Source organism: Ixodes scapularis, unplaced genomic scaffold, assembly GCF_016920785.2.
Source record: "Ixodes scapularis isolate PalLabHiFi unplaced genomic scaffold, ASM1692078v2 PGA_scaffold8__174_contigs__length_109621045, whole genome shotgun sequence".
Lineage (NCBI taxonomy): Eukaryota > Metazoa > Arthropoda > Arachnida > Ixodida > Ixodidae > Ixodes > Ixodes scapularis.
In genome coordinates this window covers 99,698,989-99,771,077 of record NW_024609883.1, presented here as the reverse complement: position 1 = coordinate 99,771,077, position 72,089 = coordinate 99,698,989, and the positions used below count along the sequence as shown (strand labels likewise).

The following is a 72,089-nucleotide window of genomic DNA, read 5'->3' as shown; positions in this document are numbered from 1 at the left end:
TTCTACGATTTTAGGGCATAACATACAAGGGCTGCACATATTGTCTGTTCCCAAAATCTGTGACAAAAACAGCAGGCAAGAGACCTAAAAAGCACCATTATATTGGTTGCATACCAAGCACTTGTGGATCCATCTGAGATGTTGCATGCCCAGGAGGCAGAGTTGTTCGGGTCACGGGCGCAGCTGAAATAGAAAACAAGTGAAATTTTGCTAAGCTTCAAGCTGTGCGATGTAAGCCTGGAGGCACCATGGCAACATGCAGGGAAACTGCTCCAGAACATGCAAATTGGCGACGTGGAAATTGGGAAGACACCAGTAAATTTATTTTATTATTCATTTATTTATACTACCGGCCGCCCCACGGCGGCCGGTAATATAAATAAATAGAAAATTCTCTTCTTTTATAAGTGAAGAATTGCATACCACACTCTTGTGTAGGGAGCTGTACTGCAGTGTTCTCGGCTTGTTTCGATCGCCGTGGAGTACTGCCATGTGGGCCGACACACCATTTGAACGTTAAGCAGCGGTGACACTTCGGTAAGATAAAAATGGGTGCAAGCAATATTCATTAAATAGCTGAAAGGCTGAACTTACTGCTACGCTGGAGGCTCATGTGCCGGCTTCCACGATCAGTGGATGGTGCATGTACTGGGCTGATATCATCTAAAGATGATCATACATATTAGCCAAAACACTTCACTTTTTACATGGTATCTTTTTTTAAATGTGTCTAAAGTTACCTTGCTGTGGCACCCATCTCCCTGAGAAGGCTGCAGCTGTGCTTTCCAAAGAAGCTGCAAGCAATATAATAGGCTTTCATAACAGTAACAAGCACAGACCTGCCACTTGCCATGCCATTTTTTTGAAGTAATAAGCACAGAAAAAGGAGCGGGTGTCGTGATGCTGTGAAGGTGTTTGAGTGTTGGCAAAACACAGCTAGAGCATAAATAAGCAATGAAAAAGGAGAAGGGAGGAACTATGGTAAAGACTGCTTGCAGCTCCCAAAGACACACCAGCTTTCAGACTGCTACCAGGGGACCTCCAGCTTTCAAGTGCAGCTGTAGGACTGACAGATGCAGCTGGAATGGAAAAGAAAAATTGTTGTGCTGGCTTACGCCATGCCAAAAGAGAAAAATTAAAGCAATCAAAATTAAGCCTTCATTTTTACTGCTGCCGGATACTCAGTTTTGCAGGAAGAGGTATTAAAGCTGGCTCATAGTGGGGCAATAGTAAATAAATGCAAGTCACAATTTGCTGTACATTTGCAAGCCAAGTGCTAGACACTAGAATAGAAACTTGTGCACACAGTCACAAGGTCTGTATGGTTTAGTAGAGCTAGTCCCCCCCGGGTGCTGCAAATTAAGTGCTAGTGCCTTTAGACGCCATTTCACTGATGCCATTCGTAAATGGGAACCAAAAATGCCATATACCGTGGCAAACATATCTTAAACAATGCATAACGCACCTGCTGTCATCACTTCTTGTGCTCTGGTTGCCCTGGATGACAGTGCATAAACAGATGTTATGTTCGATCCATCTGAAATTCAAAGCCAGTTTAGCACAATCCGATCAGACAGCGTTCTTGCAGTCACACTTAAAGTAGCTCACCAGCATTGCAGAATATTCTTGTTTGCCAAAACAAAAAAAGTTTTCATACCAGCATGTTTCTGCATCTGTGGTGGCGTTGGTGGCCTTGGTGGCAGGTAATCGCCATCGCTGCCTGTACTGTTGGAGCTGCCGCCTTGATCACTCTCATAATCTGACGGAAGAGCACAGCGCCTTTTTCTTTTGCCTCGTCCCAGCTCCTTCTCACTGTTTAAATCTGAGCCGTATTCAAGCACCCCCATTTTCTCCTGTGCCATCTCATAGTCATCTGAAAAAAAAAATATTGCCATGACAACGGTAAAATACTTAACACGAGTATGCAGCCTTTCCAGTCCAAAACCTTACTACACATCTTGCTTGGCTCCAATCAGGTGATGGTGTGGCTCCTTCTATGACCATTCGCCGGTGCTTATTTGGGTTCTTTACTTGAGGCCAGAATGTTCTGTCATATCTGGCACTCAGCCACGACCTGTGGACAACCGCCAGGGTGTTTTTCTCGTAGGGGAATACAACTACAGCAAACTTCTCACCTAAAAAAAAAGTAAAAATGGACAGTATGTTGATAAACAGCGCATAAATAGCACTTGGGAAAAAGGCCTACACAGTGAAACTGTTTTTTTTAATTTTTTGTTTGCCATATTTTGGACAAAAAGGGCGCGATTGAGCGGAGAATGGCGACGTGGCCATTCTCCGGGAGCGGTTAAGTATGAGAGAAACCGGCCGTCCTTGCGCAGCCGAATGCCCGTCAGAAGACGGGCATCCGGCTGCGCAGGCTGGCTGACATGAAAGGCGCACACACGATTCAGGAGCCACCTCCACTGCAGAGCACAAAGTCGAACCTCCCGGTGACAGTTCGCATTCCGACATGGAAGGCGCACCGGAATTTTCGGCTAAACACGAACTTCCTTCGCCAGCTGACAGTATTACGTTCATGTCGTCTTGCACTGCGCGGCGCACCCGCCGAAAGGCCGTCATTCTTGACAGGTCGGCCATCTTCGATAGTCGGCCGATCGTGCCACTGGCGCGAACGCTCTAGCGCGACATTGAAGCGAAATGTGAAGCAGCGTGGTCAGCCAGCGTCAGTGCGCCACTTTTAAAAGAATATATTGGCCGTTGCAACACTCACTGCCACAAGCCATGCTCGCCATGAAAAGCGCGGGATCCACTTCTGGGCAGTCTTCCGGTCCCGCCGACCAGCACTAGCAGGGGAACAAAGACGACGCCAAAACAGAATGTTCATCAATGACCACGTTGGTGTCGAAGCAATAACAAATAAGGTAGAGACAAAACAAAAAACAACAATTACCTCGAAAATGCGTGCTCCAAAGCGCGAGACTTCCCGATTCCCGCTGCAAACTCACATTCAAGCCATTCTTCATGCATTCAAGCAAGCACGCCAAGCACGTCTAGCATCAGCGAAAATGGCGCCAAACCGAAGCCAAAAATTGGTGATGATAGCATCGCAGTTTTGAAATATAAGGTTAAAATGAATAAATATCACACAAAACGATTTTTACTTACATATATAATAAAAAATACTGATTTACAAGCATTTACAATATTTTATTAACATTGAAAAATGAAAACGAAACTCAATTCACTGGCGCGGGTTTTCTGGGCATCTGCTGCGGGTGTTGCGAGCAAATCATGATTCGGTGTCTCAAATCGGCCGGTGTGTTTCAGATTTTTTAAACTACAATTTTGCACCGTACGAAATTTGACATTTTGGTCTCGCGGTAACCGGCGTTCAAAAGTGTCTCCTTTCTGTTCGTGTACTTGTTTCCTTTAGGAAGATGCAGAAATGTTTACATGCAAATGTTTACGCACGTGGGCAAGTGCACGCGCACCAACACCACTGACGTCCCGATCACCCATATTCCGGGACATGTTATGGATGACCCCTTAAAGGACGTCTCTAGGACGTCCCCTGGAGCTCCCTCTTTGGATGTGGGACGTTAGGACATTTTCGGGACGTCCCTGGGATGTTTGGTGTTGTCTGGGTGCAGTGGATTCCAAATTCAGCATGCTTCACGCTCCTCGTGTGGCTAAAAAACAAATTGCCGTTTTCATACATTTTGATTGCATGATACTTTCACGATGTCCCAAGGCGGAAATCTAGGAACCACTTTTTTGGACGCGGTAAACACAAAAGTCGGAGACGCGTTCCAGGTAGTGATGGGACGAATCACCAGAGATTTGGATTCGGACAGATTCGGAAATTTCCGAACTTCCCGCGACGAATATTCGGCAGATTCGGAGATTCGTCAGGTTCGTCGCTGGTTGCAGACGGCGGCGTGGACACTTTCGTAAACCTCGCGAACGCGATCAGCTGTTTTTTTTTAGGTACTGTTACTGCATATAACAAGATTTCTCTTATTTACTTCAACGTATGGTATGTACTGCACTCTTACTCTAAACCCTGGCAGGCGTCCAGGTCCAGCTGAGCTGATCGGTGTGGTTGGCGTAGGCCTAACCAATGCAAAGTTTCCCGGTGATCGCTAAAGTAAAATGTTGCAAAATGCTGTGTGTTATACATAATGTGGCGCAACGCGCAATAAATATATTTATGCAAGGAAATGATTCGTCTCCTATAGAGCTGCGTAAGACGCGAGAGCGAAGAAAAGTGTTGCTCATCCCAACTTTCGACCGCGTACCGACACCGACGAAGAAAAACGTCGCACTGGCGTTTCTCCGTCCTCAGCAGCAAGTTTTGTATACGTTGTAGAGGGCGCAACCCTCGCGTACTTGATTGCCGCAGGCAACCCTGTGCCACCGCGAGGGCGGCTTCGTGTGTTATTTTTAACGGAATAAAAGTCACTTGTTGTTCTGGCACGAGAGAGTTCGCACGAACCTTCTTCTGGCCCGGCATGGCCTCCACATGGTGTCAGAAGTGCCAAACGTTATGCCTAACGACGTAGGCCTTGCCTCCGCATGAATCGTCTCCGCCGTAACTGCGTAGCTCGCTCGCCCGTCGCCCGGCTTTCGACCGCCGTGTTCCTGCTCGCTGCCGTCCTGCTCGCTGCCATGCCTGACGACGAAGGAAACGGCGCCAAGCCTTCATGGCAAGGTCTTTCACTGCATCAGCCCGACCGCTTCGACTTCGAGAACGCCGGTTCCTGGCCGACGTGGCTAAGCCTTTTCGAGGACTACGCCTTCGCTTCCGGTCTTCGACAGGCGTCGGGAGAAGTTCAGGTCCGCACACTTCTTTATTGCATGGGGCCGGAAGCTCGTCCTCTTCTTGCGACGTTCGGCCTCGGCGACGCTCCTACGGACTACAACGTGGTCGTAGAGAAGTTTACGGCCCATTTCGTTCACCCCCTCAACGAGGTGTACGAGTCGGCGCAGTTTCACCGGCGAGTCCAGCAGCCGGGGGAAACGGTGGACAGCTACTATGCGGAACTCTGCAAGAGATGCAAGAGATGCAACTACCCGTCACCCGAGGTCGTGGAACGCCTTGTCCGCGACCGGTTCATCGTAGGCTTACGCGACGCTCGCCTCGCCGACCAGCTCTGCCGCAACCCCAAGTTAACCCTCAAAGAAGCATGGGTGCAGGCGAGACAAGCAGAAGACGCCCAAAAGCAGAGGGACCAGCTGGCAGGCCACGACACGCAGTCTCGACCGGTGAGCCTCGACGCTGCCAAGTCTCGGCAGCCACAAGCGGGACGCGTCAAGTACAGCTCAGCACGCGACAAGCGCACCTCAAGCTCTAGCTCGTGCGGCTACTGCGGCCGTGCTTCACACGCTCGCTCGGAATGCCCCGCCCGCAACTCGTTGTGCAACCACTGCAAGAAAAAAGGCCATTTCGCGGACGTCTGCCGTTCCCGGAAGAAACGGTCGACCCAGGTGGCAGAGCTGGGTTTGTACGCCGTTCGCAACTCCGACCAAGGCAAGTTTGTGGAAGTAACTGTCAACGACTACACGGAAGTGTTCAAGGTTGACTCGGGAGCCGAAGTTTCAGCCGTCTCGAACACCTTCCCCAACCTGCCGCCGTCCCTCGACAAGGTGTACGACACTCTCTTCGGGCCAGGGCAGCAGCCACTCAACGTTCTTGGGTCCTTCATGGCCACTTTGCTGTGGAGAGGCAAGTCAACCCAGCAAAGACTATATGTGGTGAAATCCCTCTCCGTGCCTCTTTTGGGCTTTCCAGCCATTCAGGCACTTCAAGTCGTCAAATTCGTCAACGGCGTCTCATCGAAAGAAAAGAACCCTCCTACCGTCAAAGTCTCTTCTCAGACTTGTGACAAGCTGTTTAATGGCCTCGGATCTCTCTCTGAAGAATACAAGATCCGCCTCCAGCCAGACGCTGTTCCATTTTCTCTTAGCGTGGCAAGGCGCATCCCCATTCCGTTGCGAGAAGTCGTTCGCAAGGAACTGCAGAAGATGGAACAAGAAGGCGTCATTCGCCGAGTTGACACGCCAACACCATGGTGCGCCGGACTGGTGGTCGTCCCCAAAGCCACAGGCTGTGCGTGGACCTTACGAAGTTAAACCGGGTGGTCCTGCGAGAACGCCACATCCTTCCCACGGTCGACCAGGTCCTGGGCCTGCTGGGAGACGCAACGGTGTTCTCAAAGTTGGACGCTAAATCAGGCTTCTACCAGGTGAAGTTGGCGGAAGAATCTCAAGAACTCACCACATTTATCACACCTTTCGGACGCTACTGCTTCCGTCAGATGCCCTTCGGCATCACCTCTGCGCCCGAATTTTTCCAGAAGCAGATGTCCAGGATTTTGGAAGGCCTGGAAGGCACTGTGTGCATGATAGACGACATACTCGTCTTCGGACGCACTCTCGAAGAACACGACTCCCGCCTGCAGCAAGTCCTGATGCGACTATCCCGCGCAGGCATCACTTTGAACGAGAAGAAGTGCTGCTTCCGCCAGAGCGAGGTTTCCTTCCTGGGGGTGATGGTATCTGCAAGGGGCATCCGTCCTGACCCAAGCAAGCTCCAAGCGATCAAGGAGATGAGTGCGCCAACTGACATTGCAGGTGCAAGACGCCTCCTTGGCATGGTGAACCACCTCGGGCGTTTCCTTCCGCACGTTTCGGACGTTGCAGCTCCTATCCGAGCGCTCCTCAGCAAGAATGCTGCGTGGAACTGGTCCCACGAACAAGAAACAGCATTCACCAAGCTCAAGCTGATGCTCGTCTCGGACCGCTGTATGGCGAAGTATCATCCGGCGTACCCAACAGTCGTCTCAGCGGATGCCAGTTCATTTGGCTTGGGGACAGTCCTTCTACAAACTCAGCCTTCCGGCGAAAGAAGACCGGTTGCTTTTGCGTCGAGGTCCCTTACAGCGACTGAATTACGTTATAGCCAAACGGAGAAGGAAGCCCTGGCAGCTGTATGGGCTATTCAACGGTTCGACGAGTTCCTCCGTGGGTTGGTCTTCGACGTAGAGACAGATCACCTGCCTCTGGTCTCACTGTTTGGCAAGATGGACCTGGACGTGGTACCTCCACGTATCCAGCGCCTTCGACTGAAGGTGATGCGGTACCAGTTCACAATGTCATATGTCCCTGGGAAGCTTCTCGCAACAGCGGACACCCTGTCTCGTATGCCAACGGAACCTGCCGATTCGTCTCGTTCTGTAGACACAATCGAAGTGTTTGCTGCGGAAGTCCTTCAGACCTCATCAGAAGCAGCATCTCTACAGCTGGAGGACCTTCGAACTGCTCAAGCAAGCGACGGGGAGTGTCGCGCACTCGCGTCGATGTGCCATGACGGGTTCCCTCCGAAGTCAAAGTTACCGCTTCACCTGACGAAGTATGCAAGCGTGTTGGACCAACTTTCGGTTTGTGATGGTTTACTCCTGAAAGGCACTCGCATTGTGGTACCAGCAGTGCAACGTGCGACAGCGCTGACTTTGATTCACGAAGGTCACCAAGGCATTAACAAATGCAAGGCTCGGGCCCGGGAATCAGTATGGTGGCCAAGTATCAACGCTGATGTAGCAGCACTCGTGGCACAATGTGAACAGTGCACGTCGTACCGAGACAATCCAGCAGAGCCACTTCGGAGCACGCAGCTTTCAAGTCTACCGTGGGACTTTCTGGGCGCTGACTTGTTTCACCTGAACCGACAGACTTACCTCCTCGTGGTCGACTACTATTCCAGTTATCCGGAAGTGGTCTCGCTCAACTCTGCAACAGCTGGGCATGTCATCCAAGTGCTCAAGAGCATTTTCGCTCGTCACGGCATCCCCTCCACTCTGCGTTCAGACAACGGACCACCCTTCCAGTCCCACGAGTTCGCTCGGTTCATGGCATCGTACGGAATCGTACACCAGACAAGCAGCCCCAACTTCCCACAGTCCAATGGGGAGGCAGAGCGCATGGTGCGCACGGTGAAGAACCTGCTACGCAAGGCGCACGATCCGTGCCTGGCTTTGCTCAACTACCAAGATACCCCCGGACCCTCAGGTTTCAGTCCGGCACAATTGTTGATGGGGCGCCGACTCCGCACCAGACTTCCCAAGGAGGGGAGACTGTTGGTACCAAGTAGCAAGCCACAGGAGGAGGTGGCCACCAAGGCCGCGAAGCTCAAACGTCGGCAAGTCACCGACTTTGATCGCCGCCATCGGGCTAGAAGCCTCTCGCCGCTGGAAGACGGTACCCGCGTCTGGGTTCGTCCGGAACGGGTAAAGGCTACTGTCCTCAGTCCAGCGCAACGTCCCAGGTCGTACGTGGTGGAAACAGATGAGGGAGCAATCTGGCAGCGCAACCGGAGAAACTTGGTGCCTTTCAGGACAGGCAGTGAAGACCCAACTGCGAGAGAAGAGGCTCAAGGTCTGGCTCCTTCTCAAGAACCGGCGGCACCTGCAGCGCAGGCACGGGCTTCCCCTCGGCAACCACCTGCACCTGCATCTCGAGGACCGGTTCCTCCTCAAGAGTTGGTGGCACCTGCAGCTCAAGGATCGGCTCAACCTCAGCAGCCACCTTCGCCTACGAGCCACAACCTCCGGCGCAACGAACCTGACTTGGATACCTCGCCTGTACAAAGAACCAGGTGTGGCCGACGGGTGGTGCGTCCCAGGAAGTTGGACCTTTAGTATGATTCTGAGGGGGGAGATGTAGAGGGCGCAACCCTCGCGTACTTGATTGCCGCAGGCAACCCTGTGCCACCGCGAGGGCGGCTTCGTGTGTTATTTTCAACGGAATAAAAGTCACTTGTTGTTCTGGCACGAGAGAGTTCGCACGAACCATCTTCTGGCCCGGCATGGCCTCCACATACGTGAACTTTATTTGATGAAAAAGAAACAACACAGGGGTGTCCACCGCAACTTTATTGTTCAGAAACAAACACCAACTAATTCAGATACCGTATCATTAAACAGAAAGGTACAAATGCAGTACAGGAGAATAGTACAGCGCAAGGAGTTTTAGATTGTTTCCCGTGTTCCGATAACAATACCGGAGTGGACACACGTTGAAGATAATCGAATCGAACATACTTGTGTGGGGTGTGCTACTATGACCGTAATTATGGGCACGAAATGTGTTTGAATCCGGTCGTGGTTTGAACCACGCACGTACGGCATCGATCGTTTCCGGGGGGGACTGCTGCGAACCTCGGACGAGCACGGTGGACGTCTTCGGTCTCCGGGAACCCCGGAGTACGAGAACGTGATCTTCGCGTAAACATCACCTCGCGCTCTGTCGACCCGCCGCTGCACCGGCTGCACTTCCGCCGAATCCCGCCGGGCTGGGGCGACCACACCAAGCCTGACGAAATCCACGAGGAACTTATCGCGCTTGCGTTTCGCCGCAAGGGCAGCCGCGGTGGTCACTGCCATGACCCCGCAGACAACTCCGGAGGTTCCTGGTGCCCAACAAACTCTCGTCAAACCGCCTGCCCCACAACCGACTGTCACTGAAGTTCGAACTGGCCGAACCGCCGGGGCCGGGGCGATGAAAACATGCGCTTGTATTTCCACGAGCACCAAACATGCCTATTTTTGTCGTAATCCGGAACCGAAACCAATTTTCCCGCGATGTCTGGTTACCGTTCTCGACAAACATCAGAAATATTATAAACAAAGCGAAACATTTTATTTATTACTATGATATTATATTACAACAATATTTTGTGCACTTTGTAGAAGTTAGTGAATTTAATACCACGAAAAGTTGAAACACTCATCAACGTGATCTGGACACCTAGGCAACGCTCCGAATTTTTCCGAACTTTTCCGAATCTCTCGAGATTCGGCTACTTTTCCGAATCTTTCCGAATCTTCAGATTCGGCTCCGAATCTCGATTCGGATAAAGATTCGTCCCATCACTAGTTCCAGGCGTTCTAAGTTGAGCACGCCCATGCTTCGCCCCCTTGGAGGCCTCATTTATGCTAACCTTGCCCCCGATCACCAAATAGCCGAGGTGGGTCTCACGGGGGCGTTGCATGGACAGCTCAAGTCGGGCATGCCCACGCGGTGCCCCAGTGGAAACAACCTCTGTGCCCACTCTGCTCCCGTATAGCCGAGTAAAGCCCACGGTGGACGGGACTCATGGGGGAATTGCACGAGCAGCCCAAGTTGGGTATGCCCGCGTGTAGCCGAAGCAGGACCAACCGGGGTACTGCCTCGGCAGCCCAAGTCGTTTTCCCCCACAACCGTAAGCAACTTTGCCTTCGCATAACCGAGGTGGTTCCCATGGTGTCCGTATTGCATAGGAATCAGTTTCCTTGGTGCACGTATTGCATGAGCAGCCTGAGTTGGGCCTGCCCACGCCACACCGACGTGGAACCCTATGGGGAAGGGGGGGGGGGGGGGGGCTTGTCCCAGCCTGCTATACCCACATGGAAGCCACGTGGGCACACCTTCAGTTACCGGCTAGGTGTCTTCTTTTCGCGAGGTCATTATTAGTTTCACCACATTGATAACCACCAAAGTCGAGCTTTGCTGGTGAGAAAAGGCTACAAGAGGAAGATGAATGTAACTTGGTTGGTCTTGTAAACTTTCTCGTCGAGGCAATGTTGCCTCGTTCCACACTACTCACTACGCTTGCAAGCTTTTGGTCCTAAAGGTTCGTTTATACTCCGACGTTGAGCGCAGCGAACGCAGCGCAGAACAGAGCAGAACGTCCGCGTTTCATTGGTCGACGAGCAGCGACTCGATATCTGCGATTAATCAGCATCTGTGCGCGCGGGACCACGCCGCGTTTGCTACGCTCAACGTCGGAGTAGAACAGAGCCTTAAGTGATGGTAGGACTGAGGCACGATAAAAACAAACTGGGGAGAGTGTAAAACATAATAACGTTACTCGTAATTATAATACTCGTGTGATTACCATGCACTTATAGGTATTTGATTAGACGTAATTTGAATCAGTTCCGCATAATCCGAACACCGCCATGGACGCGGAACATAAAGTTATTTACGCATCACTCATTGACCTCTTCCAATCCTCCAGGGTCTAAATGTTCATCTAATCATCAACACCCATCAGCCACCCTCTTTTATCCCCCGAGTCCCCCCGCGAGAAGCAGGTGTCGGATTAACGTAATATTATGATGCATCTAGATAACACGTGGTGAGGCCGTAGTATATGACTGTAGGCTCGCGTCATGCGTACCGCAGTTGTGATTACATGACAGCACGCCGATACAATGCTTATCCAAGGGCTGTAATCTGGACACTCGTTGACAACATTGACGATGAATTTGGCGGCCTTGATTGGCCGGCGCCGCGCTTGATCCCGACGCCGATCCATTAAGGCGGTAAAATTCCTCGCCGACTTTTTCGCTAAGTGTCCAGATCAAAGCTCCTTATGAAAGACCCAAGGGAAGATGATTGGGCAGCCAAGCTGCGAAGCGAGGACTCGAGCAAGCAGAAGACGCTTGTCAAGAGAGCCATGGCAACACTCAAGGCAGCTGGAGCCTGCGACTAGAGGCACCCACTCAACTCCTCTAATTCTTTGCACCCTCATCTCTCCCCCCTCCCCCCCCCCCCCCCCCATCCTCTCCTTTTCCTCCAATAAAGATGTTTACATCAAAGACAACCCCGGATAGAACAGGCAAGTGGTGCGAATTAGAACAAGGGTCCCTGGGTTCTGCAGCACGAGCTCCCGCTCCACGTGCACCAAGCTGCAGTGCGGTAACACTTTCGGTCACTGTTCCACAGACCAAACCAAATTTGAGGTTCCTATATATACAGCGCAATGTCCATTCGCCCTCAAGATGCGGCGACACTGTTTTACGTTGTAGATGAGAAATTTAGCCAGTGCAGCACTACAGCTAGCCTGGGATCTTTAACGCGCATCACGCAGTCGTGATACTGTACACGACCTCAAGCCGCTATCATGCTCACTCAGATCGAAACAGGCAGGTGTAAGGATTGAATCCTCACAAAAATAATCAGTGAGTTTCGATTAAGTTTGTAATGTATTCCTATAGACTCAATTGAAACTCAATAAAAACTTAACGTTTAATGAATTTGAAATAAGAAGCTCAATATCGATTGTGTTGAATTTACTCATTGGAATGCAATTGAGTTTTGTCATAACAAACTTCATATCGATTTTATTGAATTTACTCATTAGGAATGCAATTGAGTATGTTCATTAAGAACTTAATATATATTCTTTTGAATTTAGTCCTTAAGAATTCAATTTAGTTCGGTCATAAGACACTAAATATCGATTTCATTGAATGTACTCATTACGAATACTCCTGGCTTTGGTCATAAAAATGCAATATATATTCTATTGAATTTACTCATCAAGAATGCTATTGATTTTGCTCATTATGAACCTAATATACATATATATATATATTCTTTAGAATTTACTCACTAAGAATGCAATTGAGTTTGCTCGTTTAGAACTAAGTATCCATTCATTTGAATTTACTCATTATTTATGCAAACGAGTGCGGATTTAGCGACTGCACCGAACGATCATTCCTTGTACCAATGTTTCTTTTTCTTTTTTTTTTACTAAGGGATAGTGACTAATGAGGTCGAAACACTGTTTATCATTTATCAGACTTCTGAGGAGGGGATAGCATACTGGAAACCTGAATAAATGCTGCTGCGATCACCGGCCAAATGAACACATTTCTTGTGCAGGGTATATAAGGCGGTGGAGTAGTCAAGGGTGTGTGGTTAGTGTGTTGTAAGTGGTTTGTGATGTTTGTTTTCGTTTCCTTAATGTGCTTTGTTTCCTCCGTGTTCTATGCTTTATTGCAGTGGTTCTCAAATGGGAGTCCGCGGACCCTTTGGAGTCCACGAAGGCATTCTAGGGTCCGCGAAGTCCAGCCTCATCCGTCAAGCCCGCAAATAAAAGTTGTCTTTTTTCAAATTGTGAACAAACGTTCCGATTTTCGGGTGAATTTTCTCGTGTATATGTCAATGAGGGAAGTTTACTTCACACTAGCCCTCAGTTATATCCATTTATTAAATCACTATCATAATTAACCTATACTTTCCCTTCCCCTCGCCACGAACGGGGCCCTCCATCATCTCTGCAGATCCACAAAGGGTCCGCGAAACATCAATGGCCGAGAACCACTGCTTTATAGAATCATAAGAAAAAATTCCCCAGGATTTTTTAAACGCAGTTGCTAAATATTCTATTGAGAGTCAGCTGCAAAAATTTCGTTGGAACAATATTGCAAAAATTCAACTGAAAAATCTATTGCCAAAAAATTAATTAAAATGTAATTGCTAAAATTTATAAAACGCAGTGGCGAATACATTGTGAAGGTTCAATAGTCCTCAAAAGAAAAACTTACTGAGTTTTATTTGAGACTCAACGCGGTGTATTGTGTGAATCCTTTACACGTTCACTTTAAACTCCTTTCATTTTTTTTTGTAAGGGCAATAGCCTTGCGAAGACATGCAACTACGCAGTTGTGCTTGAGGAAATTCTTCGAAGGTACATTGTCGCTGGGCGTTCACAGGCACCAGGGTCACTAAACTCCCTAAACACAAAGATTTTTTGTATTATAAAATAGTGGGGAGAGGAGCCGAAAGATTGCCACGAAGTTTTCTTTTCTCACAAAGCCGCAGATCCGTTTATCTTCTTGCCGTTTTTCCTCGAAGTGGCGAAATATTCCTACCACTCCCTAGACGCCGACCAAGAGCAGTACGAGGGAGCACGTGGAGACGACCGTGGTTCATAGATGTGACGTCACGAGAAAGATTATCAGCTGCGACCAACAGGTTTGATAGTCTCTAAAAAGCACTGGGGATGTTTGGGATGATTGCTCTTTAAAATTAACACCGTCGAAGTTGACTGTCTGGTATCGTTTTTATTTCCGCCGATAAAGCATAATTTTCTGAAAAACGTCCATGCCGCTGCTTTTATTTCTCTCGGCCTCTTGAATATGATAAAAGTGTAGCCGGACGCGGCAAGGTCAGAACCAGCCGAGAAGTATTGTCCGCCTTCGGGCGGATTTCGCCTCCGGGCAGTTGTCCCCCCACCTGCGGGATAAAATAATTTTACTGCTTTTCTTTCTAATTAACGACTATTGGCCCCGTAGGCTAGCAAAAGCGTCGGTGCGTTCGGCTTCCAAGGATTAGCCAGACTGGGATTAATTCTTCTTTCATCAAAGGAAATAAGAGTAATGTCAGGTTGTCAATATTGACCTTGATGTTTAAAAAACGCGATTACTCCAAGCTTCTATCGTACGCAATCAAACTCTTCACCGTCCATTCGAACACATATCATTTAATTTGTGGTACCCAACTGATAATCCTGATCCAGACATCAAGGGTATAATAACTCTAAAAGGAAGCCACCGAACGCACCTGCACACTACGAGCCCTAGCTCGAGCCTTTCTCTTGAAAATCTGTCATTGCTGCCCGTGAGTTAATGGAACGCGAACCATTTTAATGCCAGAACCTCTACAACCATTATTTCCAAAAATGGCAAACCTGTTCCTATTTGTCGCTCAGTTAGAACGCCTCTAAGCAGACGCGTCGAACTCGAAACAGGAGGACGGGGAAGGGGGGATCCTCCGCCCCCCCCCCCATCCCCCCCCCTCCCCCACAGTGGCATCGAAAGAAGGGGCAAGGGGCATAAAGGTGGAAGGAGGGCAAGTGATAACGCCAGCCCCAGACCATTCCTATTTTCTGTCCATACATTTCAGAAAGGTATACTAAAAAAATTCGGAAGAAGGGATATCCCGCTTCTTCACTACAATCCCCCATCCCCCACCCCCCTTCTCTCCCGAAAATTTTCTACGGTACTTCCTGACCCCTATGCGCTTGTTCCTGTGTGTGTGTGTGTGTGCGCGCGTAAGCGCATGCCTGTGTGTGTGAGCGCGTGCGTGCGTGCGTGCTGGTCGTACCCCTCTTTATTTCCCTTCCCTCGGTTTTTCCTCGCCATCTTCCGAAGCCTGCTCATCTCTCACACCCTACTGACGTCACTACATTAACCGCCTTTGATTGACCCCGGTAGCTTTATTGACAGTGGTAGATGAGCTCCATAGCCGCGTACACAGCGCATGGCTCCACAATATCACAAACTTCAATCTTCGCCTGGAATCCGAAGCGAAGATTTTGGCCCCAAAAAACTCCTTCCCAAAGTTGTGAAACGTCACTTTGTCGTCGCCAATGACTTCCACAAACGACGATCTCGCGACGAGAAAGTTCAAAGTATTCAAAGCCTGCCCAGGGACAATCTAGACATCATTGTCTCAAACGCAGCGTAGCCATGTAGGGACACGCGAAGGCGACGTCATCAGTGCAGCTCAACGTTACTAAAACACTCAGTTAGGAAACTCGCCGTCGAAACCTGGGCCGCTGGCTTCCACCGAGACCAAGCTAAATGCGACAACAGCGCCACTCTTTATCATTTGTCTGTACTGTGTTCACCTTGAGCTTTTTAAAGCCTGTTTTTGCGTAAAAAAAAACGAAAAAGACTTTTTTTGTATGAGATTTATTGGAGTTTAGTACCAAAAGAGGGGCGCGTTTGTTTTTAAAATCTTTAGCTTGCAGGGTTTTGCGGCACAATTAATATTGTTTTCATACAACCATGCCTCAGCGGGCCTTTCAGGTAGCACGTCCCGCCCTAGGTGCATTTTAACTTCGGTAGCTCAACGCGGCGCGTCCGCCGGGGAGACGGGTGTGGCACCCCTGTAACCTCTACCGCTGTATCTGTTCTAAAGCCAAAATAGAAGTCACGTGCAGTTCCTCGAGTGGCCGCTGCGGGAGAAATGGTGGCGTTGAGTTCGTCATTAGCTCGGTGCTCGGAGACAGTTTGGGGCCACTTTTTCAAAGCTGTCTCTATGGGAGTTTCCCAACTGAGTGTTTTAGTAACGTTGGTGCAGCTGTTCCATCGCCTAACTCCACGGTGTTGCTCGCGCGCTAAAGAGTAAATTTAAACTCAATATAAACTCAACGTTTAATGAATTTATAATAAGAAACTCAATATCGATTCTGTTGAATTTACTTATTATGAATGCAATTGAGTTCGGTCATAAGAAACTGAATATCGATTTTATTAAAAGTGCTCATTAGGAATACAATTAAGTTTGGTCATCAGAATGCAGTTTATATTATTTTGAATTTGCTCATCAAGAAAGCGATTGAGTTTGCTCATTATGAACTCAATATATAAATTCTTTTAGAATTAGTCATGAACAATGCAATTGAATTGGCTCATTTAGAACTGAGTATCCATTCATTTGCAGTTACTCATTAGATATGGAAACGAGTGTGAATTTAGCGACTGCACCGAACGTTCATTGCTTGTACCAATGTGTTTTTTCTTGTTTTTTTACTAAGTAATAGGGTCTAATGATGTCGAAACACTGTTTATCATTTATCACACTTCCGAGGAGGGGATAGCGTGCTGGAAACCTTAATTAATGTTAAGGTGGTCACCGGAAAAATCAATAGATTCATATATAGGGTATATAAGGCGGTGGAGTAGTCATCGGAGTGTGATTAGTGTGTTGTGAGTGTTTTATGTTTTTTTTTTTTGTTTCCTTAATGTGCTTTGCTTTGTTCATGTACCATGCTTTAAGGAATTATAGAAATCCCCACACGTTGCAATATTTTTTTTAAAAGCACTTGCAAAAGATTCAGCTGAACACAGTTGCGAAAATTCTTTTGAAAAGAAATTGCAAATATTAAATTGAAAAACTATTGCCAAAACAATTAAATGAAATTGCTAAACATTTTATCAAACGTAGTGGCCAATACGCGAACTCATCTCTGTTACGTCATGGCGCGGTGGTTGCGCGTCGGGCGCACTTCCGGTCTGGGGCTGTGGGCGAAAGTCCCCATGTGAGACGTGACAACAACCTGCCTTCTCGTCAAAACGCCGCGACTGGGGCTGTACCGAAAGAGTCGAGAAATGCTGGAAGGTCAGTTTTTATGTGCTCGGTTCGTCCGAGTACGTGGATATGTGCCGAGAAAAGGGAAAACCAGACGCCGTCGGACCATGATTGCTTGGGCGCGAAGCACTTTGGGTTGAATTCACGGATTCTTGTGGTCAGCACATTTATTTGTTTTGTTTCAACATGAACGTCGGAAAACCGTCAAGTTATACGGACCACTTGCGGACTACGCTCAGTGCGTCTTCAAGTTCGAACGGCCGTCTGATCGTTGGAACTGTCGTCTGCTCTTTCAAACACCTCTGCTTGTCGTCTGCTCTTTTAGGCGACACCGGCCCGTAGGCCAAATGTTGGCCCGGTACTTGCGATAAGAAGTACGTGCAGGCCTTAAAAGACATAAGTTTGATGGTTCGTAAGCAGGCTCGATGTAAACAGTAGATTCAAGGAGATGTTGATCATTGTTACCAGTGGTCATCACGGACTTGTTATGCCTGATTCACTCGGTCCGATTCTGCTTGCGATTTTCAGTATCGACGTCGACCATCTCAGCTACGGTTCACGCTTTTGCAGCCTGAGCGACGTCGCGACTGAAAATTGCGAGCAAAATCTCATCACGCGAATCAGGCTTTAATGTACATTCTGCGGCGTCCACGCGGAATGAATTGCCGCATGTCACATTATTCACGTGACGATTTGCGGTGTAACGAGCCTCGGTAATTTTGCTGAGGCCGCTCAAGTAGTCAGATATTGCCAGGACGACGTAGAGTCAACAATTCGAACGCAAAAAAGGGCAGGAGGACTCACACCGACGCCGACAACATCGCATTTGAATGGTTTGTTAATGGGCGACGGCGAGCTTCTTGCCCACACTCAATCGCGCATGCGCGGCGCCGGTGGCGTCCGCTAGGGGCGCTCCTGTTTGTTTGTAAACATGAGTTGGTGTATACCCTGCGAAGGTTCAATAGGACTAAAGAATGGCCGCTCCTTGGCGTTTCGGGGAGGAAGAGCTACGAACAAGCTTTTACACGGTCTCGTCCCCCGGCGACGTTGAGGAGCAGCGCGTCAACCGGTGTCCTGTAAGTTTCACCTCTGATGTTCAGAAGACTATGCCTGAGAGTGGCAGCCGTCTACCAAGACTGGGCCACATCCTGTAGCATGGTAACACCACCAATCTGCGGGGCTTCCCAGCCCCTACGCACGGTGAAGCCACCGAACACCACTCTGGACGGCTTGCCCGGACACTTTCCCGGGTTCAGCCATACTTGAGACCAGTTGAAAGAGAAACGTGCCAGCGAGCAACTCACTAAACAACATTGGACCCACATCACTCGTAACATCATCCCGCCACCCTCGCCGAGAAGCTCCATTTCAACATCGTCAGCACCTCTCTGTCATCTGTACACAATCTCATCCCATCGTCCTTAGATGCGGCGAAGGGATCCTTAGATGCCTTCCTGGTATGGGCTACTTGCCTTTCTGCGACAGCGCGGTTCTCCTGAACCAAAATAAATATTATTATTATTATTATTATTATTAAAAAGAAAAACCTATTGAGATTTAGTTGAGACTCAACGTGGTGTATTGTGTGAATCCTTTAAACGTTCATTGACCGTCACATCGACGTCACACCACTGTATTGTGTGAATACTTTAAACGTTCACTTCAAACTCCTTTCATTTTTTTTGTAAAGGCAATAGCCTTGCGAAGGCATGCAACTACGCAACTGTGCTTAAGGAAATTCTTTGAAGGTACATTGTCGTTGGGGTTCACAGACACCAGGGTCGCTAAACTCGTCAAACACAAAGATTATTTTGTATTATGAAACAGTAGGGGTAGGAGCCGAAAAATTGCCACGAAGTTTCTTTTCTCCCAAACCTGCAGATCCGTTTATCTTCTTGACGTCTTTCCTCGAAGTGGCGAAAAATTCCCACCACTCCTTAGACGCCGAACAAAAGTAATACGAGAGAGCGCGCGGAGACGACCGCGGTTCATAGGTGTAACGCCACGAGAGAGATTACCAGCTGCTACCCAACAGGTTTGATACTCTCTGAAAAGCACGGCGGAGGTTTGAAATAATTACATCTCAAAATCAACACCGTAGACGTTTACTGTCTGGTATCGTTTTTATTTCTGCCGATAAAGCATACTTTTCTGAAAAACGTCCATGCCGCTCCTTTTATTTCTCTCGGTGATCAAAGTGTAGCCCGACGTGGCAAGGTCAGAACCAGCCGAGATGTGTTGTCCGCCTTCGGGCGAATTTCGCCTCCGGGCAGTTGTCCCCCCACCTGCAGGATAAAATCATCTTACTGTTTTTTTTTTTTTTAACTAACGACTAATGACCACGTAGGCTAGCAAACGCGACGGTGTGTTCGGCTTCCTAAGATTAGTCAAACTGGCATTAATTCTGCTTTCATCAAAGAAAATATGAGTACTGTCAGGTTGTCAATATTGAATGTGATGTTTAAAGAACGCGATGACTCCAAGGTTCCATCGTACGCAGTCAAACTTGTCACCGTCGATTCGAACACATATCATTGAATTTGTCGTTCGCAACTGATAATCCTAATCCTGACGTCAAGGGCATAAAAACTCTAAAAGGACGCCACCGAACGCGCCTGCACAGTATGAGCCCTAGCACGAGCCCTTGCACGAACCCCTCTCCTGAAAATCTGTCATGGCTGCCCGTGAGCTCATGGAACGCAAATAATTTTAATTCCAAAACCTCTAAAACCATTATTAAAAAAAAAAAAGTGAAAGCCGTTTACCACTCCCTGTAACGCCGAATTGGAGCGCAACTCTTGAGGAGGAGGAGGGAAGTGAACTGAGGGCCACGGTTTCTCGGGGGTCACGTGACATAGGGGAAAGGGTCACACATGACCCCCCCCCCCCGAGGGCACGTGACCTTGTTGGGGTCACGTGACCTCAGGGGAGGGGGTCCACGTGGAGGGGGAGTCACGTGCCCCCCGAGGTCACGTGACCTCGGAAGGGTGTCACGTGACCTCGGGGGAGGGGTCACGTGACCCCCCAGGTCACGTGACCAATATTTCCCCGCTAGATTTAGCGGGGAAATTTTTCCACTAGATTTAGTGGGGAAATTTTTCCGCTAGATTTAGCGGGGAAATTTTTCCGTTAGATTTAGCGGGAATTTTTTCCGCTAGATTTAGTGGGGAAGTTTTTAGCTAGATATAGCGGGGAAATTTTCCCGCTAGATATAGCGGGGAAAATTTTCCGCTAGATATAGCGGGGAAATTTTTCCGCTAGATTTAGCGGGGAAATTTTTTCCGCTAGATTTAGCGGGGAAAACTTTCCGCTAGATCTAGCGGGGAAGTTTTTCCGCTAGATTTAGCGGGGAAATTTACCCATAATGCACCGCGCGGTTACGCCAACGCCGACGCCGACGGCGACGGCGACGGCGACGCCGCTCAAGCCGGGAACGGGCGCCTAAGAGCTGCGCTCTAAAAAATGTCACGCCTTGCTGTTCCTATTTGTCGTTCAGTTAGAACGCCTCTAAGCCGACGCGTCGAACTCGAAACAGGAGGACGGGGAAGGGGGCGAGTCCTCCCCCCTCTGCCCCCAGTGGCATCGAAAGAGATGGCAAGGGGCATAAAGGTGGGAGGAGGGGAGGCGATCGCGCCAGCCCCACATCATTCCTATATTCTGCCCATACATTTCAGAAAGGTATACTAAAAAATATCGGTATAAGTGATATCCCGCTTCTTCACAATCACTACCATTCCCCACCCCCTTTTCTCCCGAACATTTTATATGGTACTTCCTGAGCCCTATTTGTACGTGTGTGTTTTTATGTGTGTGTATGTGTGTGTGCGCTGGTCGTACCCCTTCTTATTTCCCTTCCCTCGGTTTTTCCTCGCCATCCCCCGAAGCCTCCTCATCTCTCACACACTACTGGAGTTACTACATAAACCGCCTCTGGGTGACCGCGGTAGCTTTGTTGATGTTGGCGATCGAGCTCTATAGCCACGTACGCCGCGCATGGCTCCACAATATCACAAAGTTCAATCTTCGCCTCGAATCCGAAGCGAAGATATTGACCACACAAAACTAAGTCCCAAAATTGTGAAACGTCACTTTGTCGACACCAGTAGCTTCCACAAACGACGATCTCGCGACGGGAAAGTTCAGATTATATAAAGCCTGCCTAGAAACAATCTAGAGAGCATCGACCCTAACGCAGCATAGCCATGTAGGGACACGTGGGCGCGACGTCATCAGTGCAGCTGTTGAGTCGCTTGACCCCACGGTGTTGCTCGCGCGCGCTTCGCTGAAGCTTGCTACGGATGAATGACATCTGAATCCGCGTGACGCCATCGTGACGAGAGTGCACTCAGCACGCTTTGCACGCTTTGCAAAGAAAGTGGTTGTCCTGTGCTTGTCCTCAGTGTTTTATTCTTTGAATTTTATGTATTCGCCCCCAACTTTGTGATTGACGAGTTTAGCGACCCGGGTATCGGAGATGACACCAGTCGCCCCAAGGAAGGCTACGAACCTGGTTCAAGAACCAGCAGCAGTCATCAAACGGTACATTGCCTTCTAAACCTGGGCAGAAGAATAGACAGACAGGGTAGCAACGCTCCGAGATTGTCGAGACCGTTAATCTGGAAACAACGTACACGGATCTCCGAGGCAAATGATCTGAACTTGGCAACTAAAAAAAAAGATTCCCCACGAGTTGATACAAATACAATTAAAAACGCAGCTGAAAGCAGCGCAGAGAGGGAGGGGAAAGAGGAATGTAAAATCTTTTACTTCTCTGTATTTCGTTTTCGAGAAAACGTGGCTCGGGCAGCCAATACCCGAGTTAAGTTGTCCATGGAAACAAAAGTTTGGCGAGATTACATTTTGGGATTGAACCCTCATAATATTCCTGCAATAATTGTGTGGTAAAATATTTTTTGAGCTTTCACTTGTAACGTCCCCCCCACCTCCCCCACGCTCCCCCCCCCCCCCCCAAAAAAAAAAAGAAAAAAAAGGAAGAAAATTACACGAGTGCATTCAAGACTGCTTACGTGTAGGAAGACGAAAGTCAGTCAAGGACGTCTAGAACGACCTCTAGGACGACTTTTAGGACGACGTTTAAGACGACCTCAAGGATGACGTGGCGAACCATTCCAAGAGGACGACGTCTAGGACGACCTCTGGGACGACGTGAAGAACGGCATATAGAACTTCTAGGACGCCCTCTAGGACAACGTCAAGAACGACGTCTAGGACGACCTTAAGGACGATGTGTGAGACGACGTCAAGAACGATGCCTAGACGGAAACGTCTAAAGCGACATAGAGAACGACGCCTTGAGGAAGACACTTAAAGGGGCCCACCAACAATATTTTGACCGGTTTGAAGTTCGCGCTGAAACGGAGCTCCATGAAAGCAGGAACACCGAGGAACAAAAATATTACAGAAATTCGCAATATTTTACGAGGTATTAGCAAATTAAATTTTGCAGAAAACAACTTTAAATAAGCAATACATTGCGCTTCATGACGTAAAATGAAACAGTTCAGCGATTGGAGCAAGGCGGTCGGCCAATTGGACGCGAGTTTGGTTGATAGCCCGTCGGCCTGTTCTGCTCGTCGGCCATTAGGCCTAGTTGCAACCATCGTAGCTTTGAGATCGGGTTGCCATCATCGATGAATTTACCGGGCTTATCGGATTTTGAGGGCGGATCTGGGCGTCGCGCCCTACGAGGACACTCCACGCAAGCGCCGCGTCTCTGCCTCGGTCCGCTTCGACAGCCGCGGAAGTCTCCTCTCCCGCAACTCCGCCACCTCGGCGAGTAGGAGGTACAAACTGGGGAGCGTTCCCGTTGGGCACGATATAAGCTGGGTCCCGTCGCCGCACTTCACTCGAACAGTGGAAAGTCTGTCACAGCACTAAAAGAAAATAAGGGTTCCCCTCGCTCCTCTTACTGCTTTTAGTTGACCGGGACCGGGGGCGCACAAGTGAAAATACGATGCGCGTTGTGTGCACGGATCACTTGTCGTCTGCTCGCGATGGTACGTCGCGGACGCCGCTGGGAGGCGCGCATGAGCGACAAGGCGTTGTTTTCGCCCTTTTTGAACTTTACTTTGCAACTTTATTAGGTCTGTAAAAATGACTTGTTTGAAAAATAATGACGGTTAACGTGTGATATACTTTATTTCGCTTCAAAATTCCTGGGACGGCTCTCGCCAATCACGAAACCCAGAGAATGTGACGTATAGTGAAAGGGAGCGCAGTTCTGAGCGCGCATTCCGCACCTCGCGGCGCCACCGTCGGAGGAGGTGTTTCCGAGTTGTCAAATTAAAATATGATGCGCGAATATTTTCAAACTCTTTCGTTGTCCACTGGGTTTCCGGTACCACTAGCGTGTAGAAACCGCAAAAAAAAAGTCGACGCTCAAATACTGTTGGAGGGCCCCTTTAAGGAGGCTGTGGCGTATTTGCAGTAAATGCAGACGCCTCACAGTCCCTCGCACGAAGCGCACAACGAGAACAGATGAAGTCCGAAGCGCATCTTTTGCACATGGCGCTCCGGCAGTGGCATCACGCTGATGACGCATGATGACGCTTGATGAGATCACGCTGATGACGCTAGATGACGCATTTTTATGGCCATCTTTCGAGAACAACGCCGACGGCGCCGACGACGCTTGTTTTTCACGTACTGCGACAAGTGAAGTTGTCCTAGAGATCTAGGACGACTTCTAGGACGACCGAAAGGACGACGCCAAGGACAACGTCGTCCTTGTGCATACGTTTGAGCGACGCGTGCTGCGCAATCACATTTTTATGGCCAAATTTACTCCAAATTTTTGCCCAATATTGTTTTAAAGCGTTCGCCCTAAAAACAATTGAGGTCATAAATAAAAACGTCCGATGCCGGGGTTTTGGAGATATATAAAAATCAATCATTTGTAATAAGTCCTTTAGTCCCCTTTTTTATATGATATAAAGTAAGAAAGCTTGCGGTTTGATGAAAAGAAACATATGCCTGGCCTGCACATTGTTTGCGCCCTATGCAAGGAGAGCCATCCAGTATACGCTCTCGCTATAGAGATAGACGCTTCAGAGCAGCTGTGCATGGGCGCCGCCATAACTAAACTTTAGTATTAAAGGCCTGTTCAAACATACAGCGGAGCGCTAAAATTAGCGCCACGTGAGCGCTCGAAGGAGCGCTCATGTTGCGCTTCCTAGCGCGTGACTTTGTTCTAATATAGCGCGTGATTAGCGCTTCAGTAGCGCTTTGTTAGCGCTCCAGTAGCGCCTTGTTAGCGCTTCAGTAGCGCCGTGTTAGCGCTCCAGTAACGCTTCTTGTACCGCGGTGCTGCGGATTAGTGCCTGCACTGCGGTTCCGGTGCCTGTGGTTGGCTGTGCATCAACAGTACCAAGGCGGACATGTGGGACGCTGAACTAGAAACGGGACAAATGCTCTTACATACCCAATTAGTGCATATGTCTGTGGACGACTTGCCGCCCAGAAGAGGCTTCTAGGTCCGCGAAATCTTTCGCCACCAAGATACCGACGGGTATCCGGCGAACCTTGTTCCCAGGCTGATAGGCAGAGACAGAGCTCTTTCGAAGGTGATGATTTAACTGCGTGTCTTTGGAACCAGGGTCACGCATATTGAATAGAAAGCGATGATGTCGTACCCAATCAATTAGTCGCTCAGAGTACATGACTCTGCTTTGCTTGGAGAGCGGCTCTTTTACTTCTTTTTCTTTCAATGCCAAAGAAAAAAAACATTAACACTCTCAAGCAAAAAGGGTGTAAAAGGGTGTATTATTACACTCTTTGTCCCATATAATACACCCCACAACTTAATTTCGAGGTACAGGGCCCTATAGTCGAACAGACGGCCCCAAATTTTACGAGGGGCTTGATAGCCGTGTGGTACAACTGATTAAACTAGCTAATGTATGTTTTAGGGACTACAAAAAAAATAATCGGGGTTTTCTTGGCCCTACTGTAGAAAACTTGGTGTTTTCTTCATGTGGTCTTCGATACGCACTCTAGCTATTGAATAATAATCATATAGGGCTCAGTACGTCGAAATGAAGTTTTGGGGTGTATTATATGGGACACAGGGTGTAACGATACACCATTTTACACCCTTTTTTCTTGAGAGTGAAAGAAATCGCCGTGCAGGCGCTAGTCTGCAACAACAAGCACTGCACAAGGAGCGTGAGAGCGCTAACAAAGCTCTTATGAAGCGCTCACAGAGCGCTAACAAAGCGCTTCGAAGCGCTAACAGAGCGCTGCTGAAGCGCTAACCGAGCGCTACACGAAGCGCCACATGAGCGATCCTCCGAGCGCTCACGTAGCGCTAGCTTAGCGCTCACGTAGCGCTGAGCGCTCACGCATCGCTGAGCGCTCCCGTGCTCACGTGTGTGAACCGGCCTTAAAGCGAAAGCAATAGGGAGTTTTAGCGAGTCGTTTTTCAAGCACACGGTTCCGAAATCACGAACGGTGCAGCTGGTCCGTTCCGTGAAACCGTACCTCAAATTTGACATACTTTAGCGAATCGTGAAAGTGACGCAACCGTGTAAACGATGATGATGATTGGGCTTAACGGTGGCGCCATCTTCTAGTAAACATGTGAAACATTCTACAACGTGTAAATCCGTGGCGGCTCGTGTTTCCGGCGTACGACTGATGTAAACAAGACGGCCGACGTAACATTTGCCGGTCGGAATTTCAAGAACTGCGAAGCTAGATAGAGTAAAAAGTGTCTGAACGACCGTAAAGGTATGTGGTGTGTCTCCATCATCTTCAACTTGAGGGATCGTTCACGTTGTGTGCCGTCGAACCAAATAATTTCGTCTGCTCGCGGTCGCCACGGCAGCTAGTCTGCCTGCAGATCGCAAAAATTTACTAGCATGCACAGTTTACAGCATTCACGATCGCTTACCATTATGAGCAGTCCTCGAAATGATTTGGTTCAACCTCTCAAATGAGGCAGACGAACAGGACGGCAAATCGCCTCCCGCTGTCCTAAGCCTAACGCTCGGCTGGGTCGGCGAAGGCGGTCGCCGAACCGACCGCCATCTTTTTTTTTACCCGAGTCGTGAACGGTGCTGGCTGCGTTGCGGTGACGACTCCAGAGGCTGGAATGGGAGAAACGAACGAGAAGAGCCTCCCGACTCCCCGAACGACTCGCGCACGCATGCGCAGTGGCGTCGCGGATACGTTCGAGGGCGAACCGTTCGTGTGGAAACGACCTGCTAAAACTCCCTAATAACAGTCCCACGGACGAACCGACGCCATCAGCTTTGAAGCCGCGCCAAACGGCACCTTCCCCTGTCCCAGTGGAGCGAAGCCTGTCGTCTGCAGCAGAAATCTGATGGACAGGCTCCGATTGGTTGGCGCGCGTCATCAAGGAACGAGGCTCCTATTGGCTCTCGTGCGGCGTGGCTCCAAGGTGACGCCACCAGAGAAGCCCTCTCCATGTCTGCGCAGCACGCGCTGTGGCCCGAAGCGGCCTGGCGAGGTGCGGCGGTGCGGGCCTGACCACCTGGAGGCAGATGGCTCCGTCATTGAACTGCCAGGCTTTGTGAATATAGAGGAGGCTATGTCAGTACACAGCTTGTTATGCGATGTTGTGGAGGCACATGTATTCTAGTTTAGAGCGAGTGTTGTTTTCTGGGTAATTGTTGTCCCTTACAGCTCCAGCAATGCAGGGCTTAGAGCCCAAATCATCTTATTCTCGTTCTGGAGCTACAGTGAAATGACGGTGTTTGTCGAAACTCGCCGGGACGAAAAAACTAATCTTAAAACGCAACAATCGCATTGCGTGAGCTTGGAAAAAAGAAATTCTAGGAAACCGCTTGAACAGAAGAACTGCTTCGCTAAGAATCGAAAACAATTGTGTGATCTCTAAACAAAGGAAGAAAAGAAGGGAACCAAAAACAAAATCACTCAGCATTTTGGCTTTTATGGTTTCATACACTGTGGGGAGAGTTACCTTACTTAAAAATAAGAAGCATTTTCGTGAAACTACATGTTAGCCTTGAAACATTAAAATAAAAAGTCGCCTCGAAAAAGAAAAAAAGTCGCAACGCCTTAATCCTTAAACGAGAGATGTCCATATAAAGAGAACCATAAACGCGTAGAGACACGAACCTGAAGCTTGCGCCGGTAAGTCGAAACTGTGAAGTTCTGGTACTTTCTCGTAATGCCGTGATTTCAGTGTCGCCTCGGTATTGAGAAACGTGTATTTGTTTTAAGAACAATATATTTTTTAATGCACGAATATATTTATGGTAGTTTATATTTTTTCTCAAATTGACACTGATTTGTGAAGTTAATTAAATTTTGAAGTGTCTGAGCAACACAACGAGTTGTACAAGATATTTTCTAAAAATGTTTCGAAAATCTACAAAAAATGCGGTTACTATACTTCGTTTCACTTTATCTGGGAGCGAAGCCAAAGCTAGAAGCGCGAGACCAACGCTTTTTGCGCTTCTCCCCAGCTCGCGCGCTCGAGCAAAGCCTGAACGCATGGAGCTTTCGTGCTCGCGCTTCCAGCTTTGGCTTCGCTCGCACATAAGGTGAAACGAAGTATAGACCAATCTCAAGTCGGGAATTCCATGACACATCTGGCCTGATCTTATTAGCGATACCGTCAGTCAGTAATGCACATATTAAAGCTATAACGACGCGTCACGATATCACATAGCTTTCAAGACTCATCCTCTGAAGTAAAAGCAACTTTGGAAGACATTAAGAAATTTCCATATATTTAGTAGAAATCACTGATTAGATAATATAAAGAGATACAAACGGCATTTTGTTAAGCATATAAAATAATCCTAATATTTGTAATATAGGAAAAAGAAAGTCGAAATATTTGAGTTTACTTTATAATCAGCGTATTTAATTTTTTTTTTTCAGGACGACGATTTCCGTGATAGCTTTTCACGTATTAACGTAAAAATGCAACTGGCCCTCTTCATTGTTATTGTGACTTTTACGCATCTGTCTTGCGGTAAGCATTTACTGTATACGAATGATTTGCTACTTAGTGATATGAGCAATGCTCTAAGAAATCTGGAGAGTCCACTTTCCCGCGCAGCACTTGAAATATCAAATCACAAACACTGAACGTGACGTTCAATCGTGATCAGTGTGACAGCGCAGACGGTATTTTAGGTCTACTTATATTTTCAGCCTTGTCATTCATCAAGCCCCCCTCCGCACATTGTGTGACGTCCAATAACAACAGGGGTGTGATTGGTTCCGTTTCGAGGAGGAGAACTCCTCTTGCATTTATTGCTTAGCTTGACGAATCTATGTAAGTGATGGTAGCTTGGAAACAAATTACTCTGCGAGGCCGTTACAGATTGCAGCGAGTGGGTCTCCCGAGTGCTTTGCAGGGAAAGTATAGTCTCCTCAAATTTCTTAGAGTGTATAAAGAAGGAAGCAGCAGTCCAGGGAAGCTCACTAATAAGATTGATTATGTGGTACACTGTCAATCAATAACCCTCGGCAAGTATGTTTACTAAATTTGTATTTTTATCCGTGTGTTTTGTGATTGCAGGTTTTAGGGAATACAAAAATTTGTTTTAATTAATTTTGTAGAAACTTCAATATATGTTGGTTTCCAGAGCAGTGAAAATTACTCTTAAAGAATGTTTGAGATGCAACTAGATTTTAGTGTAACCTAGATATAATTGAGCTTCAAACACAGCTGCAACTTTCTAGATGCATCCAGTGACACAGTTACAGTTGCGCGCGCGTAGAAATACTTCTGCTACATCATAGTTACCCGTAAAATATAGTATATATAAGTGCCGACGATATATTGGTTTTCGGATTGTAGACCTACCTCTGTTTCCAAGGAAGGATAAATAGTAGTTAACTAAGGGAAACAATAAAATGACGGTCAGCTGCTATATTTTTAAAGCAGAATAGCATTTTAACAAATTCTAACTCAGATCTTGTGAATGTGTGAGGCGTGGGGTAGCACATATTTATTTATTTATTTATTTATTCATTTAGTTATGTATTTATTAATTTATTCATTTACGTATTTATTGATTTATTCATTTACGTATTTATTTATTTATTTATTTAGTTATTTATCTATTTATTTCAAATACCCTACAGCGCCCGCAAGGGCGCTGTGGGTATCTGAAGGTTAGCAGCGTTGGGCATCTGCCAAGCACCTGCTCTGCCAACAACATGCCAAGCGCTTGCGCGTGTTGACACGTGATTAGTCACCCCACACGACGCTCCGTCGCTTCATGCTGTACATTGTCCAGCGTGTCGTCGCTAGAAAAAAGACGTAGAAGGGCCCAGAGGCGACGCTTTTTAAAGACGCGGCGGCACGCACCGGGTAGGCGGATGTTGATCGTGAGCGCCGGCTGTCTTCCTCATAAAATACAGTTTTGCGCATGGCGGTTTTATCACTATATTCAGATAAAAATTAAACATCTTTTTTTTTTTTATTAAAGAAATATCGGAATGTCTAATATGCGTTCTTTTAAGCCTTGACTCTGATTGAATGTCTCAAGGACGTGCTTCGCGATAGTTAAGTTCAGGGGGCTGCAGGTCACATCAAGGAAACCCGTCGGTGACATTAACACAGCATGTTCATCAACCAGCGGTCAGCTTGATGGTCGTTCGCTGTGTTTCCTCACAATGTTGTTATATTTTGCGAACATCAGCACAATATTGATAAGAGATACGATGATTTGTTTGAGTGACAACACAAAAAAGAGAAGCAATTTGTGCCTGACAACGCCTGTCGCCCGGATTGGTGGCTGAGCCAATTTTGGAGCGGTAACATACCGACACAGGTAACTCAAATTGAAGTGCTTCCCGACAGTAGGATTTGTTTTTGCGTAGGAATTTGCCTAAATGGAAACTTGGGGGACAATATTTAACGGTAATTAAGCTTTATGTGGAGCTGAAATAATTAGTTTTTTTTACACGCAACTTTGGAAGACAAAACCTAAACATTTCTTAGCTAAGTAATTAACTAGAAATAAAAGTAGAACTGTAGGCGGTCATCCGACGACATCATGGCTTAATGCAAAACTTAAATACCCAGTCACTGGTTAAAATACATAAAATGAAATAAAAATATTATTAAAAAGACTAGCGATGACAAATGATTTCTTATGATAGGAGCGGGATCATGTGGCCATTAGTTCCGACACCTAAAGATAATCAATTCTTAATAACAAAGCACGCAAAAAAGGCAAACACAAAAAAAATTGCAATAGTAGGCTCATTGGTAGCTTAGCCCTATATTGCCGTAAAAAATCTTAGTTAAGCATTGAATTAGAAACCTTCTTTTTGTGTGAGGCTTGTCAAAATATTGGGGGCTGGACAAACGCAAAAATCTGAGTCAAGTTATTTTTTTGAACACTTATTGTTCATGTAGCACGGCGAAATAGCCCAAGCGTGCACTTTTTGTGGAAGACTCACACTGTCATGGACGACGGTCATTCCGCAGCAATCTCTGGCGAAAGCGAAAATAGCTCGTAAAAGCACATTCCTGTGGCGAGCGCACGCTGACGAAAGTAAACAAATTAACATTTCGGTGTGTTCCCGGATTGTCTACACAGGGTGACGTCGCCTTTGTTACCCGACTGAAAACAATTTAGCGAACAGATCTGCTGCCAGGCGAACACAGCAACACGTTTCTCGCCAGTTACTCCTACCGAAATCCGAGAGGATTGGCGGAAACATATTGTGTTTGTATCGAGAAAGAAGGCTGTTCCTTTGGTTTGTTTTTAGTGTAAGGGCGCTCTAAGGAGCATGAGTAGTCACGCCCGTGCTTAAAGGAACTGGATATAGATGATGGTAGTGAACAACGAAATCAAAATATTTTGACTGCGTGCCTATTTCTCATCAAGGTGATAGCGGGTACCAACCTTGACGGATTGAATTCCGAGACTGCTACTGGCTGCAGTGTGGTTTTTGTAATCTATTTGTGACAACAAGTTTGGGTATCACCGCCTTGTGGAGTTTGTGACAACCCAGAGTTAGGACAATTCAACTTCCCCTGTTCGTGCAAGCAAGTGCAATTCCAAGTTTCTATATACTTTGAGAATTAAAGCATAACAGCGTGGGTACCATGTGCACTACCCAAATTGAGGAAAACAAAAACTCCCCTGGCGAGCGACTCACCGCGAATCGTCGCGTGCTTGGGGGATTCGGCAACGTTCGCGGCCGCCACGGGGGCGATCGGGGTTCGAACTTCAAGCCTCCCTTGGATATGTTCTTTCTTTGATCAGTCTTTCCTATACTGAAACGATCCGATCCATTCTCGGCTGCCACCATGTGTTCTGGGTTTGAGCTTACCTGAACGTACTTCGTGTATGAAAGCAGTGAACGTGCAGTGTATAAATCCAAAGGTCATTCGCAGAGTCAAGACACCCGTCTTTTTTTTGTCCGACGAATGATGCAGCGGAACATTTATTTATTTGCTTGGTAGGTAAATTTCGTCTTATTGAACAATCCTTGTCAGCTCTACATTCGCCTACTCTTTATAATCATGGCAATATTCCTCATTTTGATGTGTACAGCACATTCTTTTCAAACCTTGACAACCGCGACTGAGTGTATTATACATCCTCACAAAATAATCCCTTTCCAGTTGGTTTCGGGAATGGAAAATTGGGGCCATTCCCTCAAAGGAAATGGATTCCTTTGGACAAAACACAGGAGTTTCATAAATGCAGTTTTATTTTTACTAAGATTGGCGCATACCATTTGGCAACCCGTTCAAATTCCTAATGGATTTCATTAGTAGTGGTGAGGTGCGTTATTAAATATGTAGTGTTTTTTAAGGATTAATTATAAAACGTGACAAAATATTGTTTCATAATATCTATAATGTTATACGAAATATACGAAAAATGACCCCACCTTCAAATATTGGTCAAATAAAATATCGTTACCTAAATCTACGCACCTCCCGTTTTTTTTTAGATATAGAGGTGTATATTTAAAGTATTTAGGCATTAGTATAAATTGTTGCATCGAAAAGGCGGATTGGTGTATGGGGAACATCCTGCCTGAATGCGTTATGGTGGGAGAAAACCAACCAAATGAAATAAATTGATTGAATTTTTCCAGTTAAAATGTTGTCTCTGAATAAACCTTACAACGTATTCGTTCCAGAGCTACAATCGGAACCCAGCCTGGATATCTCCGGAGAGATGAACAAGTTGCCACAAGTTTGTCAAGAAAAACTAAGGAAACAAATGCAGGATAAATGTCATGAAAATCCATACCAGCCCCTGGTAAGCAACTCATCAGTCTGGGATATATGACTGTTACATGCAGCATTTCTAGATCGACTCATTTGGCAAGGTTTCAACGAGATATACTGTATTCTGCCTCTCCTTCAACGACATTCTTCACCAGGAAGTTCACATTAGTCACCCGTTCATTAAAACACCACTTTTTTTTTTTTTTTTTTTGCATACTGCGGCGCGTCTTTGCAACCACAGCTCCGAGTGTAACCTCAACGTGCAAAAGCGGTTGTGGTTCAATTAGCTGGCGACTAAACTTGAAAGGAGTAGGGGTTCAGCCGCTGCATGCGAGCGTCGATGCTGGTCAACTGAGCAAGATTTGTGCCCTTACCATAAAAATTAAATAATATATCTACAATGACTTGACCTGATAAGTGACGGATTATTCTTAAAAATTACTTGCCGTCATAAATCATTACCTTTTAGCTTTCTTACCTTACCAAACAATCATGCCGGGACAGGCAAGATATACGAGTTTGAAAGTGGAACTCCGCCTATGTCGTTATAATCTTTGATTTGACTGAAAACAGCCAGACCGCACCAATAAACCTCTTGCGATAAACTGTTAGCCAATAAATTTAATGGAAATAGCATTTCGTGCGCAGACATTGCATTTTAAAGTAACCATGAAATGACGTTTTTACTTTTGCCAAGTAACTTTTACATTAAACATTCAATGTTCACTGAACGCCGAGCAGGCATCCATTTTCGTTTCGGTGTATTAACTTATACATAAAAAGTTATTGAAAAATTGAGTTTTTCTTTCTCTCCAACTCAGCGAAAAATCACAGAGTTATTATATGTACGCTAGAGGTTCAAGTGGCGCTAGTGTGCTGCTGCAAATTGAAGCAGACAGCAACCAGTCGGAAATTGACTTCCGGTAATGCATTTCTATGGGAGAAAGCAAGTGCATTTTCTCGCTGCGCTCGATTATAAGAGCAAATATCACGAATATTTCGTACGTACTGGCACACTGGAACATTTCTGAGTCACGCAGACGAAATAATTGGTCGGGTACGGCGTTTTTATTTGAAATTCGTGGCATGAAAAACCGTCCTAAAACCGCTTCGTACAAGTGTTTATGTGCACTGTCGGACACTGTTAGCGCGAACACGGCATCGGCGCTTTCCACGACGGGGGATATACGTGTCAAACGAACGAAGGACATGTGGAAAACCAAGAGAGACGGCAAGAATTACGCAGTGACACTGGATAAGTAACTCCTTGTGCATGCAGGCGATCAAAATAAATTGAAAGCCGCGTAATATAGTCCGATTTGCAATACATAAGTACTGCTTTATTCTTTCTGCTCATGAATATGTGCAAAGATGCATGTTCTGGGTTCAAATCATCAACCGCACGCTCCAAATCTTTGCAAATAGGGAGAAGTCAGAGAACAGGTGCCCGATAAAAACTGCCCGACATAGGAAATAATAAAAAGGCACACCTTTCGTAGTCCACGTACTTTATTTCTTATATTCGAATGTTTTGTAACCGTCGTGAAGATGCACGACGGAGTCATTTTCATAGAGTGACAGGACGGGCATATTAGCAATATATAAGCGCCACCGCAATGCTAGCGAACCTTGAACACACTCTACATACTTTTCGATCGTTAGTTTGCTTAGGATCATATCGTTCGTTTTCAGATACATGCCATGGAACATAGGTTTGGGCCTTAAATATAGCGAAGCTTAACATCGTTCAGTGGTAAAGAAAAATGCTGTAATTAAAGCAATTACACTTTTACAAAATTAATAAATGTACATACTATCCGGTACGACCGAAATAATAAAAGTAATTCATGTTATTTTCCGGCGAAGAGACAAATTTCACGCGCGTTTTCCCATAGGAATGCACAGGAGCACCGCAAAAGTACACTCGTTGCTGTCTGCTTCAATTTGCTTCCCGGAAGTCGCACAGACACTAGTGCCAGTTGAACCTCTTGCGTGCAGTATAATAACTCTATGCGAAAAACAAGCCCCGGCGTAATTTGGACGGTCGTGACGTGCTCTGTCACCGGAACCGGAAGTTCTCTCGGCAGTGGGAGAATGGGAACGTTAGCGGTGAGCTGGTCGTGTGCCGGTAGATTTTGAACTAGGGTTTTACTGCGCTAATGGCGGAGATACCACCGAAATATTTTCTGAATCGGCGCCTCTCATCACCGCGATAGCCATGGACACATTGTAGCTGAGCGAAAGTCAATTAGATATGTTGCGCTACAGCGACAGCAAGGGACTGGTCCCATACGCCGGTTGGAAAGTGCGGCGACTCTTCCGACAAAGACTCCAGTTCTTTGTCGGAATCGGACGACAAGGAGTGGCGATTCCAATGTAGGGAATGTTCGGAGCATACACGGATGACCTTAGACTTGGGGTTCCTGAAACCGACGAGCCTGCACCAAGAGCTTCGACGTGGTTCCTCAAGTGGCAAGCGGTGAAACTGCAGCCGTTTCTTTTTAAGCTCCGGACTGCTCAAACTGCAATTCGCGCTCTTGCAACAAGCGCGTTAGCTACGACATCGTCCGTTGTGACTGGAGCGACCGGAACAATTGCTCTGCGCCGCGCGTACGCACTCCTGCAACCACTGCAACAAGCACAGCAGGTCGTCAGCACGACAGCCGCTTCTCCGTCGCCGTCAGCCGTTTCCGCGGTATCGCTAAAAAGAAGCGGACGCGCTGTCACTCACTGGCGGAGCAGAAAATGCACAAAGTTTTCTTAGGGCTTAAGCTTTATTAATTTTTATTTTGTCAGGATAGACTCGCAGGGCAGAGTGGATGAGAAAAGACAAGAAAAAGATGCGGTACGCCGCCTTGGACGATCACGACTTTAAGACACAACTTCAATGGTAGTACAAATTTCGCCACACGCCTTTTCTACGATTGCAAATGCGATGTAATCTTGGCAGACATATAGCAACGTAGAAATATAATTTCGTATTCGCATAGACGTCGCGATCGTTCAAGGAATGCTAACACTAATAATGTTTCTCGGGTAATGAAAACGCGTCAAAATTCGCATCTTTCATACACGCCATTAAACACAGTACGCGCCAGCAATACTTTGAACTTGAGCAGATGCATGGAATGCGCAAAATAAGAAATCCGGGTGATGGTCGAGGAGACAAATGCTAAGGAAGCACGACTGTAGTCGAAGTAAACAAAGACGATGGCACGAGCGTTTCTGTTGTCTTGAGGGTTCCGCCACAACATCGCCGCACGAGTATATGAATCTCCCCTTTTAGGACGTGCTGGGTTCTCATCGCGACACACGATGAAAATTCAGTCAAGCAGAGCGCTCTACGTGGAACGATGAGCTTCCACCACGATGACCACGTCAACGATCACCACCGACGCCATGTTTTTTTCTGCAGAGAGCAACGAACAGCGCAGGCGCAGTCGTATTTTCCTCTTGCTTCGTTTACCACACGATATATGATGCATGGCTCCGAACATTATTAGTGTGTCCACATGTCTGTCTGTCTCAAGATGAAAACATCCATTATCGCCCTCAATGCGCCAGCGCGTGACTCTCTCACGCACTCGGTGCGTGACTTGGGCGGTAAAGTGCATTAGCCAAAGCTACGTGCTCGAGCTGAGTGACACCGGATTGCGCGCACTTCAATGTGTATTAAAAAAAAAACGACTGGGCGGAAAAATGGCTGAGATGTCACCACTCAAGCAGAAGCGCGCGTGTCTATGAAGGCACTCTAAACATTATAAAATTGGGCGATTTCCGTCACATCACTAATTATTAAACACAATGTGCATCGGAATATTCTTTAACAAAACTTTGACGAAACATTCGCCGGCTATTTGTTGTTTATTATCGTGGTTCTGGTGAGGTAAGCTCTTATTCAATAGACGACGTGGATTTTGCTGATGTGCCGTGGCACCGCGCATGTATCGCAGTGAAAAGGCAGAGAGCTTTCGAAGGAAAGAAGGTATGAAACAGTTCCTTTTTCTTTTTAAGGTTTTATAGCATAATTTTTTATTCTTGGCTTTCTATGCGCACGAACAGTGTCAGAAAAGTGATCTTTCCACCTTAGTTTTATAAAAACGCTTAAAAAATGTCCTCCTTGGCGGTAGTTAGTGTGAGTTACGCGAAGATGCTTCCATGCGAGCTCTATGCCAAGAAGACTAGTGTCACATGAAAGTGTCCTGTGCTCGGAATAGGCGCTTTCCAGCATCGTGCTGAGAGTTCAGTACCCTTGTGCATTTGGAACAGCTTCAAGATCTTCAATCGTAGACCCAAACCGTCTCTGTACCGCAAGCTCTGCCGAAAACGGAGAGCTAATGAACTCGAGAAGGACAAAGTGCACATTCAAACACAAGTCGAAATTTTAACGCAGTCACATCTGTTGCTTGCAATGGTCTGAGTGCTTTAAAAAAATACTTTAGTAGGATGGTATGAGCGATCGGCTTTTGGCAGTAGAAGCCGTAAAAGTCAGCTCGAACTACTGTTTGCGTTCCAGCCACGCGGCCGATCTGTCGAAAGCGACAAGTGAATTGTTTGAACGAAGTTAAAGTTTGACTTCAGACTTGCCTTTCGACACACTGCCGTTCGTGTTTATTCTGAGGAAGTACGTCTCGAGCGCCAATCTTCAAGCAACTATTTTTTTTTTTTTTTTTTGGATTGAAGATGATTGCATGGTATGTTTTGTCCAATGGTTAACGTGCAATTTTCTCTCGCAAAAAAACGTAATGAAAACGTTTAGTTATATTCTATCGCTGAGAAATAGTAAATAAAACAAAAACAAAATTAAAACCATAAAAATATAGATGTTAAAGGAGGCGCGCCACTTCACCGCTAACGGACGCTGTAAAAACAAAAAGAAGAAACTAATAAAAAAATACACAATATTTCATCCTTTCCTCGTATAAGCTAGTGAACGAGTGTTAGAACGCGTCGCATTCTGCTCCTACAATAATAAAAAAAAAAAAAAGAGATATGAGCACAACTTTGTTTTGGTAATTTTATATTTTTGTGATATTTCAATTTTACAATGCAATCTTGTACATTACGCATTATTGTATTTTCAATCAACTATTCTTTGTTTCAAGATGAATACTGTATTTGTGCATTTTATACGCGTCTTTGCACCGTGATGATGTTTGGTTTGGTGGTTGCGAAGTTATTTTAATTTTGATTTTAGCTCGATCTTCATGAACACTAACTTCCCGGCACTAGGGGTACTGGAAAACGGTTAATTCATTTCATGTGCACTATATCAATGTTTACGAGATTCAAGGTCCAAATATGTCAGGTCATAGCCCAGCACGCGGGTCTTCGTTGCTTCGGAAGATGAGCAGTGTTGGCGCCAAACGCACGAACGCTGAAAATGGCAGCGACAATAAGCGTTTTTATGGAATGGTCTGTAGACGTTTTGCTTAATTACGCAAGCACCAAGGTGCATGTGCGTGTAATAAGTGTACTTGCACGTACGTATTGAAAATTTTCATTCGTATGAGAAATTTCTGTGTCCAATAAACACATATGAATAATACATTATATATAAGAACATAAAAGAACCATATTAAAAACTTGGGAGAAGTTCCTTATGAGTTCTTTATATGTTTCATATATGTTCTTATATATCTTATATAAATCTTCTATAGTTCTTATATTGTTCTTATATGCTCGTATTTATCTCGTATGGTTCACATCTGTTTATTGGACCCATGAAATTTCTCATACTAATGGCTCTTTCCCCAGGAGTGATAGCGTTTGCAACAGTAACTTTTATAAAAGACCCCCCCCCCCCCCCCCCCTCTTAAAAAAAAGGAAAAAACATAGCACGTGAATTTAGGGAAGGAAACCGTCTGCTGCACTATTATATTCATATTCCAAGCACCTCCTGTGGTGCTTGGGGAATCAGTAAAAAAAAATAATTGCGAGCCTTTTCGACTTTTTTTTTTTTTTTTTTGTACAGCGTAATTGCTTCATTGCGATAGAAGTGAACGTATGTATCCTCGCGGATAACATCAGCTGAAACACCCGATCGGGCGTTTTTTTGCGTCTGAGGTCCCCGCAAGCTTTGCTATCTCAAAGTTTGTCAAATAATTTGAAGTATGGGACCAGAACTTCGCATTGCATTTCCATATGGAACTACAAATCTCTCAAAAACTGGCCGGTACGCCAAAGAAGCACGAAGGTCTGTTTCAGCCAATATTGTACGCGACAGTACGCCAGCGATTCCAAGACACTAGCGAGCCAGAGCTTGAGCGTACCGAGTTGTAAAAAAAGTGTTCTCAAAATCACAATTGATTTTTTGGTTCATAGTTCAGCACATAGCGGAACGTTATACTTAGTGCGAATTGAGAGCATTATCAACTTCAGATAGCACGAACGCCCTGTTTGCTGTGTGCATGTGCGATCAAAAGCGTCGCTGTGGTCGGCCTTCCAGGACTGTCCGAATGCAAACTATGACGTCAGCAAAGGATTTCTCATAGACGAAATAAACAAAAATGTAAGAACTTGAATTTTGACGGTGTTGGCAGTGTCGGTTTCCGAGCGCTCTGATCTCAAGCTTCCACCATGCTCATTACAAGCGCCATCGAACTTGTTATTCGCAAGGTAATGACGTCACGAGGTGGAACGATGGGATGGCGCCACCAAAACATCTCGCCGTTAATAGCCGGGGTCACTCCGGCAGCTGTGCATTATTCGCCGTCATAACCGACCTTCAGTTTTTATTTCTGTGGAGGCTCGTCAAAGCCCGCTTCAATGGCTCGGTATCTCGAGAGGAGGTCGACAATGGCGGCTCAATCTGGCGCGTGTTTAACGCGTCTATAGACCCCTTTCATAGCAAACGCCACCAGGTGGTGCTGGAGTCTTAGACGTCCCAGAGAACTTCCGGTTTTTAAAAAGAAAGAGCAAAGCCCACCTTAATATCCATGTCAGACGGGCACGATGACATTCAACCAAAATGACATTACAGCTCGGCCAATCCGCGTGTCTAATACGACACGCTCCGCGTGCACCCGCCACGTGCAGAACCAGTATCACGAGCTGATTCGCCGAACGGCGAATGACATTCGATCAAAATGACATTTACTGGTTAGAAAATTTTATTTACTACAGTGGTGTCATGCCTAGAACAAAACTTCCCGTCTGACAAGACTATAATACCACTGTTTAAATTGTCGATGAAACCTCTAACCACCGATTCTCCAAGTGAACGCCAAAAGAACGAAGAAGCGCGAGATCTCTTAAAACTTTTCAAATATCCTTGTAAACCAACTTTTCTCCTCCAAGACGTTAAATTGCACAGCCGAAGTTCCTCGTTAAATTTCCAACTTTGTTGTTCGTGTAGCGCTTATTCTTTCTAGCACTGGTGACATATGTAAACTCGACAGGCTTGCAAAGACGTACCGACCAGAAGTCGCTGACGCAGGCGGAAACAGATTCGAATGCGAGTCACAGCGAGATCTGTGCTTCTAATGTAGCATGGCAGTGGGCGCGTTCAGTAGCACCTCCCTTGCCCCCGAACGGAGCGACTCGAGTCGGAGTCATCGAAGCGCCTTCTGAACGAAAAAAAAAAAAAAAAAAAAGAACCCGCGGCTTCAAATTTGCTTCTACGCAATTTCCGCTTCCTCCCCTGTGCCAGACGGTCTCCGAATAAACTGGAAGCAGACGATGTTGAGCACGATCGCTTTTATTTGACGCCGGTATTGAAGAAGTCTTGACAAGGTGGTTGAAGAAAAAGCGAGTGACTGTACACATCAGCGCTGCTGTTCGAAGCGATGCAACGCGATTGAGCCCTTCGCTTAGCGGTACAAAGGCAGTTACTGATATAAAAAAAAACTGACAAAAACGTCGTCAGCACACGCAAAATATAGAGCTCGGCGAATCTACGCCGCCGGTTGCGATACTTTTATACGGCCATACGTTCGTTGTATCCTTCGTTACAAACTTCCTATAAAATGTATTCGTATACACACTAAAAGTTCGGCCGTGCTCGGCGATCAAAGTTTTGTCGGCCGAAACGAGCTTCAGCCAACGTGCACCCCGATTTAGTTACGCAAACAAAACATCAATCGGGGTGATGCTCTGCGTGAGTGTCCAACCAGCTACCGAATTCGCGTTCATACTCTGCCTTGCTCTGTTCAGCGCGGACATGACTATCGTTGATATTCACCGAGTTTCCGTGCAACGGCGATCAAGACACGGCGTGAAATGAACGTTTACGTTGTTTATTAGCATATTTAAACCAAACAAAATACGGTCCCATGCATTTTCAGAAAGAGCCTTACCTGAAAAAGAAATTCGAACGCGTTATTCGTCTTACCTTGATCACTTTTCATTAACAAAAGCGAGCAAACCGCACACCCGCGACAGAGCCGACGGAACTTATCCCGCCATATTTTTTTCCTCTTTTAGCGCCGGAAATCGTCACGACTCAGGAAATGACGTCATCTTTAGCTCTTTTGACTCTACGTGCACCGTCTCCGGACTCGGTGCTTCGGAGCTTGACTCCGAAGCCCCGGAGTTACGTGCACCGGAAGTGACTTTTGTCCGTCCAGTGGAAGGAGTCAGTGACTCCTTGACTCCGGGGCCGCCACTGAACGCGCCCAGTGAGTTCACGGAGAAGCATGGGCACACGGCATTTGAACCACGGCTATTGCTTTGACTCGTGTTTGCAGAGTGTATTTTGTATGATGTATGACAAATGTGACCCCGGCATAATAGACGGGAGGAAGGTGGACGTGGTCCTACCTGTTGGCCGGCCATGCACTTTGCTTGTTGCCGGAAACGTCAAGTTTGGATAGATGGCAAAACTAAGGAAAGACTAGGAAGAACGAAGTTTCGATTTCGAAAGTGAACAGTATGTGGATACTGTAATTAACTAGAATGAACATGGGGGAACGAGTTAACATTATGCAATCAGAAAGCCACCGCACTCAGATAATGCTTTGAATTAGGTATTTCAAGAAATTGGCGGAGCTCCCCTTTAAGGGTGAAATGTATTGCCTCATCTATAAGACAACGCGAATAAATCACAGTTACTAAATTTATTGCATATACTTAGAGTAATGATTTTATAAGTACAAATTTCTAGAAATTTGAACAAAATTAATTAATTTTGTGATAAATAAATTTTCGGCTGTCAAACCGAGGCAGAATTAAATCTTATGAACATGAGACGAATACATTTTGAGATTCTATGTAACAAGTTACTGACGCTGGTAGAGGCACGCAGAACGTTAAACATAATCCTACCCTGGCATCAGCGAACTGCAAAACACGGCTTTTTTGTATGTGCTCGTACTGGTTGCTCTATATTTGGAAATATGAGGTCTCATATAAAAATGACTGGCAGTAAAAATATGTTGTACTTGCGTTTGAATACGTTTCGGAGGCTGTGGTTGATGAAGGATATTGTCCGACAGAATGACCCACTTTATTTTTCTACTTGCAATGAAACGCAGCCGGACCGCCACTTTTAACAATATATTAGTGTACGAACGTATAGCTCCATTAATTATGCCAGAAGCAAATTATAAAAAAAATATATATATTTCTTAGTAAGAAGCAGGTGTTTACGTCTCTTAAACATTTACAGCCGTTCCCCCCAATGAGAGCGTGCGAGCACCTAAAGAGCCGCTTTCCATTGGAAGGATGCTTGGAGCGCCACTCACGGCCGCCTACATGTTACATCGCATAGTGAAGTGCTGCCTGCTCCCTCCTTTTATCATGCGTACATCACGTCTTTCTGCGTTTTCACGCGGCCGTGTTTCTTGATCTGGCTTAGGAGTCAAGTACTGAAACCGGAAACCAAGGATTACCTCCCTTGGTTTCCGGCTTCGGGGGGGGGGGGGGGGGGGGGGGGGGTTGGTTGAATGGCGCCTTTCATACCAGACACATGAATAGTACCGTACCACAATCCTTACAAATTCGAGTAGAAAACAAACAAAAACGCCTCTATGACAAAAACAACCACAACAACAAAAGATGCTTTGTAAGTTTTTGAGCGAAATAAGCCATTCGCAAATTCAGCAAAGGATGTGGTGCCAGTAGCCGTGGCGTTTTTCCGACGCATCATACATTCGCACCATCAAATGTATACCTGCCATTGAGTTTAAACCCCGAAGAAATTAAATATCGGTTGAACGGTCTTTGAAGTTTTTCCACAACACCACACCACGCAAGCACATCAGAGGGATATTCATATGTCCACTAACATTCACTACAAACTCCACTGATCATTCTCTATTTCTTTCAGAGTCCGGGGAAGTGGCCGAATAATTCACTCATAAGATGAGGAATAGTTGTAAAGCAAAATTTTCCCGCTAAATTTAGAGTAAGCGTTTCCCACCACATTCAGCTTTAAAATGTTTATCGCTAAATTTAGTAGATAATTTTTTTTTTCATTACGTTTTGGTGAGAAATGAATCACACTAAGTTTAGCTGGAAAAGTTCCCCGCCAACATAATTTGAAGCTTTACCCGCTAAATTGAACTTCTGAGCCATGCATCGACTGTGTGAGACAATGGCGATCGCACATGACGACTCACTGGTATTACGTCCCTCTTGTACCGCCATACACATTCTCTAGCTCAGTTTTTTTCTCGCTATCGTCATAACATTAAAGATTGACTTTAGTGCTTTTGTGGCATAAAATCATATGAGTGTATTGTGGATGCAACTAAATTTCACAAGGACGATAGGTTTGTCTCAAAAAATTGCATCTAGCAAACTAGAGGTCGCAGGCGACATTGCTTTATTTATCCCCACGCACCTTTACGTTATCACCACGCAGTTTTGTTGACTGATGTTTCAGTAAGCGCCGTTTTTGCAGCTTGTAGAGGTAGACCTATCAAGGTGCAGATTTAAATGTGAAGAGAAGTACAACAACGGACGGACAAGAGGAACATTTGCCCGATATTTTTACCTGAGCGATGGGACCCCTTGCGGGGATAGTAAGGTGAGTATAATCAGAACTCCTGAGCGGTCACAGTGATAAAATCAACTGATTATACAAATGGGGACGAATTTAACATTGTACTTGACAAGATGACGTGGTGACGAAACAATAGATTGTACTCCCGCAAAGCTCCGAACAAAGAATTTGCCCTTCCAAACACCGGCACATATATGGACGCAACTCAATTTATCTGCATAAGTGTGCCAACCAACGTCATGCCATGACGCGCCGTCAGGTCACGTGGCTCACCGTTTTACGTAGCATATTAATGGGGAATTGTAGTAGACCGTTTCCGCAGCCCGCTAAGCACCCGGATAGCGCTCCGTAATCCGCCACAAGACCTTGAACTACGCAGAGAAGGCTGGCGGCGCGCATGCGCAGCTGCGGCGTTTTCTTCGGGGATACCGTAGCGGAGGAGAAAAACGATCTACTACAATTGCCTAATGTGACCATATATACTCCGTTAGTAACGTTACCTCTGTTATTGGTATTACATTCTTCCGTGACGTTAGATTTCGCCGCGATGTTACATCCGTCTCTGAACTGCCTGTGAATTTACATACCCCCAATGATGTTACTGTCGTTACACCTGTCTTTGACGTTATATCTGCTGATGACGTTACATCTACGCGGGACATACGCAGGCGGGCCAGGCTCAAACTGCACACGTGCGAATGTTCATACAACTTGTGACGTCACGTTAAAATGGCGGACCAGACAAGTGGCAAGTTAGTTTCGTATCGGTTTCACCGTATTTTAACGATTATAAAGATATATAAACAGATATTTAATGATTTAACCGCTGCTATAGGCTAAATTTTGGGCACCTTCTCCGAAAATATGTTTCCATAAAAACGCTCAAATTAACGGCGGAGCTGCCCTCTGAGGGTGGTCGTAGTGTAACGTTCGTAAGAGTAGGACACTAAATGACCAGCGGTTAGGGATACAAAACTTTCCGCTGGCGGAACGACGTTCCGGTTACCGGCCTGCCTCCCTCCCCAGTCCCGACTGCCTGGTCCCAGCGGCGAAACTCGCCAAACCACTTCCCTCCTCTCTCCGGCCCGGGGGACCCGGTCGCATGCACGGTGCACCTGTTCAGGAACCGGCGGGCCCCCAAAGCCGGAGCGGGTCTTCGCTGTGACGACGACCGGCTTTAGGGAAGGAGACCACACTAGCAAGTTTTAGTAGACCGTGTTTTCCCCTCCGCTAACCCTCCGCAACGAAGAAACCGCCACTGCGCCTGCGTGCCGATGTCCTTGGCTGTAGAGTTCCGGTTAGCGGAGGGGCTTAGCGGAGGGGGAAACACGGTCTACTAAAACTCGCTAAAAAGCGGCCCGCCACGTACAACCATCGGCAACTCACTTATTAGGGAGGTTTCGTAGACCGCGTTTCCCCCTCCGCTAAGCCGTCCGCAACGAAGAAGCCGCTGCTGCGCCTGCGCGCCGATGGCCTTGACTGTAGAGTTCCGGGTATCGTAGCGGGTTGCGGAGGGCGTTGCGGGACAGCGAAAACGATCTACGAAAACTCCCTCTTGAGGCGCTACCGCCGCTACTTAGGCTTTTGGTTGGCGTGTTTAGCCGTTGCTTTTATCTGTAGCCCGAGTAGCTTCGGTATAGCCTTTTGTTTATTTGTTTGTGAGGACTCCAAGGTTCGTTTTAGCGAGCAACTCGGTGCGCACTCGCGCGCATCGTGGTGTCAGATAGAAGCACTCTCCCTGCCAGGTTCGTCAGCAGGTGGCCAGCTATCGTCGTCTTCGATGTCATCACTAAACAACGGGTCTGCTGGAAAAAAAAAAAAAAAAAGAAAGAAGCCCGATCAGTTTGGAAAACGGCACACGACCTTGATGCGGGGATTCAAAATCAAATGCTTCATTTATCCCATACAAAGAAAGGAGGCAGAGATAAAAAAAAACGCACTATTTGTGGGTTGCCGATATACTTCCTGCATTAAATTATGAAAAGGATGATTACAGCCGAACCACAGTAAAGATGTAAGGTAAAACATGCAGGTCAACATAGCAATGAACTTCGCAGTTCTAAGTGCCATGTCGCACTCAAAAGGTAAACATGATAAAACTATCCAGATCAACAAAGCAGTCATTGTCAAGTGCAGTGTTGAATATGGAGCATTCACGCTCCGGTGAATGGGGAATGGTGGGCATGTAGACTACAACCACTACCTAGCTCCAATCACAAGTTTTTTTTTTTTTTTTAACTTTTGAGTGCGGCAAATTTTTTTCTTTTATATTTTCACAAACTTGATCTACCACCTAGACGAAGTTATGTGGTAAATTAGTGTCGTAACTTACAAACTCGCTTTTTACGCGCCCGAGGAAAAAATAAACAAATAAACACATATACAGCCCAGCACACGCGTGTTCGGATGGCGCGGCCCGCGCCGGAGAGCCCCAAAGCTTCGTGTTTGGGACTGATCCCCAGCGTGAAAGCGAGAAGCCTAGGTACAAGCACGGACAAGCACACGCACGGCGTGAGCCCCCCGAGTACTGTACGTCAATGGCAGCGCGGCGTATATAGCAATGCCGCTCCTATGACAATTTAGGCGTATAGAGACAAGTACGGACGGGTGCACGCACAGCGACGGCCTCCGCGGACAAAGTTAATCGACGCCTGCCGCGCACGTGTTCTACCGCTCATACAAACAACAACAAACAATCAGGGTATTTTGCCGCCGAAAGTTACTACCGCCGTTTTAGCGAACTAAACCACAACGGTATTGATTTTGGCGTACGCCATAACCACTACCGTAGTCGAAGCGGAGGGGTAGTGAGATCGGCGTCCTACACCGGCACCGAACGAGTTCACTCGCCTGCCAGTCGCTAGCTTTTGGGTATACGCATTAACTCTTGCTACATATGCTGAATATCTACCACGCCTACAGAATTAAAACGAAAGCAGCTTACCTTTTATCTTGAAACGGCTAGCGCAACAGAGGCAGGTGCCGCTTGGACGTTGGCATGGACCGCGCTGACGAGAACGACGATGACATGAAGTCCACATAGCGGCTGATTTCCAGTGTTGACGGGGCCTCGAGCGGCTATAGTTTCGGTTTTTGTCGACCGCGCCCCAAAAAATATTTGAGACGTCGATATCTTTAAAACTACGCACAATACCGAGAAAGAAATTACACCTTGTAATTGAGGGACGCTGACTGCGCTAAAAACAGTCATAATCCCAATATCGAAACTATAGGGACCGGAGTTGCCTTTTAAGGAATACTAATCTGAAGGTGTCAATGTTCACGTGTCTGACTTCTTGTCTTCTCAATGCAATCTCTCTAAACCTACAGCAGACGTTACATCTATATTTGGAGGGGCGATCGGTGACACGACTATGTTGGTGCGCTGAAACACGTGTAGAGAAACCTCGCATTCTAGAAGTTAGGCGCCCTGAGTTTTATCCCATTTCCTGCCCGTTTGGATCTGGACGAACATATATAACCCACACGCGGTCGTGTATCACTAGTGCGAAATACATGTCAAAGACCCCCGGCTTAAGGTGATACCTGCACTAGATATATCTTTTATCTACAGCGCGTAACAATGTTATCATACGCCAAAGAAAGACTAAATTCACGCTGTCTAAATTAACGTTCAATTATATTTTGTCTGTGATGTTACCACACATCCGTCATGGTATACATCTTTGTTCAAAACTGTCCCCGAACAAAAACACGCCGCCTACGTTAACGTTTGATGCCTAACGGCCTTAAAACAACGATATAATGTCACACAACGATATTATGTTGTGTATTTTGCATAGATTTTTGGACGTATTGGTACTTTGCCTGAAGTAAAAATAAAGACACATTTAGGTGTTCGGTGCCGGAATAAACACTTTCTTTTATATGTTTAAGCCTGAACAGTATTATCCGTATCCGACAGAAGTACGGTTTCTAATGCCGTGTTAAATTGTTTGCCGCAATACGCACATGCATGTTTCAAGCACACCCACAAGTGATTAAAAAAAAAAGAATAAACAACTATGCTAGTATAAACTTGTTGCAGGTCCACTGCATGTATTCCTAAGAGAATCGCTTAAGTAAAATTGTTTAATGACACATTGCTAAACGTTTCTTGTATTATCAACTGTTTTTATTTTTATAGGTATGCATAGATCAACATTGCATCGAGACATGTAACGTGCCCTTTGTGAAGGGATTGAGAGGGGGACAATAGGCCAGTCTACAAACTGGAAACTCCTGTCTTTAACGACAATCCACAATCTCAATAAATATAAAATAATCCTTGAAATCGAGATGTGCAGTATTACGTTTCCACAATCACTTACGCAGAGCTGAAATAAACATTGAAACGATAAACGACTGCTTGGTGTTTTTATTTCGTCTCTCTGAAGGGCTACAGTTCCCTTGCCATACCTACAAGTACTTTCAGGGTGAAGCTCAAAGTTCCAGCAGACTGCAACGTGACTCTAACTGCAACATACCATTCCCTGTATGGATGCAGCTTTGTGGGATTCAGTGACCACGTCAATTAACTCGAACCTTTTAAAGAAAAAACGTCTTATATGGCCGACTCGTAGAGACTTCCTGTAACAAACTTGTAAAATAGAGACTTTCAACTAACCGAACCGTTACCGTATTACCGGTATTGTACTACCATTATCGTGGGTCCGAATGCGCATGCGTGGTTCGTACTGGCGTCACGTTCCTGAAACACTGTACCGTGGTCGCCTTACCGTGATGGCAGTGTACTAGAATACGGAGTAGTATTGAGACCCGAGCGGCTCGCGTGAGGCGTGTGGTGTAGATCGCAATAGGTGTCGACACCGGCGCATCGGCAGTACGGTCAGGAAGGGGGTGGTTGTGCGCGTGCACCGCGCACGTGCGGATTACAGCGACTTTCTGCTGCCCCATCGACTGCAGCGCCGCGATTGCTGTCTACAGGCGCAGCCTCACAAGCCCCCATTGCGCCGAGCCGCGCCGGTCCAAACACTACCCCGTATTCTAGTACACTGTACCGTGAAACCGCGGCCCTGTGTTCAACATGGCGGCATCCCCACTCTGCCACTGCAAGCGTCGACGACACATTTACTTTTTTTATAATACTGGAATAATTATCTAGAAACACTCGTAGCAGCAAATATTGCTGTATAGAAGCCATATTTACTGGTGGGAGCTGCCTTTATAACGATCCCGTCGCAGAACAGAATTGTTTTTCTTTTCTTTCCATAAAATTAATAGAAAAATACGCTTCCCATGTAACTGCGGCTTCCTCGGTGGCTTTGTTCTGTTTAAAGCATTTTACAGTCAATGCCTTTATCCCTCGCTTGTTTTTTTTTTGTTTTTTGTTTTTTTTGCAGCGCTTTGGCTGCGTGTGACTGCGTGTGCACTATTTCGCTTTCAAAACGAGAAAGCTCGCGTTGGAGGAGAAGCTTCGACTTCGTTCTTCGCCTGCCACCGCGAGTATAGTGCTTGTTTTGTGCGCACTCAAGACAGCAAGGCGCTTTATCATAACAGCTATTAAACGCCTGTTTATTGGCGACGTGCGCGGTCGAAAGGGTCGCCGCAGTCGGCCTTCCACGATTGGCCGAATGCTGATAATGACGTCAGCAAAGGTTTTCCCATCGACAGAACTAAAAGTAAATTAAAAACTTCAATTTTGACGGTGTTGGCAGTGCTGGTATCAGAACGCAATCATTTCAAGCTTCCACCATGGTAATTACGAACACCATCGAACTTGTTTTTCGCAAGGTAATGACGCCACGAGAGGTAACCATAGGAGAGCGCCACCAAAACATCTCTCCGCTAATAGGGCGTTTTATCGGGCTTGTTGTCCCCACAGCCCGGTGTTTACTAACACAGCCATAACAAACATACCACAGCATTAAACCTCGCCAGCAAAAAAAAAAAAAAAAGAAAACACTTTACGATGGATTTTGTTTTCTCCTACGATGGACTGAAGGCAGGAGCTACGAACCGCTAGATCCAATCACGAGCCACTTAGACATTGCATGGTATTTCGCTTCGATGCACGTATCGGCGCCCGCGTCTCGGATCACTGATGGGAACGGGCGGACAGTGGTTCGGATCGAGCAATGAGTGACTCAACGATTTTACATTGCAAAGAAAGCCACGACGTACTGGCTCTTTGCAGTGTCGAGGAAAATGACGCCGCGTTTTTGGATACGGAGCATTATTCGTCCAAAGCTAACCAATGCTACGCGTGTCATAGTTTAGCGTCGAACGTGATTGAGCCTGGGCGGTCCGTGGCTTTGGCCTTTAGTCCATCGCAGGATGAGATGAAGTATAGCACGATCTGGAAACGAGCGCTTCGCTCCGACCAGTGCAAAAGGGTACTGAAGTACCCTCCTTAAGGGGGTAACCGACTTGCACACAGGGCAACCCCTTTTTGAGGTAACGTTACCCCCTGCAACGAGGGTGCAAACTTACCCCTGGGTTAGGGTGCAACATTGCCTCCTTTTAGAGGGTAACCTTAGTTCCTTTTGGTGTTAAAAGTGCATCCTTTCAAGGTCAGCCTTTACCTTCTTTAGGGGGGATCTTCGACCCCTTTGAGAGGTAAGACGACATAATTGAGGACGCTGCTTTTACCTTCTTTTGGAGAGAAGTATGATCCATTTTGGGGTTAAATGTACACGATGAGGAAAACAGCTCAGAAAACCCGGACTACGAAGGACAAACACGACAGGACAGTGGTGTCCTGTCGTGTTTGTTCTTCGTAGTCCTCGCTTTCCGAGCTGCTTTCCCCATCATGTATAACAGCAACCAACAGGCCCAGTTCACCACCTTATTACAGGTTAAATGTACACTTGATGAAATCACTTTTACCCCCTAAAGAAAGGCGCATGGCTCTTTGTGGGTGTAATAGTACATGCTTCAAGGGTGGACCTTATAATAGATGAAGACGGCCTAGTTCTGAAAGTAAATGACAATGGTTTTATTGTGGCTGTTACAAGCAGAATGGCATAAAAATCAGTGGCATGACTAGACATCTCATAAAAGTTCTAAGATGAAACCACTAAGCGCAATAAAGGCATCTGGAACAACACTTTTGGGGTTCTAGTTCGCGACAGTCAATAAAATTATCACAAAAAAGTACATAAACAATCAGTGTCTACCCGGAAAATAACAGTGAATGCTTGGAACACTGCTTGGAATAGCGAAGCTTCACCGGGGTGAACTCAAATGACTGAGTCTTGTACAAACCATAATTAAAATGAACGCACTGTGATATAACATAGATTCTGCATCACACATATTGCAAACAGCAATACAAACCAAGACACGACTAGCAATGACTAGTGCGTTGCAACTCAAGGACAGCAGTACACAATGCCCGTCCTATCCACAGTAGTGGAATGAATGCTGGAGTAGAGGAAAGCAGACTCCGGGATTTGCTCTTCTAATGTGTAAAGAAGAAAGGGCTCCTATCTCCTGCTGCTAATGAGCTGCAACAAACTACCGCGAGGGCCAAAGGGATCTAACCCACTTCAAATGAATTGCAAAAATCGGTTTTGACCACCTTGTATCTAAATCCTGCTAGCCATCAAAAACCATCTTTATCTAAACCTTGCAAGCACAAATCACTGTGAACATGGAACCACAACCCTCGAATGCTTTCAGGCACCGAGTATGAAGTAGACTGAAATAAGTTAAGTATGCCAATGCTGCACAAAGCAAAAACCTGTGATTTTGGAAATTACAAAAATGTGACTATAAAGCAATATCACTGACCTTCTGTAACTCTCAGAATCAGCCATCCTGCCTTATGTCAAACAAACTAAACAAAAAAGCAGTAAACAAACGACATAAAAAAATCCTTAACCTGAATAAAGAGGAATTAAAAAAAGAAAATACTTTTTGGCATTTCTTTTAGGTTTGAAAGCAATGTGTTGCACGTGACTCCACGTCTGAGTGTTTCAGATCAATTAAGTACTCTAGTGCAATAGACCTGCGCCTAAACTGGTGATGGTACTAGTAATTAAAGATGAAGTAGAGGCAGAATGCAACCAGGACTGCCCCAGCAGGCGATGCGGCTTCGAGGTTTCCCTCCAATGACAGATAGCTGGCCGCCTCAAGATTAATTAGGTTTGAGCTGACAGCCACCGCGTAGGTTGTACTGCCTGTCTGGAACCAAGAAAATGTAGAAATCATGTGATATGAAGTCGGAACCTATCATCCCCAATTTAAAGAAACTGTGAAAAAATATTAAATTTTTTTTAAAGATGCATTTGGAGCATTTGATGGGCCACCGATTCCAGTACTATAAAGCATCAACCATACTTACCAGACGTGACCAGTTTAACTGTTGACTAACTACCATTGACTAAAATTATCACATGGCGGGTGGTAATTGTAGATTAGTAAGCACTTTGTATTCACCTGTCATGTTTAAATTTGTCACCCCAATTTACTTAGGTGACTAACAAATCTTATTCAAGGGGTACAACTACTGTAGCAGGTTAGTATATACAAGTGCTGATTGTTGGGTGAGTTGGTGATGTACGTGAAAAACATGATCGTGCTTTAAGACAAGGAGAGAGGAAGAGCATACACCACAGAGCGCTACACCATATAAGCTACTCAGCACCACAGCAGACTCCCATGACCGCCAACCCTAACTGCCGAACTTGGCAAATAGGCAAATATTTTTGCCGAAGTGCTCTGCCAGATTAAAATTGAATGTATGTTTTATTTAGACATGAGCAGAACAGCACAGAATTGCGAAAACACAGAAAAAGAACACACCGAGAAAGACACACTCATGCGCCTTGTGTGTCTTTCGATAATTTATTAACTTGAAGTAGACCCTCAATTTTCTCTGGAAAATGAAAAAAAAAAAAAAAAAAAAAAAAAAACCACACACACAAAGAAAAGATAAAAATCAAGAACCTCATTTCAAGTGTCCAAATGCGAACAAGAACATCAAAATAATATATCTGACTAAGCTTACCTGCAGATGCGTCCAAGGTAGCAGGCATCCAGTACCCTCGACGAATTCACCCTACAACGTTGACGCATGAGGAAAGAAATATATTCAATCAACTTCAAATAATGCAAACTTGAGCCTACTGAATGATCAGACTTTTTAAAACTGCCTGATGACACGAAAAAAAAAGTCAAGACAACAATATACTTGCTAGTCTCTCTGCCGGCAATAACTTAATGACCTTATTCCGTAATATACTACTATTAATGTTTGCGAAGCGCACGAGTAATTTCTAACTGCCGAATGTCGAACTTCGAAAAAAAATGTAAATATTTTTGCCGAAGTAATTTGCCAAATTAAAATTGAATGTATGTTTTATTTAGACATGAGAAGACCAGAACACAAGGACGAAAACACAAAAAAAGAACACCGAAAAAAACACACTGAAGCGCCTTGTGTGCCTTACTTTAATTTATTTACTCGAAGGATACCCTCAATTTTCTCTCGGAAATGAACAAACAGCACACACACAAAATAAACATAAAGATCAAGAGCCCCATTTCAAGTGCGCAAATGGAAACAAGAAAATCAAAATAAAATATCGGCCTACGCTTAAATGCAGTAAACAGTGTTAAGAACTGTAACGAGATGCATCCAAGGTAGCAGACATCCAGTGCCCTCGACGAAATCACCCTACATTTGCCACAGGACGAAAGAAATATATTCAATCAACTTCAAATAATGCAAACTTGAGCCATATCTAACTCGCCTACTGAATGATCAAACTTTTAGAAATGCCTGATCACGCAAAAAGAAAATGCCAAGACAATATAATTGCTGGTCTCGCTGCCGGTAACAACTTCATGCCCTTATTCCGTAATATACCACTATTAATGCTTGTGAAGCGCACGAATAATTATCTCAGACATTTATATTCGCTATTTCAAGGTAACGTGACATTTTATCAAACTATTTATTAAACCTCGTTAAATTTAAAAGAAAAAAAAAACGTTGATATTTAAATTCAGTGTTTAAGACTGTCTTTTACAAATATTAACGACGTTGAGAATTAATCGCGCCGTTTGGCCGGTGCCGCCAATGAATGCCTGATCGAATACTGCTGTGCGAAAAAAAAAAGATAACCACCACCTTATGACATTTTAAAATATTTGATCAGATCCTGAATTTAACATCCGACGCGACACATTAACGGCCCTAAAAAGAGAAAACCTCCTACCCCCTCACGCCTTAAACGTAGGCGACCCCCGATTCAAAAGGCGTCTTGTCGCCCGGCTCCAAGCTCGACGGGACGCCGCTCTCCCCCTTCCTCCACCCGCACACACATACACCGGGAAAAGCTCCTGGCTACGCCATAGAGTTATTATAATGTACGCTAGAGGTTCAACTGGCGCTAGTGTGCTGCTGCAAATTGAAGCAGTCAGCAACCAGTCCGAAATTGACTTCCGGTAATGCATTTCTATGGGAAAAAGCGAGTGCATTTTCTCGCTGCGCTCGGTTATAAGAGCAAATATCACGAATATTTCGTACGTACTGGCACATTGGAACATTTCTCAGTCACGCAGACAAAATAATTGGTCAGTTACGGCGTTTTTATTTGAAATTCGTGGCATGAAAAACGGTGCTAAAACCGCTTCGTACATGTATTTATGTGCACTGTCGGACACTGTTAGCGCGAACACGGGGCCGGCGCTTTCCACCATGGGGGATATACGTGTCAAACGAACGAAAGACACGTGGAAAACCAAGAGTGGCGGCAAGAACTACGCAGTAACACTGGATAAGTAACTCCTTGTGCATGCAGGTGATCAAAATAAATTTTGCAATAAATAAGTACTGCTTTATTCTTTCTGCTCATGAATATGTGCAAAGATGCATGTTCTGGGTTCCAATCATCAACCGCACGCCTGCGCACGCTCCAAATCTTTGCAAATAGGGAGAAGTCAGAGAATAGGTGCCCGATAAAAACTGCCCGGCGTAGGAAATAATAAAAAGGCACACCTTTCGTAGTCCACGTACTTTATTTCTTATATTCAAATGTTTTTTAACCGTCGTAAAGAAGCACGAAGGAGTCATTTTCATAGAGTGACAGGACGGGCATATTAGCAATATATAAGCGCCACTGCAATGCTAGCGAACCTTGAACACACTCTACATTCTTTTCGATCGTTAGTTTGCTTAGAATCGTCGCTCGTTTTTACATACCTGCCATGAAACATAGGTTTGGGCCTGAAATATAGCGAAGCTTAACATCGTTCAGTGGTAAAGAAAAATGCTGTAATTAAAGCAATTACACTTTTACAATGTTAATAAATGTACACACTATCCGGTACAACCGAAATAATAAAAGTTATTTATGTTATTTTCCGGCGAAGAGACAAATTTCACGCGCGTTTTGCCATAGGAATGCACAGGAGCACCGCAAAAGTAGACTGGTTGCTGTCTGCTTCAATTTGCCTCCCGGAAGTCGCATAGACACTAGCGCCAGTTGAACCTCTAGCGTACATTATAATAACTCTATGGTCTACGCGACTGGTTAGCGTATGTCAAGCTTCTAAATATGCGCTAGTAAAAGCGACAGTCATTCCTGTTCTTGCTCTTTATGAACTTCGATGGTCTAAACCGTGTCTGCGTTCGCGCCACACACTCGTTTTATCGAACGCTCACGATTGGCAGCAGTCAACGGGTATAGCATGCAAAACCTGGCCTGCCTGGGAAGCCGCGTTTCGGTACGCGTTCGTGCGCCCACCAACCAAGACGGAACAGTGAAGGATCATGAAACAACGAGTCCAGAGGAAGGGCGAGCGTCATGAAACATAGGTTCGCGAGAAAGAAAAACTCTGCGTTCGTCTCGGACTAAACAGACGAAACGAAGGAAGAAGTCATCACAGGACTGCTTCCGAGAAAGCTTAGTGACGCTATGTGGAATTGGACACACCACTCTGTGAACGACCTCCTGCATGACATAAAAAGCTACGAGCACTTTGAGAAAAAAAAAAAAAACCAAGGTGCGAAGTTTGCGTAACTGGAACCTCTAGACCCAAGCCATCAGCAGAGCTACCGTCCGTGCCGCAACAAAACAAAACGACAACACGCGGCGTCAAGTACTACGATTGCCAAAAGCTGGAACACTACGCGAATAATTGTGACAAACTCCCTCGACCACGAGTGTGCACAAGGTGCGGAGTAGTGGGCCATTGTACCAGAAACTGCCTTAAACGCGAATCGGATGCACTGCAAGTGATTGCAGTGCGTTGTGAAGACGAGACCTGTTCGTCAGAAAGCTCCAAAAAGGTTGAAATCGAGGGAGAACCAGTAATTTCTCTTCTGGACACCGCAGCAAAAATGAGCCTCATAAAGGCGCACTCTGACAAGCGTCTCGGTAAAAAAATCCAAGGCAACTCATAAGTGCTAAGAGGAGTGGGCGCTGAGTGCATGTCACTGGGCGAGGTGCGCATCAAGATTCGCTGTGATGAACACGAAGTGGATGAGGCCACAATGCGCGTTGTTCGGAGACAATGTTTACACCGGATCCGACGTGATTATAGGCACTACCATTGACCACCGTCACCTTCTACTGATCAGGAAGCATGGACAAACTGCACTGATGGATGAGCGTCGCTACTCCTTTCTACGGGATTTCCATGTGGAGACGGACGACAAGAAAGTAATCCTTCGCGCATCAGAGTACACTGTGACAGTTCCAAAGAACTGCGTCCAGTAGGTCACAGTTAGGATTGTGAAGGAGACAACGGAGGGACCTTTTGTCATCTCAACGGTGGGGAAATCTACATTCTTTGCCAAATGAGAGGAGGGAAGACAGACATCCCCGTCGTTGGTGCTGTGGACTGCTACATCATTCTGAAAAGGGGACAAGTCGTGTCACGATGCCAGTCTTCACCGATGAATCCTGACGTACCTGATGTATACCGCGTGCTGCAACAGGTCATCGAAAGCGAGCCTGAAAAACAGAAGAGACTCGCACCAATAAGAGCAGAAGAAGTCAATGTTCATAAGAATGCGATATATATATATATATATATATATCTTAATTTACTCATCAGGAATGCGATTTAGTTTGCTCATTATGAACTCAATATATATTTTTTAGAATTTAGTCTTTAAGAATACAATTGAGTTTGCTCATTTAGAACTCAGTATTCACTTATTTGAATTTACTCCTTAGATATGCAAACGAGTGTAGATTTAGCGACTTCACCGAACGATCATTCCTTGTACCAATGTGTGTTTTTTGTTTTGTTTTTGCTAAGGGATAGTGACTAATGACTTCGAAACACTGATTATCATATATTATCCTTCCGAGGAGGAGATAGCATACTGGGAACATTAAGAAATGCTGAGGTGGTCACAGGCCAAATGAATACATTCCATGTGTAGGGTATATAAGGCGGTGGAGTAGTCAAGGGGACTGTGATTAGTGTGTTGTGAATGTTTTATGATGTTTGTTTTCATTTCCTTAATGTGCCTCGTTTCCCCCATGTTCCATGCTTTAAGGCATCATAAGATAAAATCCCAACACGTTGCAGAATTTTTTAAAAGCAGTTGCAAAAAAATTAATTAAAACACAGTTGCGAAAATTCGATTGAAACAAAATTGCAAAAATTCAAATGAAAAATAATTGCCAAAAATTAATTAAATTGCAATTGCTAAAAATTTAATTAAACGCAGTGGCCAATACCCAGTGAAGATTCAGTTGGACTCAAAAGAAAAACCTGTTGAGTTGTATTTGAGTTTTAACGCGTTGTATTGAGTGAATCCTCTACTCTTTCACTTTAAAGCCCTTTCATTTTTTTGTAAGGACAATACCCTTGCGAAGGTATACAACTACGCAGTTGCGCTTGAGGAAGTTCTTTGAAGGTACATTGTCGTTGGAGTTCACAGGCACCAGGGTTGCTAAACTCGTCAAACACAAAGATTTTTTGTATTATGAAACAGTAGGGGGAGGAGCCGAAAGATTGCCACGAAGCTTTCTCTTCTCACAAACCCGCAGATCCGTTTATCTTCTTGACGTCTTTCCTCAACGTGGCGAAAAATTCCTACCACTCCCTAGACGCCGAACAAGAGCAACACGATAGATTGCGAGGAGAGGCCAGCAGGTTTGATAGTTTCTAAGAAGCACGGCGGAGGTTTGAAATAATTGCGTTTTGAAATCAACACCGTCCTTGTTGACTCTCTGGTATTGTTTTTATTTCCGCCGATAAAGCATGATTTTTTTTAAAAAACGTCCCTGCCGTTACTTTTATTTCTCTCGGGATCAAAGTGTAGCTCGACGTGGCTGGGTTAGAACCAGCCGAGCAGTGTTGTCCGCTTTCGGGCAGATTTTTGCCTACGATTGAATGACCAGAAAACTCCCACCCTGGCCCACACTGCATTTACACCCTGCCCCCTCCCCCCCTCTGCAGGATAAAATCATTTTACTGCTTTTTTTTACTTAACGTCTATTGGCCACGTCGGCTAGTAAAAGCGTCGGTGCGTTCGGCTTTCTAAAATTAGCCGGACTGGGATTAATTCTGCTTTCATCAAAGAAAATAAGAGTAATACAGGTTGTTATTGTTGACGGTGAAGTTTTAAGAACGCGATGACTCCAATGCTTTCATCATACGCAATAAAACTTGCCATCGTGGATTCGAACGCATATCACTGACTTTGTCATTCCCAACTGATAATCCTGATCCTGACGTCAAGGGCATAAAAACTCTAAAAGGACGCCACCGAACGCGCCTGCACACTACGAGCCCTAGCAGGACCCCTAGCACGAGCCTCTCTATTGAACATCTGTCATGGCTGCCCGTGAGTTCATGGAACGCGAACCATTTTAATTCCAGAACATCTAGAACCATTATTTCCAAAAATGGCACACTACTGTTCCTTGTCGTCGCTCAGTTAGAAAGCATCTAAGCAGACACGTCGAACCAACACCTCCTAGAAATAAGGCCATAGTGCTCCGAGTGCTTACGTCACAATGTAGGAGAAAGGAGGCCATGGCGCAACTACATAAAAAAATACCTAATATCGTCGTGAAAAAAAAAAAAAAAATCTTGAGCGGCGCGGCGTTGTTCATGCACGTTTATCCGACATTAATGTATGTTTTAAAAGTGCAGTCTTGTACAATTAATTATATATATTATAGACATAACATATAACGCGTTACCAATGTTGGAAGCATCAAATTTATATTTATGATTATCCCCGTAACCGCGGGACTACGTGCAGTCCCGCAACTCCCCACACTTTTTGAATGTACCGGTTCCGGTACCACATCGTTCCTCATACAGGCTCCGATTTGGTACCTTTACGTTGTGTGTGAGCTTCTGAATGTCTGAAAAGGAACGTTGAGACGTTTCAGAAGGGAAGGGAACCGAAGAAAAATCCAGTCATCGCCACAGGAAGCGCACACGAGCAAGAGATGGGTCGACAACCTTAAGCCTGAGGTCCCACATACAGCTGCATGTGCCCTCATATGTGGTTCTTTTGAGACCTGTTTCCTTCTTCCCGTCGTTTTTCTGTCGTCACCGCAGTCTCGGGTAGTTTTTTTTTTTTTTTTTTTTTTTGTGTTCGCTCGATATTACGACATTTACGTGTATTCGCGGAACAAGTCCTGCTAGGGTTTGAGTGACGTGTGGCAACTAGTCAACGATGACACCGGTCAATTATCGATATACCCCTCTCTCGACGAAGAGACTTCTTGGAGTTCGTGTTCGAATGTTTTTGCGCCGGATATTGGGCGACGTATGGATATGATCGACAGGTGAGAAACAACTTATTTACGGGCTTTTTGGTCATGTCGGACGCAAATAAATTGCTGCAGTTTATTTTTTTTAAATTTTGGGATAGAGTGGAGTCTTTTTCTTCGTCGTTATCCATGTGCTGTTGCGTCGACATTTGTAAATATGCGTGGTAATATTCTAGTTTTTACTGGAAGGTGAAAGACAAGTTTGTATGATTATTGAAAGTGCGTTGTATGCGCTTATGCGTTTATTTATTTTAATAATATTTTATTGCCTTTACCGCGTTAATGATAGAATCTTAACTGTATTAAAAAGACCCCGCAAGGTCTTTTTTACTGGTTTTTAATTTTCACCGAACCTGAGGGCAGTGAACGTAGTAACTTAATTAAACTTTTCTTTTCTCGAATTTCGCTTTATTTTAAAAGTTATAGGCAAATTAAAATTACAAAATAAGAAAAAAATGACCTCCTTATGACGTCCTTGGTTGCTTGAGCGGCCCTGAACTAAGGGAAGAGCAGTGAGCTCAGCGAGCGCTCACGGCTGCCGCACTGCGTTTCGACGTCTCGAGAGGGCGCCACTAAATCATGTTCTGGATATGCTGTATGAAGCGGGCAGCCAGGGCGGCTCGCATTGCATTTGCTGCGCGATTAAACGCTAATTCGGCATGACACTTCATTGGCCACAAATGACAGCAAACACGGTTTAAAGGTAAGTTCAGAACGTGAGCCACTTCGCGCTGCCATACCGCCAAAGGGCCAAACCGCAAGCCAAAGCTGCTCGCCGAAGGCCTTCAGAACGCTCGGAACCGGTCGGATGCTCGACTACAGCGCCGCCGCGTACTTCCGGGACCTTTCTACGCTCGCCGCTCGTCGCAGCCTGATCCCACTACACCTTTCTAATATGCGGCGCCTATTCCACCGCTTGGTGGGAATATGTCGAAGGGTTATTTCTTTTATCCGTACTTTATAACTGCATGTGTTTCTTTTCAGATTTGAAATACTGAACAAAAACTAATTTTATAAATATTTGAAACGGCTCGCGCCACTTATTATTTGTATTTCGACTAAAAAGAAGCTTTCAGCGGCTCTGGCCAGTAGGAAGCCCAGGACCAAAGACGTTACATATCGCGCGCTTTCGGCGCTGCGGGTCGCCCCCGTAGGTGGAGGAGGTTTTCGCGTCGTCCGGTTAAAATATGACGCAGTGATATTAAGTTACTTTCTTCGTGCCCGCTTGCAGGCCTGAACCCCAAGAGACGTGGAAACCGCAAAAAGGGTAGACGCTTAAATATGATTGGAGGGCCCTTTAAGGTAATAGTATACTCGTATTGTATTCAAAATGAGTTATATTTTTTTCTAAGGCAGCTCATGCCCATAGGGAGAAGTAAATAAGTTGGTAATTTACCCCTGCCACACGGAAACGTTAATATATTTTTATTAAATGATATGAGATTTAATCAGCTCACGGTCTTAAGTGATTATACGAGCATTGCAAGCTGATTTGTCGACCCCAGATATTCATTGGATCGAAATTACATTAATTTTGCCACGTGGCCGCGGTATAATGCAAGAATTCAGGGACTGCACGCGATAACATCGCTTACACGATAAAGTGAGGCCTTGCTATGTGCAGCTTTCATTTTAGTTAATAAGATGCGCGTATGTGACTAAACGCGCGTTACGACCTTCGATCCACGCGCGTTGCCTTCGCTTCGACGCGCATCCCCAATGGCCTTTCTTTTCGACGTCACGAGAAGAGCGCTGCGCTACGGCCTTATTTCTAGGAGGTGTTGGTAGAACTCGAAGCAGGAGGACGAGGAAGGCGGCGAATACTCTCCCCCCCCCCCAGTGGCATCGAAAGAGATGGCAAGGGGCGTAAAGGTGGAAGGAGGGGAGGCGATCGCCCCAGCCCCAGATCACTCCTATATTGTGCCCATACATTTCAGAAAGGTATTCTAAAAAATTCGGAGGAAGGGATATCCCCCTTCTTCACTACCCATCCGCCACCCCCTTCTCTCCCGAACATTTTCCACGGCACTTCCAGACTTCTATTTGTGTATGCGTGCGTGCGTGCATGCGTGCGCTCGCTGGTCGTACTTTTTATTTTTTTTTTATTTCCCTTCCCTCGGTTTTTTCTCGCCAACCTCCGACGCCTCCTCATCTCTCTTACACTACTGACGTCACTACAAAAACCGTCTCTGGGTGATCCCGGTAACTCTGTTGACAGTGGAAGAAGATGAGCTCTATAGCCGCGTACACCGCGCATGGCTCCACAATATCACAAAGTTCAATCTTCGCCTCGAATCCAAAGCGAAGATTTTGGCCTCCAAAAAACTCCTTCCCAGAGTTGTGATACGTCACTTTGTCGTCACCAATAGCTTCCACAAACGACGATTTCGCGACGAGAAAGTTCGGAGTATTCACATCCTGCCTAGCGACAATCTAGAGAGCATTGGCTCTAGCGCAGCGTAGCCATGTGGGGACACGTGGGCGCTACGTCATCAGTGCAGCTGTTCAATCGCCTGACTCCACGGTGTTGCTCGCGCGTACTCCGGTGAAGCTCGCTGCAACTTTGTGTTTCACAATGTCGCTGGAATCTTAGTACCGAGAGAGTTTGGATGATTGGACATCTCGTCCCGCGAGACGCCATCGTCGCGAGAGTCCACTCAGCATTCTCTGAGAAGTTCGGCCCCAACTTTGTGTTTGACGAGTTTAGCGACCCAGCTATCGGAGATGATACCAGTCGCTCCAGGGAGGGCTACGAACCTGGTTCAAAAACCAGCAGCTGTCACTAAACCGTACATTTCTTTCTGAACCCGGGCAGAAGAATAGACTGACAGGGTAGAAAGGATCTGAGCATCTCGAAACTTTTATTCTGGAAGAGAGAGAGAGAATATGTTTATTATATATCATAGGATTCCCGTCTATGAGTGGTGTGCTTTGAGAGAGGGGGTGGGGGTGGAAAGTTATGAGGAAGGGAAGTGGATGCAACGTATGCGAGTCTCCGAGGCCAATCATCTGAACTCGCCAGTTTAAAGAATTCTTCCGGAGCTGATACAAAAACAAATAAAAACGCAGCTGAAAGCAGCGCAGAGAGGGAGTGGAAATCGGAATGTCAGGTCTTTTACTTCTTTGTATTTTGTTTTTGAGAACAACGTGGCTCGGGCTACGAATGCCCGAGCTACGTTTTCCTCGAAAAAAAAACGTTTTGCGAGATTATATTTTGCGATTGAACCCTCATAATATTCCTGCAATAATTTTGTATTAAGATATTTTTTTAGCTTTCACTTGTAACATCCCCCCAAATAAATAAATAAATAAATACTTTAGTGCACTTGAGACTGCTTACGTGTAGGAAGACTTCTAGGACGACCTCTAAAACGACCTTAAGGACGACGTGGCGAACGACGCCTAGAAGTCCACGTCTAGGACGACCTCTGGAGTGACGTGAAGAACGAAGTCTAGGAAGACTTCTAAGACAACCTCTAGAACGACGTCAAGAACGACGTCTTGGATGACCTTAAGACGACGCCCATGACGACGTCGAGAGTGATGACTAAAGGAAGACGTCTAGGGCGACGTCAAGAACGATGCCTAGAGTAGAACACTTAAGGAGGCGGTGGCGCATTTGCAGTAGATGTCGAGGCGGTTGCCTCACAGTGCCTCGCACGAAACGCACAACGAGAACAGACGAAGTCGGCAGCGCACCTTTGGCACACGGCGCTCCGGCGGTGGCATCACGCTGATGACGCATGATCACGCTTGGTGATATCATACTGATGACGCTTGATGACTGTCACAGAAGTAGTTGCATCCTGTAGTTTATTTTTATTGCGTTTATTTAAATATAACGCGTTTTCGTTTCCGTAAACATATTTTCTCCTCGTAGCCTATATGTATAATTGTCGCTGGTTTGGTCGCTGCAAAAGCACGGGTATACATGCGCGTTGTTTTCGTTCTGTTAGTTTCTTCCTAGTTAGCTCAGCCCCTCGCCGTTCGCGAGCGGGAACGTACGTGAGGCATGTTTTGTATTTATAATGCAATTAAATGCAAAGGTGCAAGCGAGCTGGACAAGAATGACGAACACTTAAGGAGGCGGTGGAGCCAACTGAGCTAACCCCTGGTTAGCTCAGTTGGTAGAGCGCTCCACTTGTAATGGAGAGGTCCCGGGTTCGATACCCGGACCAGGCGGATTTTTTCGGTCGCTCACCAGTCACCTAGCTGTGTTTGGAGATCTATGTTTGTCCTTTGTCCCTCTTGTTCCCCTTCTCCAGGGATTACTTTCGTCATGTTTTGTATCTTTCTTACTCTTTCCAACCTCAAAGTCACCCGCACTGCGCCCAAAGTCTTATGCTTCATTTGTGTATTGGTAAACTTTTCTCGCTTGCAGTGTCCCCCTTAGCGGGATAGAAGTTGTTGGCGTAGGGGCCTCTCGTTTCAGCTGTGTTTTACTTTTTCCAACTTCAACATGGCGGCCATGCAGTGTCCAAGGTGCCGTGTCTACGTGTTCCTCCTTTTTTGAGTGAACTACTTTGTGCGCTTTTGGTTGTGTGCTGTTTCGACTCCGACCCCGAGCGTGAACAAGCATCCGCGAGTGTCTCGGTCGTGAGCGCCCGATGCCGTTAAAAAGAACCCGACTGGGCCCGAGCTTCAGTCCGCTCTTGGGGGGGGGGGGGGGGGGGGGGAAGCCGCCGCCGCGTGCTCCCGGGAACTAGACTTGGAAAGTAATCTGTTACAAGTAACGAATTACTTGTAATCCGTTACTTTTTAGGTAATTTTGTAATTGCCACGACACTTTTTTTAAGTGATTTGTAATGTAATTTTGTTACAAAATATTGGTAACGGATTACTTCAATTACTCGTTAGCTTAAAAAGTATATGAGCCTAATACAGTAACTGGAGCAATACGAGAAGAACATTCAGCGGCATGAAGAGAGCAAGTTCAACAAAATAGAAAACATCAGGGAGAATAGCCGAAAGAAAAACAAAATTTTTTTAATGACCGGTCGTTAGAACCAATAGAAAAACGGGCAAGGCATGTACAAATATACGAAATACTAAGATCAAGTGAGACAACGCCGAGTAGGCTCTCCGTCGCATTCCATCGTGTTTTTCTTCTTCTCCCGGGCAGGAGAATGCTCTTCGTTTCGATTTGTTTTTGTCTTTCACACCATTTCACCCTTTCCAACTTCTTCGACGTCTCCCACCACCTGCACAGACATCAAGCGCGGGTACGTACCCACTCGATTCGCGGGTTCACAACTCGCATAACAGACGATGTAGCCTCGTGCGAGGGGGTCAAATCTCCTTGTCTTTGATGTGCGGTACTGTATTCTAACATGTTCTTGGGGCACGGCTGAAAAACGCCCGCGCGAGGCTAAGAGCATTGTTTCCAAGGGTACGGACGATACTTCTTTTGGTGTACTTGTCTGGGCATGTTGGTCGAGTCCTCTCTTCACTTTACAGTCAGCTGTCAACTTAAAGGGAGGGGGGGGGGGGGGGGGGGGGGTTAGGCCATCTGAAATATTCCAAGGATAATTTCCGGAGGCCGTAAGCTAGCGGGATGGCGGATGTGGTTGCAGATTTTGGTGCCTTGTCAGCTTACAGGTGAACGGAGTACACCTACACTCTTTCTCTTAAATACAATATTTTATTTTTACAAGGACTACCATAGTACGGGTGTATGAGAAATGAAAAATAGTGGTTGGAGGACATTTTTAAAAAATATAAAAATTTATTTTTTTCTGTTTTTTTACGAGGACTACCATAATACGGAAAAAGTAAAGTGAAAGTAATTTATAATGTAACGATTTAACTAATCCTTCACTTTTCAGCGAAAGTAATTTGTAACGATAATCCATTACATCTGAGGCTCGGTAATTTGTAATTGTAATCAATTAAATGTTTCAAGTAACGGGCACAAGTATGCCGGGAACCCAAGCCGCTGCATCGCATCTCCGAGACCGACCACCTGCTGCCCCGGAAGGACCGCCGCTTCGAGGGCCGCTCTACTTGTGCCGTCTCTGTGGATGGACTGCCGCCGTGCTCCCCGGTCAACTGTACGTTGCTCCCATTTTGAACTTTCTTTTCGACTGCCGCTAATTGGACTCTTACTTTCGTCTTGATCATTGTAGACGCGTACTTATCTCAATGTGTAAGACATTTCTCTGTGCTAACCACGGTATGTTTTTCGCTCGTAGTATCACTGTCTCGTACAATGTACATTCTGCTCTAATACATTGTAAATTCCCCTTTTATGTTCGTTTCGAGCCTATAAACACTGCTCTGCTCCTGTTAACTGGTAACACGCCTCCATCTCAATCTCTGCGTTTGCTTACCGGCTACGCCGGGCATCGAACGACCACCCCCTTTTTGTCAGGTCTCGGTGATGACCTTCCGTCATCACCGGGCACGTGACAATGACGTATTTTTATGACCATCTTTCGGGAACAACGCCGACGACGCCAACGATGCTTGTTTTTCAAGTACTGCGGGAAGTGAGGCCGTCCTAGAGGTCTACGGCGACTTCTAGGACGACCACAAGGACGACGCCAAGGACGGCGTCGTCCCTGTGCATACGCTTGAGCGTCGCATGCCGTGCAGTCGCATTTTTATGCCCTTTTACTCCGAATTTTTGCTTAATAATGTTTTAAAGTATTCGCCTTAAATAAAATTTTGATATGATATGAAGAGAGAAAGCTTGCGGTTTGATGAAAAGAAAAATTTGCCTGACCAGCATAATGTTTGCGCCATATATGTGGGGGGCGCCATCCCGTATACGCCCTCTCTATAGACGCTTCGAAACTGCTGCGCATGGGCGCAGCTATAACTAAACTTTTAGTTTTAACGAAGTGAACCGACGTCATCCGCTTTGAAGCCGCGCCAAACGGCACTTTCCCCTGTCCCAATGGAGCAAAGCCTGACGTCTTTAGCAGAAATCTGACGGATCCCATTCGCTGGCATGCGCCATCAAGGAGCGAGGCTCTCATTGGCTCTCGTGGGGCGTAGTTACAAGGGACGCCACCAGAGAAGCCCTCTCCAAGTCGGCGCAGTGCACGCAGTGGTCCCAAGTGGCCCGGCGTGCACTGCGCCTAAACTATGGGCCACGAATCGCGCGCTTCTTGGAAAGAAGAAATGCAAAGGGGCAACACTCACACTTGCCCTTAAGCTCAACAAGACTGAGAAACAACTCGCCGGAATGGCAGGGGACCTCTTTTTTCCCCAGCCCGACTTGAGGAATTCTCCTTCGCCATACCACCACGAAGTCCTGGCTCCGGATTACGGCATGGACCGGCCCTTCACGCGGGGCGAGCTCGAAAGCGCTCTTCAACGCGGAAAAACCCACACAGCCCCCGGACCCGACAAGATCACCATGACAATGCTGAGAAATCTCCCAGATCTTACCAAATCCGAGCTTCTAGAGTGGATTAATGAGATCTGGGAGACTGGCAAGCTCCCCAAAAGCTGGAAACACTCCCTCGTCATCCCAATCCCCAAGCCGGGCATGGACAAAGGTACCCTCACAAACTACAGACCGATCTCCCTTACATCTTGCACCTCCAAGATAATGGAGCGCATGGTACTTTCAAGAATAGAATGGCTTCTCGAATCCAACAACTCTTTCCACCCGGCCCAGGCGGGGTTTCGACCCGGCGTCGGCACCAGGGTGTCGAACCGAAATTTTTATCGGTTCGGTTCCGGTTCGGGTTCATGGCTTTCGGTTCGGTTCCGGTTCAGTTCCGGGGAGCCAAACATAACGGTTCAAACCGGTTCGAACCGGTTCGAACCGGTTTGAACCGCTAAATTGAGAATATGTTTTCCGCGTTCTTTTGGCAATATACACTATTTCCGTTGTGAAACGATTAACTATATAGTGTCTTCGATCGTCCGTGCAATTTACTTTTGTTCTTAGGTACCAAAAACATTAAATTCAATTATTTAATTTTGACGCAAGAGTAGAAGAAAATCTACATTAACATACATAACGTCGTGTTCATACGACTCAATATCTATTTGTTTACGAGTAAAATATATTTTGCCTGAATCAAAATGTCTAAGTACAAGAGTAAAGAGTTGAGCTAATTGGTAAGTACCTGTAAATAATTCAGCTTCTAATTTAGAACTATACTGTATTTTCTTTTCCTTTCTTCGTGTTAAAGTAAAATTCTAAAGTTCAAGCTGATCTATTTACACGGTATAAAATGTTGTCGCGAAGTGTGGTAGGTCGCCTAAGATACCCGTGATTGGTACAACTTCGTTTGTCAGTATTAAAAGTGAAATCGTGTCATTGAACTAAGGAATTAATTACATCACATAAAAATATGAAATGAGCATGCACCTCGTGGCCATATATCATGAAATAAGGTTTACGAAATACACTTCACAATATATATATATATATATATATGATGACGACCCAGCTGAGCTAAAAGCAATGAAATTTTCGAAATGTAACAAAGTTTTAGGATAACTCCTTTCAGTCTATCTTTTATAGAAACACCGAACGGCAATCCAAATGCCTGTTGTTCTAACCAAACATTGTTTACTCTCAGCACCGCACGCATGCGACTAATCATGGAGCAAGGAGTAATTGCAATTGTTCACTCTAATATATACGCACCTTCGCACTCAGGTCGAACCTGGCCCAAAATAGCGCTTGCCCAAGTGAACATTTTCTTATACAGAATAAGCTGGCATAGCCTGGCTGTTGAGGTTTGTTGTTGACAAGATGCCGGACAATTTAATTTGCAAATGAGCATCACCCTTGCTAATTGATGATTTTAACACGATAGCGTTAACGAGCTCATGTCGCAGAAAAACCGATGTCGGTGGCGTGACTGGAAAATCCTGATGGGTCGATAGGTTCATGACGTCAGAGCTACATACCCTAGCGCAAGAATTTCAAACAACCCACAATGCTTACGTGAAACGTGACATCACGCGTGGAATGAGGGTGATTAAAACATGATATGTAATGCGAAATAAAGGTCACCGTATGTTTCAAATGATTTCACTTTTGAAAGTAATTCCTTTGCCTTAAAGAAAAAATTAAAAATTTTAGGCAGGATTCGAACCCACAACCCTTTAGTTGCGAGTCAGACGCTTTTCACTAGGCCACGCGAGGCACGCTTGCGCGGCAAATGAGAATACGATGCAAACGAGGCCCGTTGACGCGATCGCGTTCCACTTTTAAAGGTGAAGCTTAAGCGTCCTTCAAAATTCTTTTTTGTTTAGTAAAACGAAGTAGTATTTCACGTTCTACTCGACAAGGCAGCTACTTAATTGGACACTTTCTGACGGTTTGCGTGCGTAATCATCATAGTTCCACCGCGCGCCCCTGTTTACTTTCTTTTCGTCCAGCCCACAGACACATAAAACTAATGTTCACCAGATAAAAAAGGCAATAACAGACTTCTATATGTTTGAGAAGTTATATGTGCGAGGAACACATAGTTATTTAAATTAGCTTCAAGATCAGAAATGTATGTAAGGCCGTCCCATATCACTTACAACGTGCCTGTCGAGGATAAAAACGCCGGAAAAGATTGGCAGAACCGCTTTCAAATAATTTGGGGGGCGTTGCTTTAGAGTGGTCAGCCCTCTATTTATGTTGTCAAATATTCAATTAGTAATTCAATATATTTTATATTGATAAAAAAAATTTTACTTTATAAAGTTCACATAACCGCTTGAGACCGACGCGGATGGACGATACTCGAAACTACGCGAGCTGTGGAGTCTACGTAAAAGTGTTTTTCTGTTTTCTGATTGGCAGTTTGAAACATCGGGTTGCAGGGTACGCTAAAACGGACTGCATGCTCACATGATGAATTGGAAGTCAAATACACGAAATGTTCAAAAAGAGAGAGATAATTAATGTTGTGTTTTCCAAATAATCCCTTCCAGAACGCCTTACTGCAAAAAGAGATGCGTAAAGATGCACGCAATGATATTCATGATTTTACATAAATAGCGCGAAGGACAGACAAAGATTCTTGAAATCTTAGTATATTACATTTCATCAGCTTGCATGAGCTCGAAACTTCCGAAATACTGCCTCGGGAGGCAAATGTTATATTCGGTTTTACCTGCACTTGTTTTGGGCCCTCACTTTACAGCACTATGCTAGAATAGTCATGCGTTCTAACATTTCTCTAGGCTGCCATATCTCATCGCGAAACTGCTATAAATACTTCACAAATTTACAATTAGGACATCTATGGCTAGTGTTGCGAACATCATATTTCATCAGAAAGCTGAACTATTTAGCATGTTATGCACGTGACGTTATCACACTATAGGCTGGTGGTCATTCTGATTCCTTCTTGCTGAGAAAGTTGAATTCGACGGTGCAAAAGGCACGCTGCAGGAGGTCCAAGCTCAGTGAAAGCAAAGTATTTCAAAGGCTAGTATTATTATTCTTAGTGCATCGTCGTAAGGAACGGCGCCAGCGTCTGGCACGACAAAAACGTGCTTTTTGGCAAGAGCGCTTTTCCAATCAAAGTAGTTTCCGGGGTCACACTTTTTGGTCTGCGCCAAAGATGCAGGGAAGAGGAACCTTTACGACACAGTATGTTTCTAAAACTCCCCCCCCCCCCCCCCCCCCCGGCCCCACACACAGACGCACTTCTTTATACAGCGGTGCTGTTAAGGACTAGTCATGCGTTACTGCCATCTATAAATGGCGACGGCAACCAGACAGCCGGCTTGCCAGTTGTTTGGTTGCCACCGTCGCTCATAAATGGCGGCAACCCCTCCAGCCTTTCCAGTCTGGCTTGCCGACTTGCGGCCGGCCATTACTTTATTCCTACCATAGTACAGCATTTCTGGCCTTCCTTCTTTACCAGAGTGGAAAGGCTGAAAGTATTCCTGAGGAATTGCCTCCTTCGTTTGTGTCTGTTAATTCGAAAATTTTATTTGAAACTTGTTAACCGCAACCTTTCATTGCTTTTATTTTGCACCCCGTGAAGTTTAAAGGGGTCATGAAACGATATCGGGTTTGAATGTGCATGACGTTTCCGAGGCGTACTGGCCCCTGGTCCAAGTGTACTCGCACAGGGCGCCACTGATTCAGAAGCTTTTTTGTCGCGGTGAAATTGCGAGGATTGAACGAGACTATTTCTTTTAGTCTTGCCTTCTCAAAGATTGAAGTTGTAATTGTGGGATCAAAACCACCCGCCTGTCGACAGTCGAGCGCGACTCATGGATTGGGCAGGAGAACTGTGTGAGCACCGTACATCGGCTCGTAACAATCAATGCCTCGGCGGACACTTGGGTAGTGGCTCGTGTCCAACCTCTGTGGTGATGAGAATAGTCGAACTCTAACAATGCCTGGAGCTCCAGCACGCGTTTTCTTCCTTTAAAACTCCAGCGCGGGGGTATGATTAACGTTGGCGGCATAAGATAGGCACCAGGCCACGTGGCCGCTTCTGGCTCCGAGTTGAGGGGATGAACGATGCTCATATTTCTCTAATTTTTTCGGCGACTACCATTGCCTAGAAAAAAGAGCAAAGCCAAGTTCAATCAGTTATTAACGTTAGGGACTGATCCTGAGTAGTATTTATTAATGTATAGAAATATGTTATAGCTCATTTAAACAAAATACAGAGGGGTCGAAACTTGGGCAATAACTTGAGAACGACGCTCGTGTGAGACTTACAGCGACTGCCAACGTTCGGCTGTTCCTCTCACGTCACTAAAATATCTTCTTTTTTTAGGTATTCCTTCCGTACACACGTGTAGTTCTATGTGACGTCATATTAATAGGTCTCATTTAGTCATTGCAAAACTTCTATTCTCAGGGACATCTTTCGGATATACTTCAACAACAACGAAAAAATGTTTCAATGCCTCAATAATGTAAAATTGGTCTTGCAACATTCTTTTTTGTACTTTTAATAAATAGTGATAAGAAATAACCCGTGACGTTGATAGGTTGCGGAAACATCCATTAGTTTTGCCCTAATAACAGATGCAGAAAAAATAAAGGACAGAGACAGCTGTCGATATCTCCTCAACTCGCAATTTGAACAAGCGGCCACGTGATCTGACCCTAATTATATACCGCCAGTGTTCATCACAGTCATGCCCTAGGCTGCAAGGGTTTGCAAAGCAGAAGCTTGGGCTCAGCTTCAGATATTGTTAGTGTTGGGCTATTGATTATCATATCTAATTGACATGAGCCGTTACCTGAATGTTTGGCCATGCTGATTGTCATGAACCCGAGCACTCGACTAGGGGTTATGAAAATCGCTTACGTCACGGTGTCACGTGACTCTCGGTGCGAAATCGTGATGTCATGTTACGTCATGCTGTCAACAAGGTTAATACATCTAGTGACTTCCTCAAATTAAATCGATTTAAGGCAGTGAGTTACGTGACGTCACGAGGCCACGTGACATTACTTGACAACATGTATTGACACCATGACGTCACGTGACAACTTGACAGATGGGTAATCATAGTGCCAACAAAGGTGCCATGAAAACCCACAATTTATCATACGTTGCAATTATGTATATGACGATTCGATCAACAGATAGAAATACAGCTGCCAACTGTTTATTCTCATATGTTCATTTTGTGATACTAGCAAAGAAGAAAAAAAATATTACCTTGAACCGTTTTGAACCGGTTACCGTTATATTTTTTTTCGGTTCGGTTCCAGTTCAGTTCCAAGATGGCGGCGAAGATTTCGGTTCGGTTCAGTTCCGGTTCGGCTAAAAATAACGGTTCTGTTCCGGTTTTCGGTTCGGTTCGGTTCCGGTTCGACACCCTGGTCGGCACCCAAGAAAGCCTGGCTCTGATATCGGCAGATATTATCCGCAACATCAACCCTGACCGCTCCAACATCAGAACCATCATCACTGTTGATGTAAAAAAGGCTTTCGATTCTGTTCCACACTCAACAATCATAGAAGAATCTCAGCGCATTGGCATTACTGGGAGATTCTAAAACTTCATTAGGACTTTCCTCGAAGGTAGAACCTTTTCGGACCGCTGCGGAGCCAACTGCAGTGAACCCAAGGCCAACCTCGTAGGTGTCCCGCAAGGCTCTGTCATCTCACCGATGCTTTTCAACATCGTGATGGCGGCCCTACCCTACGAACTCGAAAAAATTAACAAGCTAGGGTTTACGATGTACGCCGACGACGTATCGATCTGGACCAAGAGCGAAGACATCGAGAGGCAACAAGACACACTCCAAGCCGGCCTAGACATGACTGAAGCACACCTTCACAAGGTAGGCCTCCAAGACTCCCCAGACAAGACTAACTATGTCACCATAGCACCCAAACGACAACGAGTAATGAAG

The 72,089-nt window shown here is 45.8% G+C and overlaps 2 protein-coding genes and 1 long non-coding RNA gene across 3 annotated transcripts in view; 1 reads left to right on the top strand and 2 right to left on the bottom strand.

Moving 5' to 3' along the window:
• Positions 1-39, bottom strand: part of LOC115319979 — a 731-nt gene extending 692 nt beyond the window's left edge. Inside the window, exon 1 of the mRNA XM_040223709.1 lies at positions 27-39. Coding sequence (XP_040079643.1) covers positions 27-39 — 13 coding nt within the window. The remainder of the gene's footprint in view (positions 1-26) is intronic.
• A 543-nt stretch (positions 40-582) lies between these two features.
• Positions 583-1,082, bottom strand: LOC115315528. The gene is made up of 3 exons (XR_005718249.1): positions 1,014-1,082; positions 741-794; positions 583-663 (listed from the first exon to the last, which is right to left on the bottom strand). It is a non-coding gene; the product is annotated as an uncharacterized LOC115315528 (long non-coding RNA).
• A 26,737-nt stretch (positions 1,083-27,819) lies between these two features.
• LOC120851139 lies at positions 27,820-47,280 on the top strand. Its single transcript, XM_040223714.2, has 4 exons — positions 27,820-27,877; positions 32,026-32,147; positions 42,960-43,085; positions 47,209-47,280. The coding sequence occupies exons 1-4, from the start codon at positions 27,826-27,828 to the stop codon at positions 47,278-47,280; spliced, it is 372 nt and encodes a 123-aa protein (XP_040079648.1). The 5' UTR covers positions 27,820-27,825.
• The last annotated feature ends 24,809 nt before the right edge of the window (positions 47,281-72,089 follow it).

What these genes read in the sequence shown, in the direction of transcription:
- LOC120851139 (XM_040223714.2), top strand. Translation starts at nt 27,826, where the DNA reads ATGCAACTGGCCCTCTTCATTGTTATTGTGACTTTTACGCATCTGTCT. An exon ending in AAAATCCATACCAGCCCCTG is followed by an intron (nt 32,148 to 42,959) that starts GTAAGCAACTCA and finishes CCGTTTTTGCAG; the next exon opens with CTTGTAGAGGTAGACCTATC. An exon ending in CCCCTTGCGGGGATAGTAAG is followed by an intron (nt 43,086 to 47,208) that starts GTGAGTATAATC and finishes TTATTTTTATAG; the next exon opens with GTATGCATAGATCAACATTG.